This window comes from Amborella trichopoda, chromosome 7 (assembly GCF_054954075.1).
Source record: "Amborella trichopoda isolate Santa Cruz 75 chromosome 7, AtrichopodaSantaCruz75HAP2 v2.0, whole genome shotgun sequence".
NCBI lineage: Eukaryota > Viridiplantae > Streptophyta > Magnoliopsida > Amborellales > Amborellaceae > Amborella > Amborella trichopoda.
The window spans coordinates 27,335,354-27,388,829 of record NC_142342.1 but is presented as its reverse complement, the minus strand read 5'-3'; the positions used below and the strand labels follow the sequence as shown (position 1 = coordinate 27,388,829).

Below are 53,476 nucleotides of genomic sequence, written 5' to 3'. Positions count from 1 at the left end.
TCAAGTCGAGATCTACAAATTTCGAGGAGATTGGTGGAATAAATCAACAATTGTGAGGATTAAAAAATATTGATTAGTGAGCATTCAAAAAAAATAATAAACAAAAAATATTGATCAGTGTGAAGAAGGTGCGCGTAATCTAGTAAATTTGGCATCAAGTCCCAACCTTCAAGATCAAATGAAGAAGCAACTCGAATATATAGATACCATGAAAATGTTAATCTTAGTGAGAAACATATTGACAACAGCCCAAAAGATATTCAAACGTTAATAATCAATTACGAAAAAGAAGATAATATTCTAGTTGCGAAATGTAAGAAACAATCCTTTGAGCTCAACAAAAAATCGAAATTATGTTTGCTGTAAATAATGTTTGCTATCCAAGAGTTTCATTACGAGTTTCACATTAAGTGTTCGAGTAGTTTGCATATTAAAGTGAAAAAGTACCTATACAAATGGTTGGACTCCGTTACCAACTAGCGGAAAAACTTCTAAATAATATGTTGAATTCAACAACCTCGTCAAGCTAGGGTATTTATTCAAGTTAGGGTATTTATGTTTTTTTTAAGGGTGCAGTTGGTATAAAGTTGCAACCTTATTTATAGAAATAAGCACGTGATACTCGTTCTATTTGCATTGAGAGAGAGGAGAGAGTGGTTAATCTTGACTTCTTTCAAAAAGGAAGGGTTAGGGTTTCTTTCAAAAAAGAAGGATTAGGGTTCACGAGTGAAACCCTAACCGTGGATGTGGTGATGGTGAACAAGAAACTCGCATAATTTTATAGGATGTAACAAAGTGATGGGCCAATGGTCGTTGGTCATCTTCATCAATTTTTCCTCTTCCTTGATCTGCGACTGAGAGAGAGAAGTGTAATTGTTTCAAGGGATGATAGGATCTGTGGATAGTTCTCTCTATTTTTCAGTTTGGATTTTGAGTAATGAATGGGATAAGCTGGATATTAGATCTAACTTTTTTATCACTGGGTCCTTCTCCCCACCTATCACAAATTCTTTGGTTTGTCGGACTGGGCTAAAAGAGAATGGTGTTTGTCATACTCTCCTGATGTGAAAATCATAGGCGAGAACAAAATTGTTTTAAAACTTCGGTCTAAGGATGAGGTTAGTAAAGCTCTCTGTAATCGTTTCTGTAGACTACGTGGGAGCCTTCTATCGTTGGATCTTTGGAAGCCTTCTGACCACAATTCCTTCATTCAGAAGGAATCTCTTTCGTTGAGTCTTAATGGCGTACCTTTGCATGCTTGGAATTTGACTATTTTAAAAAAGATTGCAGACTCTCTGGGAGGATATGTGGATTTAGATTGGGATTCATTATTGAGCCCGGCCTGCAAGACGGTATGGGTTATAGTTTTGAAGCTTGTTGGTGTGGCTATACCTCAGAAAGTTTGCCTCTCTGTTGGAAAAGATACCTTTGAGATTGGAGTGGTTTGTGAAGGTATCGCTAGTAAAGCTCAAGGAGAAGACAACTCAGAGTTACCTATGGTATTGGAGAAGGGTAAGCTTTGGAGCCAATCATCGAAATTTGGGAGACCGTCGGTGCCTAGTTATCATAAAATTTCAGTTCCTCAGAGAAAGGCTTGGCGTAAGGCTAGGAATTTCCAATTTGAATCTCATGTAACGCCAAAAATTTCAAAAACAATGGATCGAGGTGGTTAGATTCCGGATTACACAGAGGGATTTTCATATGGTTTTAGTAATCAGCGGTTACTGAATGTTGCAAATAAAGACAATGGTAAGTTTCCTATTAAGAGTTAGCAAAGTCAATTTTTGGACTCTTTTTCGGATGGGCCTAGTGTTGAAAGGCTTCTGTGGTCAAGAGGGTCCACCTCTTTTTTTTTAGCCTGGTTTTGGTCTTACTCCAAAGAAGGCAGCGGATGACAGATATTTGATAACCTCGGGAGGGCATTTTATGCCTTCTTGTCAGCATGATTGGGGTGGGGTAGGAACCAGAATACAAGTGGCATTTTGTTTTGACGAAAATTGCGATAAGGGGTCTCCTTCTTCAGCGCTTTCTAATCTTCCCCTGGCTTTAGTTCTATTCTTCCTCCTTTCTCACCACAAATCAGTCAGCAAAGGCTGGTGCCTCCTTCTCTGTATTGGTATCCTTTGCGCGAAGATGCACGCTCTTCCTTTTTGCCTTGTTACTGCCAAGAAAACCCGCTCAAGCTTCAACCCTGTTCTAGTTGATCCCCTTGCTATCATGGTGATCGAACTAGAGGAACCGTTGATGATTGGTGATGGTGCTCAAGTGGAGTCAGAGGTTGGGGAGAAGGCAGAGTCCTCTTCGCTGGCAGAGCCACTGTCGGTGGAGACGCCAACCTCTCTGTTGCAGCTGGTCATTTCACCTGAGGATGCTATGGTGAATGAAATTGCCACTGAAACCACTTGTTCTACTTTGGATGACTCACTTTTTGTGGGGAAATTGTTGGTAGATATGGGACTTGATGAAGTTCCACTTAATGGAGGGTATTAGGAATACTCGCAAAGTTAAAGCGGAGGCTGCTAGAGAAAAGAAGCCGATAGAGACAGAGGTGAAAAAAGTAGTTGACTATCGTGAGGGCTTGTCTAATGAAGATACCGAGAAAACAAATGATAAAACTCCGACATATTTTTTGAAGAACAAAAGCAAGAAAAAAAAAGTGTTTCATCGTTGAGTTCGTTCCTCCGCGAGATTGAAAGCACATGGAGTTCCAAAAGGAGGATATATTGTTGCTGCTATTGCCTTTCATGATCCAGAAGTGGTGGACATAGACTCAGAATCAATGACTTCGTCTTCTTCGTCTGTTGGAGATGCTATTGACTCGATGGTGCTTGAAGATGTTTATTTCAGTGATGGTCTTTCTGGACCAGGTTTTTCTTCCTCTCCCATTTATTTTTAATGAATTTTCTATCTTGGAATGTTAGGGGTTTGGGTCACCCCAGAAGAAGACGTGATGTTTTATTTTTGGTTTATAAGTTTAAACCTGTAATTATGGCTTTGCAGAAAACTAAATTTCCTAGCCCTACTCTTGCGGGGGTGAAGGAAGTTTGGGGTAGTGGGGCAGTCTCTTTTACTGGTATTGATGCAGTAGGTACTTCATGGGGTTTATGGATTCTATGAGATCCTACTGTTATTTTTTGTTTTGATTCCATTGTGAGAGAAAACTTTTTGTTTTTGGGTTTTAGGGCTATTTTGGATTGTCCATGGGGTTTATGAGTGTTTATGGGCCTAATTCTTCCTCCTTGAAGGATGCTTTTATTTGTCACGCTATCGTACATTTTGTTCCCTATCTTATGGTAATTGGGGGAGATTTTAACCTTATCAGGTGGCCGGATGAGTGTTTAGCAGAGCACCCTATCAATGTGTTAATGAGAAAGTTTAACCTCTTCATTGAAGAAAATGCCTTTTTCGACCTCCCTATTATTGGTGCTAAGTTTACTTGGTCCAATAATAGTGTGAACAATCTTGCCATGTCCAAATTAGACAGGTTTCTTAGAGCAGCGGCTGGTTGGAAGCTTTCCCTCTCGCGTCTGTGAAGTCACTAGTGCAACTTTCCTCTAACCACACCCCTATTCTTCTAAGTACGGGATGCCTCAGAGGGGGGCCTAAACCTTTCGATTAGAGGTGGCGTGGCTAGAGAAAAAAGAGGCAGTGGAGATTATTCAAATGACCTGGATGAACACGGTGGTGATTGGCCAGATGGATTATCAAATATATAAGAAGTTACTGAATATCAAGCACAAGTTACTTCTTTGGAAGAGAGAGAATAAAGTTGACGTAAAGGCCAAGATTAACGTTATTTTGGCTGATATTGAAGGTTTAGAGGTTGATTCTCAGTTTAATGGAGAGTTGACTGAGGCTCTTATTTTGGAACGTACTCTTAAATTGAAGGAGCTTGACGAGCTACAGAGATTGGAAGAAGTTTATTAGAAGCAAAGGTCTAGAAATAAATGGTTAAAAGAGGGTAATCTAAATACTAAATTCTTTCATGTTATTGCTTCCTCTAGAATAAGGCAAAATAATTTATCAAGTTTGACGATCTCTGAAATCGATTCTGAGAATATTGCGGTTATGGAAGGAGTAGTAAATCACTTTAAGAATATTTTCTCTAGGGAGGTGTTCTTATACTCTAGTTTTAACAATGTCCCTTTTAAGGTGTTGCAAGGGGCTCAAACTGGATATTTGGAAAGACCTATTTGATGGAAGAATTAAAAAAGGTTGTCTCTGCTTTGGCCGGTGATAAGGCACCTGGCCCGGATGGCTTCCTTATGATTTGTTTCTATAAGTTTTGGAACATTTTAAAGGAAGATTTATTGATGATGGTTAGAGAATTATTTGCTACCAACAATATATTTAAGGGTATTAACTCTACCTTATTGGCTTTGATTCCTAAAAAGTCGACTTAAGTGAGCTCTTTGCTGTCAGACCAATTAGTCTGTTGACTAGTGTCTACAAAATTATTGCTAAAATACTTGTGAGAGACTGAAAGAGGTTCTACCTTTCCTTATTTCGAAGTCCCAATCGACTTTTATAAAAGATCATCAAATTACAGATAGTGTGTTGGTTGCGCAGGAATGCATCCATTCCCGTGTTTTCAGTAAAAAAGAGGGGGTCATGTAAAATTGGATATGAAAAAAGCCTATGATAGGGTGGAATGGGGGGTCCTGCTTGAAATCATGAAAATGATGGGTTTTGGAGATAGATGGAGAAGCTGAATTTTTGGGTTTCTATCATCTGCACACTTCTCTGTCTTATTTAAGGGAAGCCCCATTGGTTTTTTTAATGGCTCTAGAGGACTTCGTCAAGGGGATCCTCCATCACCATTTCTTTATACCATTTATGTCGAGTGTTTTAGTATCATGTTGAGTAAGGTTGAAAGGGGTGGCGCTTTCTCAGATTTCAAAATTGGTAACTCAGATATTATTGTTTCTCATCTCCAATATGCGGATGATACACTAGTGTTTTGTGATGCAAAGATAGATTAGCTAGAAAATATTGCTAGATTTTTTGAAATTTGTGAAGTATCAAAGTGAATTTCCACAAATCTTCTTTGGTAACCATTAATTGTGGAGCCGATGTAGCGGTGAATCTAGCTAGAGTTTTGGCTGTAAAATAGCAAGTTTCCCTATTTTCTATTTGGGCTTGCCTATTTCTGATATCAAGTTTCCTATTGATGTGTGGGATAAGGTTATTGAAAGGGTGTAAATTAAACTTGACTTATGGAAGCACAAGTACCTATATATTGGGGGGAGGGTAATACTACTGCGGTCCTGCTTAGCCAACCTCCCTATGTACCAGATGTCATTGATCCAAATGTCAGCTTCGGTAGGAAGAAAGCTCGAGAAAATGATGAGAGATTTCCTTTGGGGCTCGAACGATGACCATAGGAAATTCCACTTGGTTAAATGGGACAGATTTTATACTTTCAAACGCGAAAGAGGCCTAGGCATTCAAAATGTTAGAAAGTTTAATGAGGCTCTTTTATGCAAATGGTGGTGGTGAAGTATTATTTATAAGGACCAGCTATGGTATAATGTTCTCATTACTAAGTATGGCTTGGACATTCATAGTCTATGGATTGGTGAAGGTAGAGGGAATGATATTTCTTTTACTTGGAAAGCCATCTATAACTGCAGTCCTATGATCTCTAGCTATTTCAGATGGAATGTTGGAAGTGGTAGGCAAGTCATGTTTTGGCATCATAAGTGGATTGACGAATTCTCACTTAAAGTCGCATTCCCTGACCTTTTTCGTAAATTTCTGAACCAAATGTGCTCAGTGGAGATGTTGTGGAGAGAAGAGGGAATTGTTTCTCTTGTAACATAAATTTTAGATACAGACGACTAAGTGAAGCTGTTTTTACTCAATGGTATACTCTGCTGGAATTGTTGGACAAAGTATATCTCACATGATGCGGTTGATGAGTTGATTTGGGAGATTGAGAGTGATGGATTTTTTTCAGTTAAATCTTGTTATAATTTATTTTTTCACGACCATTGTAGATGATCTTTCGCTGAGATTGTTCAAATTTGGTAGTGGCCTATCCCCCATAAAGTACAAATCTTTAATTGGTTGGCGGCACAACGTAAGATCTTAACCATAGACAATCTTATGAAGAGGGGAAAAATTTTGCCTAATATTTGTTTACTCTGTAAACAAGATGACGAATCGGTTGCACATCTCTTGATGCATTGTCCTTTTATTTTAGGGACTTGGCATTGGCTCTTCAAATTGGTTGGGATTTCGTTGGTTATGGCGCAGATTTAGGGATAATTACTCAATTTGTTCTTCCTTTTCTTCCCAAAACTGGGAGAACAATTTGGAAGATAGCCATAAGTATGGTGATGTGGAAAGTATGGAAGGAGATGAATAAAAGAACCTTTGAAGGTCTGACTTTGCCCCAACAAAAAGTGATTCTTTTAATTAAGTAGTCGATATGGTCATGTAATTTTGTGACCAAGGAGGGATGGGGCATCACAAACGTGGATGTGATAGTCAATCTTTCCAATTTATTTTCTCTTGGGGTTAGGAGGCATCGACCAAAGGCTTTGTGGTTAGCTCTACCCTTAGGCTGCTTTAAGATTTTGATGGTAACTCTCTGGGTAACCCAAGTCCAGCGGGTATTGGGAGTGTAATCCGTGATTGCTATAGGAATATTGTGCTATCCTATGCAGGACCGATTGGTGTTGCTACTGTAAATTTTGTTGAGATGAGTGATGTTCTTAGAGGTTTGCTCATTTTTATAGACGATAACTTGGGGACAACCTGTTTAATTGAAGGTGATTTTTTAAACATTATTAGATGGTGTAAAAAGGAGCAGTCTATTCTGTGGGAACTTCAATCTTTATGGTTGCAGATTATGGATGTTACAACAACCTTGATTGTTACTTTCTCTCATGTTTATAGAGAGGCTAATGAGGTTGGTGATGCTTTGGCAAAATAGGGCATTGAGCATGTTTCTCTCTTTATATCTCCTGATGTAATTTCCTTCTAGTTTATCAATAAATTTTGAACATTGGTCAAAAAAGAAAAGCACCTGATATTTTACACAGTCCATTTTACTTGGGCAATGTACATTTTACACATCTTTTAAGACTATGTCAATACTTGCGAGTTTGGGGAATTTTGTTTCCTAACTTGAAGAGACAAGAACCTATCAAGTTTTGATATGGAAGGGAGGGTAACATAATGATTGGACCATGTGTAATTTGCGTCAGGTTAAAGGGATTTCTATTAGAGATTGTATACAATGAGACCATTTACGTTTGGTATAAGGGGGTCACAATTACTTATAATCATTTGATGTGAAATCTAATAGCTTGAGTGTGTCACAAAGTTCAAGAAAATTGCTTTTGAACTTTGAGTTTGGTCAATAAAATAAATACAGCCACCCAATTTCACATTCAATGGTCAAGATTAATTTAACCCCCTTATACCAAAAGTCAATGGGCTCATTTAATACGTTCCCTTTCTTCTGTTAAGTTATTATTAATGAAATTATTGAAGCCCACCTATAGGATGTGATTATGCTCTGCTATTGTTTCGTGTGGCCATTGAACAATAAAGGGTCGTTGGGGTACCTGGAAATCTATTACATGACAATAGATTACAATGAAATATAACATTTCCATTGTTTGGGTACTTCGCAAATGGAAAGAGAAGATCACCCGAGATTTCCCAAAAATCACCAAACCCATTAAACACGTGAGAGGTGAAAAATCTATTATGCGTGACATGTAATCTTTGAGAAATCTTTCGTGCGCGTCTCTCTTTGACTTATCCTCCGCTTGAAAAAATGCCAACCTACCTTTTCCCTTTCTCAAATTCTGACGAACTTACCAAAGCAATGCTTCTCTCTTCACTGGTAAGCCCTACCCTCTCTCTTCTTGAGCCATAATAACTGGTTTGCATAGATATCCCTCCCTCTCTAACTCGCCCCCTCTATCTTGAGCTCCCTCCCTCGCTAAGCCTGCCCCCTCTCTCTCTCTTGAGGCTTAATCCTTCTCTCTTTAACTAGTTATTTTGGTGTGGATAAACCCTATCTCTTTAGTCTCCTCCAATGCCTCAAAATTTTCTAATGCAATTATCAAACCTTCTAGTTTGCTACTCATAGTTCTTCCCATTTTTTAACTTGTACCATAAAGATTTTGAATTTGGTATTCATAAAAAACTACTTCCTATTTTTTAACTTGTACCATAACGATTTTGAATTTGGTATCATAAATGTATTGTATATAGACATTTGAAAGAATTGTATAGAAAATAAATCAAAATAAGGCTTATCACAATAAAAATATGTTATTTCAATCATATTATTCCAATGATTTATCATGTTGAAATCAAAGTTTAATCATGTTAGAAGACATGTGATTCCATGTAAGTGTCAAAGGCATACAAAATAAGTAGGAAATTATGTGATGATGACTTTATAATGATACAAGTTATTATTAAATAATATTTTTATAATGGTGAGGATGTTGTTATTAGAAACTATTTTTGGAATTGTGTGATGATAAATTTAATTCCACATTTCAGTGGAATTTTGTGACAAAAAAGAAAGAAATGATAGTTTATAGGCAAGTGCTGGTAAAATGTTGGTAATACATTTCTCATATTTCTTCCACACATACATAGCCAAACATTAGCAATGTATATAATTTGAGGCTATCACAAAACTTTCCGGTATTGAAATCATATTTTTCGACACTATTTGAAGGTGGGCTCAAATTTGATTGTATAGAGTTTCGGCTCTATACAAACCGCACTCCTATACTTAAAGCCAAAAGTTATCTTACTCCATGGGGATACTGTTCATTTACTTCTTCGAGTAAAACCCTACGTAAGATTAATTTTAGGCCCACAAATTTTGGTGATATGACATCTTTAACACATAGATTAACTTCAATAAAAAATATTTATTAATTGTACCCTCTCGGCACTTGAAAAAGAAATTTATCTCAAGATTGAATAGAAACCGTCCAATATTTGGAGGATGAGAAGTGTTAGAAAACTCAAATATAAAAAATTTTTCCCTCTGAGAATAATTATCTAGTGATTCTTAAGTGGCTCCCAAAATTTTATATTGAAAAAAAATCCTTCCAAGTAAGTCATCTAACCGAAGGAATATAACTATGATCCCGAGCGAGCATAGTATACGCGCTCATAGTTTAAAAAAATAGAAACACCACACAAGTCTTAGGGCCTGTTTGGGTACATGGATTCTTAATATCTTGGATTTTGCTAAAATCCACCGTTTGGATTGCTTAATGACTAGGATACTTAAAATCAAGAAAATCAAAATCATGGAAATAAGACTTACTTTTCCACTATTTCATTTCCACACAAAAACTTGTTTTTTAGCATTTCCAAAGCCTATGGATTTCACTTATTGGCTCCCTCAACCCCAAACATAGAGAACATTTGGTAGGTATGAAAATTTTAGAGGGAGAAAATACTTAAATTTTTTAAAGAGAGAAACTATCTCAAATTTTTTAGAGAGAGAAAATATGTTAAAATTTTAGAGAGATAAAGTATGTCAAAATTTAGAGAGAAAAAAGTAGGTTAAAATTTTAGAGAGAGAAAGTACCAATTTTTTTAATAAGATAAACTATCTCAAAATTTTAGAGAGAGAAACTATCTCAAATTTTAACCTTTAGAGAGAGAAAGTATGTTAAAATTTTAGAGAGAGAAAATATGTTAAAATTTTAGAGAAAAAAGTACCAATTTTTTTAGAGAGATTAACTATCTCAAATTTTTAGAGAGAGAAACTATCTCAAAATTTAACTTTTAGAGAGAGAAAATATGATAAAATTTTAGAGAGCGAAAGTACAAATTTTTTTTAGAGAGATAAACTATCTCAAAATTTTAGAGAGAGAAACTATTTCAAATTTTAAGTTTTAGATATAAACTATCATATTTTAGAAAGAGAAAGTACATGCAAATTTTTAGAGAGAGAAACTATCTCAATTTTTTAGAGAGATAAACTATTAGAGAGAGAAATAATCTCATATTTTAATTTTTAAAGAGAGAAAGTATATCAAATCTTAAGTTTTAAAGGGAGAAAGTATTCTTAAAATTGTAGAGAGAGAAAGTATTTTTAAACTTTTAGAGATAAATTATTATAAATTATAGAAAGGGAAACTGCCAAAAAAAAAATAGAGAGGGAAATGTCTCGTTTTTAGAGAGAGAAACTATCTCAAATTTTGAGTTTTAGAGAAACAATCTTGAATTTGGAATTTTAGAGAGAGAAAATATATTAAACTTTTAAAAATAAAAATTATACCAATTTTTAGATAGATAAACTACTTAAAAAATTTTAGATATAGAAACTACCTCAAAAATTTTGGTTTCTATCTCTAAAATTTTTGGAGAGAGAAACTATCGTAAAATTTATGTTTTATAAAGATAAATTATTTTAAAATTTTGAAGAGATAAACTGTATCAAATTTTAGATAGAGAAAGTACATGAAATTTTTAGAGAGAAACTATTTAAAAAAAAATTAGAGAGAAACTATCTCAAAAATTAAGTTTTAGAGAGAGAAAATATCTGATATTTTAAACTTTAGAGAGAGAAAGTATATCAAATTTTAGAGAGATACTGTATCAAATTTTAAAGAGATAAACTATTTCAAAATTTTAGAGAGAGAAACTATCTCAAATTTTCTATAGCGACACTGTCTCAAATTTTGAGTTTTAGATAAAGAGTATATACAAATTTTAGAAAGAGAAATTGTATAAAGTTTTGTTACCGAACAATGGACATGGAAGTGCTTGAAAGGAATCCATTAATTTTGTATAGTTTATCCAAACTAAGAGATTTGATAAATCCATAACAAAAATCCTTGATATTGAAAATATATAGATTTTTTTGGATTTCAAATATCTAAGATTCCTAATTTTCTTGTATCGAAACGGACCCTTAGCGTGTGGTCACAAGAAAGTTGCAATTAGTATAGGGTTGATTAAAAACATTGGGGAATATTACAAATAAAGTTGACATTACTTGGAGACGATTACAATAGGTGCACATGGCTGAACATCAAAATCAGGGTCTCTCAATGCGGCAAATGATGGAGACAACTAACTTCAATGCTTTGCTACAAGATTGTAAAGAAAACGATGGCACAATGCAGGGGAGAAAACAAAAAACATTGACGTTATTGTACACGATTCCAAAAAAGCATTGAGAAGACCAACATTCTCCATTCATTTGATCCGAATCAAGAAGCTTAGAGAAATCATTTGAAAAAGAACAAATCAAGGAAGCAATTTCATGTTACCACCACGCAGAGCCCTAAGCCTAGATCGATTCCCAATGGACTTTTTTTTATTTCATAAATGATGGGAAGGGATGGAGGAAGATATTTGGAACCTCTTTAGGGCCCGGTTGTATAGGAGGAAATTAAGAATCTTAAGTATTTGAAATCCAAAGAAATCTATGGATTTTCAATATCGATTTTTGGCATGGATTTCTAAAATCTTTTGTTTGGATAAACTATATAAAATTCTTTGATTTCTTGCAATCACTTCCATGTCCATTGTTTGATAACAAAACTTGATACAATTTATCTATCTAAATTTTTTATATAATTTCTCTCTCTAAGACTCGAAATTTGGGATAGTGTGTCTAAATTTTTTTTGAGATAGCTTCTTTTTCTAAAATTTGATATGGTTTCTCTCTCTAAAATTCAATATGCTTTCTATCCAAAATTTAAAATTTGAAATTGTCTATCTAAAAATTTTTAGATAATTTCTCCTTCCAGATTTTTAGGTACTTTATTCTCTCTAAAATTTAATATAGTTTCTTTTTCTAAAATTTTAAGATACTCTCTCTCTAAAACTTGAAACTTGAGATGGTTCCCCTCTTCAATAATTTGGACATAGTTTCTCTCTTTAAACATTTTTAAATAGTTTCTCTTTCTAAATTATAATATAGTTTTTTCCTCAAATTTTAAGATACTTTCTATTTCTAAAAGCAGAAAAATTGAGATAATTTTTCTCTAAAAATTTTGTGATAGTTTATTTTTCTAAAAAAAATTATGTACTTTTACTCTCTAAAATTTGATATAGTTACTCTCTTAAATTTTAAGATGGTTTCTCTCTCTAAAACTTCAAGTTTGAAATAATTTATCTCTTTAAAATTTGGTAGTGTCTCCCTAAAATTTGATATACTTTATCTCTCTAAAGTTTAAAATTTGAGATATTTTCTCTATCTAAAATTTAAATTTTGAGTATTTCTCTATCTAAATTTTTTGAGATAGTTCCTCTCTTTAAAAATTTCATGTACTTTCTCTATCTAACATTTGATATGTAGCTTATTTCTTTGAAATTTTAAGTTTCTCTCTCTGAAACATAAATTTGCAATAGTTTCTCTCTCCACAAATTTTGATATAGTTTCTATCTCTAAATTTGTTTAGATAGTTTCTTTCTCTAAAATTTGATAGAATTTGTATCTCTAGAATTTTAATATATTTTTTCTCTCTAAATTCAAAATTCGAGATAATTTTCTCTAAAAATCAAATTTTGAGATTTTTTCTCTCTCTAAAAAACAAGACATTTCTCTCTAATTTTTTTTTTTTTTTTTTTTTTTTTTTTTTTTTTTTTGTGGTTTCTCTTTATAAAAATTGGGAAAAGTTTATATAGAGCCGAGGCTCTAAACAATCAAATTGGAGCCTACCTCAAAAATTTCACTAGAAGATGTTGTTTTGATGCTCAAATATCTTCAAATTGATCATCTCAACATCAAGATGCATGAACATGAGAAAAAAATAGATTTCCAGTTGTAAAAAAAATGTATTTTGTAACACATTTTTGGATCGTCAATTTTCAAGACTTTCAAGTTTTCATAGATCTGTCGATCTACACTATATTTGAAGCTTTCAACTTTATAAATATAGGTGAAAAAATATTTTAAGGCCATCACAAAGATTTCTCGTTTTGAAACAATATTTCTTGATACTATTTGAAGGTGGGCTCTAATGTGATTGTTTAGAGCCTATGCTGTATACAACCGCATCCCTAAAATTTAGGGAAAATTACAAAAAAAACATCGTGGACTTTCTATGTAATTTACCCCACCCCAATCTTTTCTCTCATTTTTTTTTGCAAAACAATATTTCCTTGCAAAAACCACCTAAGGTAAAAAGTTGCTAGTTTTTAGACAGAAATGCCCTTCCCGTACAAACCAAATCAATTTGTGGGTCCCAAGTAGCGTACTGCCAGAGCACGTTCTCATGATGTCGGAGCGTTGTGGCTCAGACCTGCATTACCGGAGCGCACATTCAGAATGCCGGAGCACTTGTTTATACTGTCGGCGAGCGCTCCTCCATTGCTAGAGCGTTGTGGCTTTAGATACTTCATTGCCGAAGCAAAATGCTGGAGCGCATATTTGTACTACCGGAGCGAGTTCTCATAATGTTTGAGCACTGCGGCTCAGACCTACATTGCTGGAGCACACATTCAGAATGCGGGAGCACGTGTTTGTAATGCCGGAGCGCGTGTGAAAACATGAGAGATAAGGCCATGTGAAAACAAACAAGGGTAGTTTAGTCTTATTTCATGCTATTTTTGGGTTGGGAGGGTTCTTTGCGAGGAAAAAGTTGTTTGGGGGAAAAAAGTGAGAGAAAATATTGGGGTGGGGTAAGTTGCATAGATAGTCCATCTTATGATATTGTTTGTACCTTTTTTTAAAATTTAGAATAGTTTATCTCTAAAAGTTTAATAATACTTTCTCTCTCTACAATTTTAAGAATACTTTCTCTCTCTAAAAGCAATTTTGAACTATAATAACATACCACCAATCTGTTTTGCTTGAGGGAAGACCAATAACTGCTAGTATCCTGCTTGCGCAATAATATATTTATTCAAAACAAAGAAAAAGAGATTCAAATATTATTTGCAAAATAGATTTCAAAAAAGCCTATGATTGTGTAGATTGGGAATCGTTTTCAACGATTATCAACCCAATGGGTTTCAATGCTAGATGGAGAGTTTGAATGAATGGGCGCATATTATCGACCCATATCTTGGTAGGGATGGCAACGGGTCGAGCTTGGATTTGGCCATCATTGGGCCTGCTTGTGCCCTATTCCATACAGGGCTAGTCCAAGCCCGACCAGGCCTTGACATGGTTGAAGGGGCCTTAGTCCAAACCCAGGAACGACCAAATATAATAAAAGTATACAACAAAACATATGAAAGGAAGGACTAGGTTGGGCCCATGGGCTGGCCCTTTTGTAGACCTAGCCCAAGCCTCGTTGGGCTATGCCCTTTGGCCATGGTAGGGCGGCCTTGATAGGATCCTAGGGCCACATTTTATGGGCCATGCCCTAGTTTTTTAGGACTAGGGCCAACCAGCTTATTGCCAGCCCTATTTGTTAGTTTATTTTCAATTGAAAAACTAAGGTCTATTTTAGTGCAACTAGGGGTATTAGGCAAGGGGATCCTTATCCATTTTTTTATTCATGATAGTAGGGGAGGCCTTCAACTAAATGATAGGGTAGACATGTAATCTTTAACATGGAGGTCATGAATATGAATAAATAAATAAATTTTGAAAATTAAAAATAATAATTTTAATAAGAAAACATTTGAAGTGTTTTTAAATGGATCACTTATTTGTACCATGCTTTGTATCTCGAGGACTGCAAATGTAGAAATGCGATCCCCGCCGCATGAAATAATTTTCCTTTATGAAAACCGAGATCTGACTTTGCGCAAAGTCTGAGGGTAATATTAGTCATTTTCTCGATGCAAAGCTTTCCCGCCAAGACGACCTGATAAAAGACCCACCATTTTATGGCGCCAACTCTGTCCCCCTCTCTCTCTATCACACCATCTATCTCACTCTAGGTTTCTCATAATTGAAGGGCGCCATTTCTTTCTCTCTAGGTTTTCTCCTCTATCTCTACTGCAGGTTTCTCAGTTTTGCCATTCCTCTCTCAGTTGCAGAAATGAATGAGGAGATGGACATGGATATGCCCCTTCAAGATGAGCTCGAATGGCTTGAGCACTGCGCCTCTCACCAATACGAAGAAGAATACGAAGAACCAGAACCAGACGAACCTCCCTCTGGTAAACACACTTCATATCTCACTTTCTTTTTCCAAATATTTATTTTCTCAACCCTTCGATTCTCATTACTCTCTTTCCAACAACGGTTTTGCCAGAGTTAGCAGAATCCATTCTCTCACCCCCAGCCCTGAAGAAAAGCGTACTTTTAATTGGCAATGTTCCTGAAAATAAGCAAAAATCACCAGAAGGAAATGCTGGAAAGGAAATGGACATGGCTATGCCTCTTTCTGATAAGCTTGAGTGGTTGGAACACCGTGCTTCTCACCATTATGAGGATTTTGAAGAACCTGAAATTGGTACACATTCATCTTGAATTGGAACAATATTGTTCCCTTTTATTCTCACTCTTCTATTTTCTCTCTAAAATTCTCTCTTGTGAATGTACTTAGAAATGCTGGACAATTTGCCTCTCCCTTTGCAAAACCAGAAGAAGAGGATGCGATCCAATGGGTATGAAGCAACAAATGTTCCGGAAAAAAGGAAACTATCCCCAACAAAGGCAGCAGAAAAGGAAACATTTTCTGAGGAATTGAATAAATTACCCAATCTTGCTGAGGAATGCCACGAAGATGAAGATTGGCTTAGGTATCCTAAAGAGGGGGCAGACGATTCATCTTTTTATGATGGGTCAGTTTGGGATGAAAATTGGCCTTCTCGATTTGCTTCAGAAATTGAAGGGGATTTTGTTCCCATAACTGGAACTTCAGGAGTCAGGGTTTATGCGAGATTGAGCAAAGGGGAGGTGCTGGGTTTCAGAAACCCTAGTGTTGAAAGGGCATCATCTGGTAGTGTTCCTCCTCTTTGCTAATAGGTTTTAAGTATCCCTAGTTTCGGAAGGCCAACTGGTAGAGTTCCCCCTCTTTGCTGCTTTTTCTCTTTTGCTTGATAAAAATATTGAACATTTAGTTAAAAAACCTATATTTTTTCTCATGTAAATTATATATAGATAGAGATTGATTCTCAATCCATATATTTATTGTCTCTGTCCTATATACGACGTGAATTTTTTTGTCTCGTCAGATTCTTGTTATCTTAGAACTGATGTTTATGCTTTGAATATTGTGAGGAGGGATGGGATTTTGAATATTCTCTTTGGTGTCTTGGATTTCTTTTGCTTAAGAAGTTAAGATTTATGACATATGGGTTCCTTAGTTGTAAGAAATATTTCTTCATTTTACTGGTCCGAAAATTGGTTGCCTGCCTGCCTGGTATGTAGGATAACATTTATCTGTGCTGTCTCTCCTGTTGCAAAAGGTTCCCATGAGCTTGTTCTTATATGTCTTTGAAAAACAGGGCCATGGAAAGATCTCTGTCTATTTAAACATCAGGAACTCCTGCTAACCACACAAATTATCTAGAAATAAATTAACTTTGAAGATTTGTTATTCAATAATATAACATGATCTATGAGCCAGTGCCATGCTTTTGGTAGATATACCGTTATTTATATATATCTATCTACAGTTAGTCTATCTGCATGGTATATCTTAATTCTAATGGTCTTTCAAAAACTTCAAATCCAAGTCCTCAATTGATGCAGGAAAATTTGAGAAAACATTAAAATCAATAAGAAACAAAGCCAAACAGAAACAAAATTTAAAGAAACCTAGGGTTTCTTCTCCAAACCCAAGCTAGGGTTGGAAAAGCCTAAGCTTTTTTTTTTTCTTCTCAATTTTGGAAAATTACGTAATTGCGTTCTCCTAAGCAACCACGCAACTCTTTATAAAATTATTTAATATTCTAAATACAAAAAGTGTCCAAACAAGTAATAAATCGATACATATATCTTATCTTGAACTTTTATTTTTTTGATAATGTTGTCTTATCTTTAACTTAAAATTCATAATGACAATTTTACCTTGTAAATAGTACTTGTAAACAATACTTGTGAATAGTACTTATGAATAGCACCCATGAAGTAAATAAAAAAAATATAAAAACCCTAGAATCCCTAAAAAACTAAAAAACCCTAGAAATAAGCCCTAAAATTAAAACTATAATATACATCCTTTGAAATTGAATACAATCTAAAAATAAGAATAATTTTGCCCTCCATCATTCTCCCCTGGTTGGAGAAAACTCGTCCTCAAATTTTGAAGTGTGCTAAGATAAATTTAGCATCAAAACAACCTTCTTCAACTTTTTTTTTGTTGGCTCAAATATTATTCGTGGTAAACAGAATTCCTCAAGGAATGAATCCAAATCTGTATATTGAGGAATCAATACAACTTTATCAAATACAGCTATCTTTAAACTCCCCTTGAAAATCATGTAGGAAACTTCAAACTCAATTTCTGGTCTTTAGAAGTGTAATCGTTCTATACTTCATTAATTCCTGAAATTAGGGCCACAGTTTGCGGTTTTATGAGTTGGCCACATTTCATTTGTGTGACTTTGATTCTAATACCCTAAATTTCTTGAATGTTCTACCTCTTTAATATGAATGAGATCTTCAAAGGCCATGATTTGGATTAGTCCTCCTGGTGCCTTTTCTCCATATTCTTCACCCTCTTCCAAAATCTCTTCATCATCATCTTGATCCACATCATAGATTAGATTCTCAAAACGATCTTATCGTTCATCAGATTATGTGTCGAAGATTGGTGGTGAATCCTAATCTACAAGTTGTTGACTTTCGATGCAAACTGTGTCAAAATTAAGAATTTCATCTTTCAAATCGAAAACCCTGGAGTGATCATTCGACTCCCCACACGGAGCGTGAAAGTGAAAAGGCTTGTACATGAGATCCACTTTGGCTGAAAGGTCATCGTCTTGCCTATTATTCAGGCTCATGAATTGTTGCATCAGCTGCTGAACTTGCCTTTCAAGTTTCTCAATTATGTTATCTTTGGGATTATAGAGCGGGTCTATGAATCCGTCCCCCCTACCAGCCCCTTCTTGTTGCCATGGATTTATGAAAATCACAAATTATAGGCAGATGATCAATAAAAATCTGCTGAAACCAGCAAAATCTAGGTTGATTTGGCAAAACTTAGGCCAAAGTCCGTAAACCCTAGATTTGGCTATAATTCGTTGGCCTTGTTGTTGAAGACTGAGCTCTAAGATGCAGGAAATTTTGATAAAACAATAAAATCAGCAAGAAATAATGCCAAACACAAGCACAACTCAAAGAAACCTAGGGTTTCTTCTTCACAACCTAGCTAGGGTAGCAAAAGCCTGAGCTGTTCTTTTTTCTCAATTCTGGAAAATCATATTACTGCTTTCTCTTAGGGCCCCCTACACCTCTTTATAATATTATTCAATTTTCTAAGTACAAAAGGTGTCCAAACAAATAATACATTGATCCATGTATCCTAACTTAAATTTAAATTCATAATGACAGTTTTGCCCTTGTGAACAGAACCCATAAACAGTACTTGCGAACAATGCTTGTGAATATTATTCATGAAGTAAATAAAAAAATAAAAACCCTAGAATCCCTAAAAAACTTAAAACCCCTAGAAATGAACCCCTAAAACTAAAACTATAATGCACATCCTTTGAAATTGATATGCAAGGCTTTCTTGAAATCCTAGGTCCTTGGTGTGCAAGGCTTTTTTTGCCTTTTCTATAGAATGTAGTCTTGTTTAATATTTGAGGTGTGGCAAGACTCTTTTTCTGGTTAGATTGGTTAAGGAATAGAGAAAAAAAGAAGAAAAACTTGCCATTTATGGAGCTACAAAGGAAAGAACAAATAATCTCAATTTATTAATTCCATCCTTGATCTTGAATTGTAGTTTTCTTGGCACATTGTCAGAAAAAGGAATTGTGCATGAAGAAGTCCATCACATATTGATAGCAAGACAAGCTTCTCATGGCTCAAGCATGGAAAAGAAATATTGCTGATATGTACATCATCTCATAAAACATGTTTGCACACTTGCAGGGCTCCTTTCCGAACCTATCAGGTCTTTAATGGAAAAAGTGGAACAAGAGGCACTTCAAAAGGTGTGTTTCTCTCTTTTCGGCACAGAGGTTAACTAATTCAGGTGGCACAGTTTCCTATATGTTAAAAAGATATAATGCTTGATGCTGCTGTTGATTCTCTGGAGAATATATAGTTCTCAGCTGTCTTTCCAATGCTCTGTTCCCTTAACTTTGGACCCATCAGCAGTTATTGATTCAATGCTTCAGCATCATGAAACCATTTTGTAATCTTTTTTATACTTTATATGTTGGCTTCTTTGATTTGTATATGTGACTTTGATGACTTGTTGCTTGGCCTTGCAAAGGCTTGTCTTGCAAGCACTCGAGTTCCAGATGAAGAGATCCATTGCTTGGTACCAGAGGCTAGTGAACGGCTTTGGGTGGACAAATATGCTCCAAGTTCTTTCACTGAGCTTCTAAGTGATGAACAGACTAATAGGGAGGTACTATTAATCTCTGCCTCATGGCATCTGTACTTAATCAAAATTCATTGGAAAGAAAGTGGCCATTTCATTATCTGTTTTCTAGCTCAATCTTTGCATCAGTAATTACTTCTCTTGTATGTTTTATGTCTTTCAGGTCCTATGTTGGTTGAAACAATGGGATCCTTGTGTATTTGGATCTCAAATCAGGGCCACCCCTGATTATATTATGACTTCTTTGAGAAGACATTCTTCTCCGTCTCAACGTCACAGTAATAAGAGTTCATACAGCAATAAAGATAGGGCCCCCCTAAGAGAGGTTCAGGATTTGAAGAAACCAAGTAGCATGATTCCAGGAGATAGCTATGTGAAAAGCATTTCTAGATTTTGGAATAAAAGGTCCAGTGGAAATGATCGTCCAGAGAAGGTTAGTTATGGAAATATAAAATAAATTAGTTGTGCTATGACTTTTGACTTTTTTATCGAGGTCTTGCAGTTTGCTAATGTACTTGCTTCTGTAGGTCCTTTTGCTATGTGGTCCTCCGGGTCTTGGGAAGACTACACTTGCCCATGTTGCTGCCAGACACTGTGGTTATCGTGTGGTGGAGGTATGGGATCCTCTGACATATCTCTGAAAGTAGAGTATTCAAAATTTGCCCTACTCTATTATATTGATATTGATGCCTATTACCATCCAAAACACAAGTATATTAATGCCTGTTAAATTGAGGAATAATGAGGGATTTACAGGTATTATTGTTTATATTTGGTGCTTGGTAATGTGAGGTTTACAGTTCTGTCATAATTATTACTAAATTAGTATTCCATTTTCTTCAAGTTGACATTTCTCCCATTTTTCAATCTCAATAGCTTTCTGTACTTATCTTACTTCATAGGAAACCTGTCCTTTCAGGTTAATGCAAGTGATGATCGATCAGCCTCAACCATCGAGGGGAAAATACTTGATGTAGTACAAATGAATTCTATCATGGCTGATTCCAAGCCAAAATGTCTGGTGGGTTCTATCTCAAAAACCAACTATTTATCCATTATCAAAAAAAAAAAAAAAAACCAACTATTTATTCATTTCTCCTATTTAGTAGAATCTCAGTAATGTCCACCACAGATAATTGATGAAATTGATGGTGCTCTTGGTGAAGGGAAGGGTGCTATCGAGGTGATCCTGAAAATGGTGAGTTATTTGTGCTGTTGCATTGAAGAATATAAGTAGCATATTGCTATTCAAAATACATTTGCGTTGATTTTGCTAGTTTCTTCTGTAATAATTGACATCTTTATATCACTGAATTGTGAATAGGCAAATTCTATTTAATGGTACATAATACACAGCTTGGTTTCCACCATCATATTCATCAAGATGGATAGTGGAGATGTACGGTGGTTTGGGAGTGAATATTAATTGGTACTACGGTTCACGTCCACCGTCTTGAGAATGGATGTCCGATGTGGATGATTGGATTTCCCATGGTGAATGGCTATTGCTTATAATTGTGATGTGAATTGTAGTTTGATGAATAAGATTGGTTGTCTTTACATATGGGAAATGTGATTGATTAACAACATTTAGAAAGTATCTTGATGTTCTTTTATCCTTAATCTTCTTTAAGATAAATATTTAGGGTTATATTAGTACATCAGAAGAATAAGTGACATGTCCTTTGTTCTACAAATATTAAAGTTTAGTATGTGGCAAACAATTTATGGTAGAATAAGGTTCACAATAAACATAGCACAAGTAATATGTTTTCTAGGTTCCAATTTCGAACATTATCCCCAAGCCTATGCATATGCCCATCATACTCTTACTATCAGGACTGTTGAGATATGACTTGAGTTAATTGATACTTTTTAAGAACATTTTTTTTGATAGAGGTACTTTTTAATAATATTCACATTTTCTTAAAATCTTTACAAGTATAATTGCAATTGTTCTAGCCAACTTGAGTTAGTGTTTTTAATACAGGAATTCGGTGCTGACTCGGGCATCTAAAGATATGAGTCGGCTTGCAGGTCTCCGAGTTAGCTGCCAATTCAGTGTGAGCCTGCCCAAAACAGTGAAAAAATGAAAAATTCCTAAATATGATGTATTGTTTTATGAAAAATCCATTAATGTATGTATTTTGGATTAAATTTATGTATACTTATATAAATTAGGGGGCTTTTATCTGTCTAATTAACTCAAATTTATTCCACAGTCCAAAATGGAGTGCATAACGATAATGAGTTCCATATTAGCAACTAACTGTCAAATTATAAATAACTAAATAAATCAAATTACACTTTCTATTGCCAATATAAATGGTTAGGAGGCTCAAAATCATCCTAAGCATTGCCTGATAGTCATCAACCTACTAGATCCTAATTGGTTGAGGGACGAGTTTGTAGGTTGGAGAAATTGGGTACTACTTTCTAACACACAACCCCAACCTTGTTATCCTGAGGATATCTGTATCAGTTGAGGAACAAACCTATCGATTAAGAAGTTGGCTACCCCCTCTTAACCTAAATCCTAGTCCAACCCTTGTGCTTGCCCCCCACCCTGCTGCTCTGGGCTCAGTCTCAGGCACCCCTGTGTTATGATCATTATTTGTACCAATGGCATCGTCATCATCATCTCCTCCTACATCTCCTTGTATGTCTCCCATCAACCCTTAAAATTGTGGTCTTCTCTGATCTTTTTCTCTTCTTCCTACTTATTGATACCCACCTTCTTCTTCTTCCTTCCCAGTCCTTCAGAGCTTCAATTTGTCTCTTCCCATTTGTCTCTAATCTATCTATGCAATATGTGACCCCTTTCATGACCTTGGGGTGTAAGTGATTGTTTTAGTACAAATGGGTGAATGCCTAGGTTGAAAAAGACCTAGATAACACAAACTTTAAGAGAACCGCCATCATCAATGATAAAACCATAGTTAAATGGTTAAAACTTCATATGTATAGACCAGTGGCTTTCTGAGGGAATTGGATGACCCAATGAGGTGTCCTACGATTGGCTTTCCCCACTTCTATGTTGGAGAATGAACGTGAAGCTTTGATGGCATGCTTCGCTTGGTGAATTGCTTTGTACAGTAACTCCATAGCATGTTTCGTATCCGTATATTCCATGGCTGCCACAGTCTGTCTGCTCCTATCTCAAAATGTCCTGCCACTAATTATCCCCTGAACTTCCCTTAGCCTGGATCCTTGAGATAGAGGCATTCACCCCTTTGTTTGAAGCATCCATCTTCTTGAGCCCTAAGTGCGTCCTTAAAATGGATTCCATGGACAAGAATGAGTTTGCAAAGCGTGTGATTCCTTGCCTAATATGCTCCCTCCCATTAGTGTGTTGCCTCATCAAATTGAAGTGACTGTATGTAAACTTTGTGATCGTCTTCCCTTGTCTTTAATGTCTTTCACACTCTTGAGCTTACCAATTTCTTCTAACATGAGGTCAATGCAATGGCTTGCATAGGGCTCCATACCAAATGCTTCATCAACTTCATTAACATCTTCCATGCTCTAAATGCAATCTTTATAATATAGTTTATAGCTTGAACTAAACTCCTGACTCACTTTACTTGCCATCTTTCTCTGCTCCTTGAGCATTTACATTGTTGTGGAACACCGTCCAGCATAGGCAATGCGCGGATATGTTAAAAAAAGTTCTCCCTTAATGTGCTTCCAGCCATTAACCATGAGTGCCTTGTTCTCTTTCGCATTTTCTTATGCCCATCAATTAGTTGGTCCGCTTTAGGTGCCTGCACATCTAAGCAGGCCCCACTTAGTTCATTTGAAGTGCGGAGCTTGAGTCCAGGCCTTGCATTAGTAAAATTAGAGATTACAGATGAGTAATACTCGTTATTTGCTGTGTTAAGGGGATCGTAGCACAAAAAAACCACTTACTATGTCCTTAAAAATGCACTTCCTTATGGTTTTGTTTTTTATCTTGATGTTCATTTGCTTATGCAAAGTCTTAGAGTGGTAAGGTTCAATCAGACCTTGGGAAAGTTGTGAAAGGTTTGTGGGTTAAGTGGGCCCAGGAGGTCTAATCTGTGATCTTCGCCTTCCAGCCCTCTCCATGAAAGTAGTACTCTTAAATAAACTAGGAGCACATCCCCTTTATATCCAATGTGCCTCTACCCTCGAAGACCCCCGCAATAGTAGTGCTGCCAGTCGAGCATTCTACCCCTCCATACCAGCCCATGCTGTCTAATGATGGTAAATATCCTCCAAACTTGCACTCTTTGCAAATTCAAGTTGGGCTTCAAATTCCTCTTACCTTCTCTCCTCACTAACTTCGTATTATAGTTACCAGAATCATTCATCTTAGGTAGCGATTCCAATTGGAAATCATGATTCTGTGTTTTTGTGATGGAATCACCACATTCTTGATTCCTGGGAGTTAGAAATCACTATTCCACAATTTTTTAATCTCGCTCCGATGGCTTTCGAATCTAGATTCCATCTCACCAAATTTTGCAATTCATTGGTGCACGAGACCATGATTCAACTAATATGAGACCCTGCTTCCAATTTTTAGGAATAGTTATAAGAGATATTTAGAACATAAGGCATTAAAAATGAAGCTTCATTTTGAAGTATATTTTTATTTTTAATTTTTATGTTTTGTCCATAGAAATGAATTCCCTGGCACGCTTTAACAAGTTCCATGCTAAGTTTGTTATCACACTTTAACAAGTCAGGTGGTATAATGACTGCCAAAATATCAAAGCGTTTAATGATTGCCTAAAATTTTGTGGAATGCTTTGAATTTTTTAATTATTATTTGAAAAATTGTTACTTAAAATTTATTAATAATTAATACAAGATGGGTATCTAAAAACTCTAAGCCTGTCAACAAACTCTAATTTTCATCATTCCTAAATTTTGAGAATTTGATGTCTTATCTTTTAAAAATGAAAGGTGTGGCTATGTAGAATTTCAAGGTTTGAATTTAAAAAAATTAATAACTAGAATTTCTACTTACAATTGCCCCAATATAATGTAGATATAGGAAAAAAGAATCCTACAATCTAGGATCTTTTACTTTTATTGCCAAAATAAAACTTTATCAAAAGGCTGAATTCAAACCTTTAGATTTGAAATCTAATACAAATGGAATTTACTATATATATTAATAACTTCTAATTTGATAATGAATAAATTAGGCTGGGAAGACTTACTGAACTTTGGTTAGGTTCACCCCCTTAGGACTTAGTACACCCACACTCATATGCCTTACCAATGATGCCCTTCTTGAACCTTTGGCCTTGCTGAATTTTATATAATGGGAAGCTCCTCAGGTAATACCCTTTAAAGAACTGCGATATGAGAGTGTGAACTGGGTCTAGGGCTTTCCTGAAAGCTCTTAGGGTATGTCACTACGAAGCACCGCCCTGCTACAACCTAGGCTCGGCTTGCTCCCTTCCTTAGTCCTAAGGTTGCCGTGCCACCCTCTAAGGAAGACAAATGAGAGAGAAATTATAGAGGGTGCGAGCATGGAGAGTAGAGAGAGAGAGAGAGGCAAGAAAACTCAATGAATGAAATAAGAGGTGACCCCACTATTTATAGTTTTTCAAGACGTCTAGGGTATGTATGCCTTAGAATTCAATTTGACCAATAGGATTCCTGGTAATCTGTGCGGTGAGAGGGAGAGCAAATCTGAGCCATTCATCTCAAAAATAGCCATCATGATTTGGAGAAGAATTTTAAGAACCTTATCCCTTGAATCTTTGATCCATATCCACTTCTAGTTAAACCAGGATAAATTTGACTTCTATTTTAATTTGAATTTTAATTTAAGTAGGAGTACTAGTCCAAGTAGGAATCCTAATCCAAATAGAACTCCTAATACAATTAGGACTCTTAAAGTAAATAATATTTTAATACAAATTCTAATGTAAGTAAGAGTCTTAGTCTAAATAGGAATCCTAATCCAAATAGGACCTTGAATACAATTAGGACTCCTAAAGCAAATAATAATAAAATAATATTTTAATTTTAATTATGGTGTCCCACTATGTGTGATGAGTGGCCCTTTTGGGCCCCATGTCCTACCCTTATATGGCCTACCCACATGTGGGAGTTGGGTCCTTGGACCCCCATGTGGATCCCCCTTAAAACTAGGCCCTTGCTAAATTGTAAAATATCAATTTCATCTTTTCTATGTTTTTACAACAGAAAATAATTTTTTTTAAAATTCTGAAAATCACATAATAATTGTTTACAGCACATATCCAAAAGGTGTCTACAATAATTAAAGATTAAAACAATATTTTCGATGTTCTTAAAAAAATTTAAGAAAATGCTCAGAAATACATCTAGAAGTGGATTGGTACCATTGGGTCAAGAAAAGTGACTCCTAGGACACTCCACTGGAGCTTGAAACTATGATCCACAACTATCTTTTCAAACCAAACCAACGGGATCCATGGCTCATAGTCAATATTAAAAAAACGGAGTCGGACGCCTAGGCAAGCACCTAGGTGGGTGCTCAGAAACACCTTCGCCTTGGGGGGGGGGTGAGCAGGGTGTGGGGTGTGTACCTTGGCTATAGTCTATTTGTTTAAAAAATAGACATTTTTTTGCACTATAGTCTATTTATTTCAAACAGCAATATTTCAATCACTTCAAATATAGACATGGAGGAATATACATAGTATTTTTGCATAAAGATTGCTACTCCCTCTAGAGTATACTATCCATTTACTCCCTCGGGATAAAACCCCAACTAGGGTTAGTTTTAGGACCCTAATTTTGGGAATATAACCTCTTTAAGACATAGATTAGCCTTAATAAATTTTTTTCCTAAATGCACCCTCTAAGCACTTGAATAAAATAATGTCTCAAGATTGAATAGAAACCAAATTTTAGAGGGTGAAATCTAAGTGTTGAAAAACTTAAATTTCAATTTTTTTTTTGAGAATAATCATCTAGTAATTCTAATGTGGATTTCCAAAATTTCAGATTGAAAAAATCCTCTCAAGTAAGTCATCTAACTGAAGAAGTAGAAATAAACTATGCTCCCGAGAGGGCATGGTATACATGCTCATATTTTTATATTTGTTCACACAAATTTTGTTGTGTAATAAGAAACCATATATTTTCACTGATCTGTAGTCAAATTTCGTATAATTTTTTGTAGGGTTTAGCCAAATATCTTAATTTTCTTATAATTAATCTCCCGTCCAACCAAAACATGCAATTAACCCTACTTTGTGAGGTCCCTTGCACATTTAGCACCACATGCCATCTTTACAAAATAATCAATGGAAATCACAACTCAATTCCTCAAATTAACCATTTATTGCTCCAAATTAATTATTAGTTTCCATTAGAGTAGCAAAAAATCAGTGATAAAATCCCAAAACCCATAAGCTCCCCTTCATAGGTTTATTAAAAGGGATTATGCTTTTTTGGGGGTTTGGGGTTCAAGATTGCCCCCAAAGCACTTTCCTCCCCTTTTTGGGGGGAAAAGTACTTTTTGGCCCTTGGCCAAGGGCCTTTTTCTACCCTCGGCCAAGTGTTCCAACGTGCCACCTAGGCGCCCATCTTGAGATGACGGCCTAGGCTGCCGCCTAGGAGCAAGGACTCGCACGACTCAGAGCCCACAGTCATACACAAGGTCTCATGATTGGCTTGTCAAAGTTGGCATTAAATAGTGGAACCACGATTCCAATAGGGGATTATATGTTCCCCCAAGAGCAAGTTGGTGCACATATCACTATAGCGCAATGAGGACTCTCTATCCGCATGTATATGTATCCCTCTTTAGGGTTGCTTTTTAGAATGCGGTTGTCATTTGTACATATTGTATGGAAGTTCTTTGAGGATTTGACCCTGACTCTCACAGGCATACAACCCTACATAGGAGACCAAGAAGCTCTCCTGGCCTATAAATCATCTTTAAGCATCTTTCTGACCTCAACAAGGATGACCCTCCATAAACTCTCAATAGTAGTGCCTATCCCCAAGGAAAAGGATTTTGGACATGACCTGGCTGTAGACCACCTAATCCTTAGTCAATCTAATCATACACTCTTAATGAAGTGTACAATTCATTATATTTATTGTATTTACATGCTCTCACAGGCTTCAAAGGCCACAAACCCCTAACAAAAATTATATTATTAATAATAATTTTATTTTTTATTCAATCAAAAAACTCTAGGAAAGTACTTATTTAAGGGTTCTTGACCTTGTTTCTAATATTTGTGGAGAACTATGATAAATGGCGGGCACTCAATGCATGAACCCAATGTCAGGTTAGGCCTATCAAAGACACCTTAAATCTTTTGCCTTTTGGAACACGCTTCTTGATAATTTCTGGCCTGGTTCCAAGTGGTTTGGTACCGGATTATCGTAAGTCAGCAATATTGATTCTAACTTGATGGGACTGCGATTCCAACAAGGCAGGTATCTGGATTCGTATTGGATTAGACCACGATACCTAAATGTTAAGAATCCTACTTCATGTGATATGATTTATACAGACGAAGATTTCTGACTATAAGAATCATCTGGCCACTTGCGATTTCGTGATTCTGATTCCTAAAAGAATTCAATTCTTGGGATCACAGGCATTTCCAACAACTATACTCCATACTAGTCATCTTTATTTAATAACTTTTTAATCTTTGTTGGCTATGATTATAGTCAACATCTTTTTCATCACAGTTTTTGCCACATTTGGATGTGGCACAACCTCACCTCTCGCCCTCTATAAGTGATGTTTGAAGCAGTTGATACTGCCACTCACCTCCTTTTGACATAAAGTACACCGTACTTTATTCCTTTTGTTAGGATGTTCTCTTACCCTATTCTGCCATGTGGGGTCCTCTCTAGGTTGTGACAGTTCAAAAAGTCTCATAGAAGGCTGAAACTGCACACATTGGAATAAATATTTTAAAAAAGAAGAAAAAACCATTGAGCATTTCAATGACAAAAATGCTCATCAAATTTTTGGTAAAACAAATATCAATTGCTCTGAAAATTATGAGAAAGCATTACAATACCAAAGTTGGGGAAAAAAACACTATTTCAAAACCCAAACTGGATGCATTTAGGCTTGGATTTGTGTCAATAGCATCTTAAACACCAGAATCAATATAAAAGGGAAAAAATGTATGTAAGGTCGCAACTTTAAAATGTAGAATTAAGGCACACCTCAAAAATCAATTAGAGAATTAAGGCACACCTTTAAAATGTAGAATTAAACGCCGTCCATTTTTCACATTTTCATTCGTTTATAGATCAACTTGATTTGAATCATTTTTGGAGTTTAAAAATTTATAATTAGAGATGAAAATGGATCATAAGGTCATCCTAAGCATTTTTTACACCAACATCTTATAGGTTGTTAGCCCGTTCATTCTCCAGTTATGTGGACCGGGGTTCAAAGCCTAGTGCTGTAATTTTTTTCAACATTCAACTTCAGCTAAAAAAAATAGTGGGCATTTAAGAAAAATGTTTCTCTGGAGAGAGTGGGGATTCAAACCCCCTGACTTTGTTGGTTGGAGACAACATGCTGTCTAACCATCAATGCTAGGGAACTTTTTATGTTAGCTTCTGCATATCAAATTATATGGCCTTTATATTTGTATTTTTATTTTCTAGATTTTGCTGGATTGCTGATCTTCCCGATATGGATTAGGATAGTTGGGTGGGCGATCGACCCCATCGATCCGTTTAAAACCACTAGCCCCAAGGATTTATTGGATTTAAGCAACAAATCAGAGAGATATGAGTTGAAATGCAATGTCAACCCCATTTTGTGTACCATGATGTAGTGAGTTTGGGTGCCCAACTCGTCTACAGCAAAAATCCATAAAAGAATTACAATTTTTTTTAAAAAAGGCCAGCATTATTAGACACACCTGAGCCTCTCTCTCTTACTGCGAAAGAAAACTCTCTTGCTCTCTTTAAATTACACCATGTCATCTCTTTTACTTTCCAAATCACAAGGGAAATTAAAAAGTGGCTATCTAGAATTCCAAGCTATAAATTAAAAAATATATATATTTTTTTAATTATTGCCGGAAATTCTACTTACAGATACCACAAATGCAATAACAATAAGGATGCAGTTTCTATAAGACCTAGACTTTATTAAAACAATGTAATGCCTCATCTCGTGTCCATGTTTGAAAAGCACTTTGGGCATCAAAATCTCAATGATGGCTCTAAAATCAATTTCTATGGAATTTCACGCTAAAAAAATAGTACAGATCTTGCGGATTTATGAACACTTATTTTTAGGGCGAAATGGATAGGTTGGATAATGTGTTACAATATACACTATTTTTAGGGATGAAATTCTAATTTTTTTCATAGCCATAACGATCAAGGCCGAGTTTGATTTGAAGGTTTTTCAATGCTAGAACTGTAATTTTTAGTGAGTTTTGAGGTGCTTATGTTGATAGGGCTGCCACCCAATCAAAACATTTTCCTAAACATAAACCTGCCACAATCTAGGATCTTTAAACCTTACTGCCAAAATAAACCTTATTCAAACTGAATACAAACTAATAATTTTAGAAAGCAAAAATATTTCAAGGATAAAAAAAAAAATTGAGGGAAGACTTATTGACTTTTGCGAGGGCTATCCCCTTAGGGATTAACACACCCCACACCCGATCACCTGACCTATGGTGCATGTGATTACGGGCACTTTCTGAATCCACAATCTAAAATCATGAAGCACATCTAGAACCATAGTCACTGGGATCTCCTCCCTTGCTTGGCTATCCCTTGCAAAACCTTGATTCTCTCGATCTCGCAGCAGATCTCGTCTGAAACTCAATGTAATGTTTTCGGGATCTTGCTCCATCTTATAAGGGAACAGGTTCCTTACAATTTAGTTTCGCATACCTAAACATTATAGGATCTAGTTCCCTAGTCTTATGGTTCGGGCTCTAGAGTGCATTGGGATCTAGATTTCAAAATAACGGAACACAAGAATCGCCATATATGGCATCCAGATCCTACCAATATGTGATCACTTTAAAGTTCTTTATTTATTTCATAGAAGGACTAAGCCTACATGTTATTGGTTAACAATGCCAAGAGCTATATTTTAAAGCCACAGATCTTTATTACCTGCACGAGGAACTCGTGTTCTAAGAAAATGGAGCTTCTTCCTATAAAAGTTATTCCTCGCTCCATAATATTTTGGACCACTTTTAGTAATGCACTCCCTGAGTTAAGAAACTCAAAAAAATGCCCTTGGACTTACACCTTTATATAATAATTCTCTATTCTATATAATAAAAGAGCTAGACCCCCAACACACGTGGACCTTTATCCTGACCTTTGTACGGGCATCTATCTTAACACAAGGATCTTCAATATAGCTTTGATCTGCCGATCCCACCCCAGATCCCAGATCTGTTCCCGTTGCTGTACCCAACAACTATGTCTGGAATGCCCCTATCTAGAAACTATGGGGCTGGGAGCATGGGTCACAATTAGGATTTCACCTTGGCGCATGCCGCAAGGTGGCACTTCTCCTTTTGCCTAGGGTTTTCCCCTTAGGGCTTATCACACCCCACACCCAATCAGCTGACCTATGGTGCACGTGATTATGGACACTGTTGAATCCACAATCTAAAATCATGAAGCACATTTGGAACGCCCTTATCTGAAAACTATGGGGTTGGTAGCATGGGTCACAAATAGGATTTCATCTTGGGACATGCTGCAAGATGGCACCTCCCTTAATCTAAATTAGGGCTGGGCATGGCCCTCTTCTTGGCTCTCTTTTTGAGGTGCGTGCCTTATGGGGGATGGCGTGCTAGCCTTTTAGAGAGAAGAGAGAGGAGCTAGAAAGAGAGAGATGAAAGAGATGGTGGCATGGAGGAAGAAAGGGGAGAGAGAGAACTGGTGTAGAGAATGAATGGTGATCCTCCTCTATTTATAGGCTCAGGGGTCCTAGGGGAGTCCCAATTAGATTAGGATTCAGCTGTATTCAAAATATTTAGGTAATCTGTGGGGTGAGAAGATAAATCTGAGCCATTCATCCTTAAAATCAGCCATCATGATGAAGGGAAAATATTAGAAACCTTATCCCCTGAGATTTGACCCATATCCACTTCTAATCAATCTAGATCTATGACCAATCACATTTATCTTCTAGAACAATCTAGATTATAATTCCTTTTTTCTCGCAAAGAAATAATTAGAAATTGAAATTAATTTAAAATTTGTCAAAGAGTATCTAGATCTAAACATAATTGTTCGAACAATTTTTCCACAAAGAAAATATTTTAGGATCATAACAAGAATTTCATTTTAAACAAAACACAATTAAAAAATCCCCAAATAATAGGGCGACCCACTTGATGGGGCGTGTGACCTATGTGGGCCCGACGGCCACCCCATATGGGCCCCACATGTGTGGCGGCTTGGTCCTTAGCCCCTCCACATGGATCCGACCTATTTAAAACAATATTTCTGAATTACCCATTTGGTTAGAAATAGCCTTTAGGGGGTTTTTATGTTGGAATTATTTCCTTTCCAAACCTTAAATTCTGATATTTTCAATGGTTTTTAACTTCAGTGGAAGTAAAAGAGCGACATGACTCTAGGATCTTGGCGCATCGGGATCAAGAGTCATGGAACCCCGATTAAGTCATGAGGAGATTTATATGCATGGGAGGTACCGAGAGGGTTGAGGGTTATCTCTTAGTTGGGGTTGGCTGTTATGTTTGTGCCTCACGAATGAGTGATGGACCATGGCTATTCGATTTGCATATGAGCATGATGACAACGAGCCCTGTACGGGAAGGTTAGGGCCAATAGAGACATTGGCCTAAATCCCTGACTCTGAGAACCTTTTCGTAGCATGTGCATATACAATCGAATGCATGGGAAGCCGCTCTTTCAGGGATCCACTGGTTAGAGCTATGCACATGTGCCAATAGAGGACCCCCACACCACGCACCATGTGTGCGCATCTCCTTTTGGGGGTGTACTGGAAATCCACTTATATTTGGGGATTCAGAGTGGCACATCGGTTTGACTTTGATAGGTTGAGATCATGAGCCCGTGCTTATAAGCTGTGGGACATGAGTATGTTGGGTCAAACTGAGAAGGTGGCTTTTGGATTTTGGATCTAGTCGAGTGTAGTGCTTTTTTTCGTAATTCAACTTCAAAAATCCTAATTTTCCTTGTAACTATTTTTAATCAATTCGAAATTGATTTATTTTGATGGAAAATCATTAAAATGATTTTTAGGGATTTATGAGAATTTTCTGGGTTTTTTTGGGCAAGAAAGTCTCTTTTTCAAAATTGTTTGAAAGAAATGACAAACAAAGACGGTCATCTAGGACCCACACGAGACACCCAAATGGCCAATGGGTATTGACGTGTTAGCTTGGGGGGTCCCACGCCCCCCCCCACGTGGAGATGTTGTGGGGGTGACGTCAAACCCACAAGGGACCCCCATGTCTTTACGTTATTTGTTGTTTTAACTTACGGATATTGAATTATGGCATTTTATGAAATATTGACTCTTTGAAAAAATTATTTTAGTACATGTTTAGTGCTTTAAGCAAGGGGTTTGTGCACATGTGTGGAGGATTAATTACAAGCCTAAACTTAAGGGTATATGGTAAATGTACAATTAACCACTTAATTTATGTAGCATGATTTCATTAGCCCTACATGCTCTTATAAAATGGAGGAACTTTTGAGATTTGCTTTTTGCTGGAATATTTGACAAATTATCATAAGGGTAATACCGTCCATCTTGGTTTTCGTTTTATTAAATGTAAAGAGCATGTGTATTTTAATAACAAGGAAAATTGGAGTGAATTAGAGGAGGAGAAAAGTGTTTAAATCCATACCACGCATCTTAATGGCATGAGGTGGATAGTCAGCTAGGAACAAGCCTCTCTTTTTAGCCATTGGCAGATAACATGGAGGGCCAAGATTCATCCATCTAGAAGCATCTCTACACTTGAGGGTTAGAGGCTTATAAATATCCCCTTGAGCCTTCATTTCTCACATGAGTTCACTTCACAATTTTCCCTCCAAAAGTGGTATGCCCAAAGCTAGACTCCCTCTTCCTTTCTCTCTCCAAAAATCCTCCATTGAAGGTCTTATGCTACTCTATTAATAGTGATCTAAAGCTCAATTTTAAGCCATGGATGATCTAGTCTTCAAGTCTTCAACAATTGAGTAAGATCTTTTCTATTTCCATTGATTGCTTTAGTTTGTCCTTGCTGTAAATTCTCAATTACAATAACATTTCTTCATCATTTGATGATTAGATATATGATCATTTGAATCATCGTTGATCTCTCTTGATCCATATAGTCAAAGGCTTCATCCATGCACCTTTTGATATAGTTTTCCATGAGTTTTCATCCTTGAATTTGGAGTAATTTTGGCTGATATATCTTTGAGTTTTTCATGATCATATTAGTCATTTAGATCTTTTCCTTGACCTCTTAAATTGTTGATTTCATAAGAGGAGACTATGTTAAAATTTTGAGAGCCAAATTGTGAACTCAATTGAACCAGTTTTATGTTTTGAAAGCCTGGTTTTCTCCTACGATTTTCCCACTTGATTTGATCTTTAAATCTCTACAAATCCTTCCATGTTTTGTGTATCAGTAGATGCTTGACTTCCCACTTATATATGTTGAATTAGCCCTATTTTGAGGTATGCCCAATGATACATAACAAAAACCCAAGGCTGCAAACCGGGCACCCAAGAGCTCGATTGCTTCCCATGGTCATGATGCATTGCACATTTGAGCATATGTATGTTAATGTAATGGAGATTATGTTGTGATAGGTTTTCATGAGTTTATTGATGTGTAATTTTGCCTTGTAATTTTGAGTAGTATTGAATTTTCAAGTGCACAATATACATGTGTAGTTTGATGATCTCCTTTTATGGCTTGTTTTATTCATGCGCAAGGGATCCTATTTGAGTTGTATCCTCTCATTTGAGTGTATTTGGAAGTCAATAGCTCACCATAGTTGTAGTGATCTTGCTGTAATTTGATTTTGCAAGTTGTATTGAAAAATTTTAAGTTGTATTGGCTTGTATTTGTCTACATTGTAATCAAAGTCAAGAGAATTGGTTTCCACTCACATTTTAATCAAATAAAAATATTTTTAAAATTATGAAAAGTCGCAAAAATCATAGAAACACAATTTTAATTGAAATCGATATTTCTGACGTCCTTAAAAATTTAAAACACTAAGAAAAACATAATGGATGTGATTGGTACCTAATAGGTCAAAAACAAGTGAATGACAGGGCATTCCAATGCCCACGCATGCCAAGATCCATGATCCACTATTGTCTTATCAAACTAAACCAACGGGATCCATGACTCATAGTCAAGTGCAGGGACTCATAATTGGCCTGTCAAAGTTAGCCAATAGATAATAGAACCATAGTCGTAGTATTCGGATTAAGGTTCCCCCCCTTAAGAGTAAATAAAAAATTATTTATAGTTCAAGGGGGCTCTCTATGTACATGTACACGTATCTCTCTATACAAGGTTGCTTGCCAAATTGCGGTTTTCATATGCACATGCCATGCTGTGTGGGAGTTTATTGAGGATTTGGCCGTCGCTCTCACAGGTCCTTCCGTAGTACACAGGAGATCACACAATTCTTCTGGACTATAAAGAATATTGTGGGACATCTCTCCCACCTTAGGGGACCCACAATAAACCCTCAACAGTATCGCCTATGCCCATGGGTAAGGGTTTTAAACATAATGGGCCATAAACTGCCCCACACTAGGTCAAGTCAAATGCATAAACTTGCATTGAAGTACGAAGTCCACTATAATTAATTTTGTTTATATGCTCTTTAGGCCTTTAAAGGCTACAAATCCAATCGAAAGGGCACTACTTTTCTCTCTTTAAAAGACACAACACGACCCTTCTTTTTGTCTCTCTCTCTCTCTCTCTCTCTTTCAGTTTCCTTTTAAAATCCTCTTTTCTATATCTGGCTCTGCAACATTAAAAAACCTCAGATTCTTTCTCTATGCAATTTTTTTTGAAGACCAGCTTTCTATATTTCCCGCTGCAACTTTACAAAACCTTGGATTCTCTCTCGGCATTTTTTTTTAATGTTCTCTCTTTGGTATTTCTTTTAGAAACCCTTGGTAATGTTGTCACTCACTGCCTCAGGTCCCCTAGCATGTAGACGCCATAGAGATAAGAGTTTGAACTCTTGCCCATTTCAATTGCATGACCTTTTCTTCTCTCTAAAAATCAAAGCTTCTATAGTTCATTTATTTCTCCCTCTACTTCTGTTCTCCATTGAGAATATCACTAAAAACGTCTTGATTAAAGTATTAAAGAAATAAAGGAGGGTGCATTAAGAAGCTCCAACAATGGTATTGGGAGAAACCACTGATGTGTAAGAGGCTGTATGAGAGGACCACCACTGTTGTATCATATTTGTTGGAAACGCTTGAGATTCCAAATTGTTTTAGGAATGAGAATTGCAGTTGGCTTGAAGATTCTTATTTTTGGAATTGATGTCCGTACAAGGAGTATCATGGGAAACAAGATTCCTACTTTGTAAGAATTGAGATTTGACCTGAATGTAACTCTATTTGAACGTAAAACTCTTTACTAACTGTATTTTAAAAAGGGTAGAGAATCCAAGCACTCTAATAGAAACGTAATCCGAGCAACTCTTAGCACTATTAGAAACGTGTTCCAAATCGAACCTAAATATCTATTCTGATTACTTTTAGAAAATAGCAAGCCTTCTTGACTGTAGTGTTTTTTTCCTTTTTGACTTACATTCACATTTTGACTGTAATGTCATGGGAAAATTGCAAGTCTAAACATCAAGCCCGAACATGGATAAAGAGTGATAGAGATTTTGAACTATAGGAGCACATATGAGCTATGGGAGACATCGACTCCGGTTTCCAAATAACACAAATCAAATTCCATGAATATTTGAACCAATCCACAAGTCACATATTTGTGCACCTAGAACATTAGTATTTGAATTTTGTGGTATTACAATTCCCAAAAAAAAATCAGATTGAGACTCTAGGAGGGTGGAAGCAGGATTAAATGTTTGATTAATTCGTTTTCTCTTGCATCTAAGAATCGCGGTGCTTGATGTTTAGGAATTTGGATTCGAAACAATCCAATCGAATATCGCTATTTGGAATATAGATTTGACAAAAGTAGATTCGAGATTCAATAATTGCAGAATTAAGAATTAATAAGTATTGGAAACAAGATTTTATAAGTATTCTTGAATTCATGGAAATGGATTCTACGAAGATTCCTCGTTGGAATTGCTGAATCAGCAATCCGAATCGAAATTGTGCTCTATGTGTGAGAGATTTTGGTTACTATGGGCTGTATTAGATGACTGCCATTAAAAGTTCTCTCTGTGGAGTGGTCTTCCCCTCTCTAAAATAATTACATTTATCATTCTCTCTAAAAATTTTTGAGCATTTAAAAACCTTTTTCCTTGGCCATCTCACCTAGCACCTCTATTGCCATGTGGCCTCTATATTGCTCAGGCAGGTGCCATATTGCCTTTCTATAAAAATTCAGCTTTACCTATTCTTATAGGACTCAGGGGCCTACTTGGACTCACTCGAGTTATTCGACTCGGGCTAGGGTTGAGTCCAAGGCCCGAGATGAGTAACAAAACATCGACCTCAATTATGGATTCTTTTAATTTTGGAAAATTATGGCTTTTTGATTGACAAAAAATTGTTGTAGATCTTGTTATAGATGCAAAAAAGGGTAGGAGGCTCAAATTTGGGGTTGAAATAGCCCCAAATGAGCCCTGTTTGGAGATAGAAGTGCTAAACATTGTGCTTAGGCGGAGAAACCTCCAAGAAGGGGTTTTAGGTGTGATTCGATTGATTCCCCACGAATCAGTCGGGACTTGGGAAATGCCTGAGTCTGTATAGTGAACTATCCAGCTCACTCTTGTGAACCAAGTGATTCTTATCAAACTAGGGTGAGTCTCTGGTTTGTGGCCATCCAGAATCAGAGACTAGATTCCTAGCCAATTCAGATAATTTTGAGCCAGCTCAGTGACTTGCATCATTGATTTGAGTTTGACCTTTGGAACAGCTACCGTTACTTTTGCAAATGATGAAATTCATAATGTTGTAACTCTAAATTTCTCAAACATTATGTCTTTTCCTCGATGAATATTATTTTGACTGCTGGAAACTCAAATGATTTTGCAGTTGGCTGCTGAAAAGAAATCTATTGCAGGAAAAGGAGGTATCCTTGATCAATCACAGCCAGAGAAGAGTTCCACAAGGAAGGGATCTCCTAAAACTAATAAAATTACAAGACTTTCAAGGCCTGTAAGTACCACATTTTCCATTTTCAGTAGTTGAATATAATTTAATAGTTTTCATTTCTGTTTTTGATGAGCAATTTCTTTGAAGATAATTTGCATCTGCAATGACCTTTATACTCCTGCTTTGCGGCCATTGCGTCAAATCGCCACGTAAGTATTTCTTTTGTTCAATTCAAATGTCTGTTTTAGTTGAGCTTGCATATTTTGTTTTACTTACATATTCGTTTGCAGTGCTAGTTTGTATCTCTTGCTGCACTATTTTGTTTTCAATGGTCGTTTTAATTTGATCGGAATATTAATTTCATTCCATATGCTGTTCTTTTTTATTCTATTTTTCTAACTTTTTTGGTGCTCTTTACAGGGTTCACACATTTGTGCAGCCAAGCATTAGTCGTGTGGTTAAAAGGTACCCACATTTGCAATACATGGTTGCACATTGAGTCTAATAGTTCGGAAGACTAACATTGGAATATAACATGATGAGAGTTAACATTGTTAATATTCAAGCTATCACTTTTTAGTATCTGTGCTGAATATATAACAAATGACTCGGACAGGCTTAAATATATATGCAAAAAGGAGGGATTCAAGACTAGTGCGTTGGGACTTACTGCCCTTGCTGAATATACTGGTGAGCTTAAGGGATTCAAGTCTAGTTTGTGAGAATATCTTCGCCTTAAGAGAAATGATGAGAATAATTTCAGATTTTTTTATCTGGAAACTAGGCTTATTCTTTTACTTATGTTGATAAAATGGGTAATTATAGATTACTGTTATAATCCTTGATCTATAAAATTTGATATTAATTCCTGCTTTGTATTGATTCTGAATAGCATGGTCCATGCAATTCTGTGGTTTCAATTGGATGGTTTGGGTGCTACATTATTGTTCATGAAATTGAAACGTTGTTTTTCATGAAACCAAAACTGAGGTCGACGCTTTTATTCCTTTTGTCTTGAGAAATCTATGACTGGTCCCCCCAACTGTTATGAAATTTTGATTTGTAGTTTAGGGTTGAGTCAGTTTTGTATGATTTTGCAGTATCCTTGCCACTGCAGTTTTGGTTCTTTAAGCCAAACATGATCAAATTGGCCATTCCATGTGATTTGCATATCATTGGCATGATGGACTAGAATTGAACTCGATAAATTCTTTGGAAATCCTTTTTGATTATTTCTTGTGTTTTTTTTGGAAGAAAATCATGAATAACAGCTTGTAAGATTAACAGAGATGTTTGTTGGCCGTGAACTGGTATAAGGAGGACCAATATGGTTTGCTCCTGATGGGGTATACGGGATTGTATGGTTTTTCCTTAATTGAAAAGAATAATTCACTCTGGTTCTTATTGTTTCATTGTTTTATTTCATTTCCTATCGCGCTTTTACATTTTACATTGAAGCGTTTTTAGTAACTTAAAGAACCTTATGCTTGATGGCTAACCAGGAAATGGGGGCAATTGCTTATGCTTCTTGTGAAGTGTATGTCCCAATGCAAATTATATTTTATCTGTTTCATTCTCTCTTTCTCTCTCTTTAATTTTTGTCTTGGTCGCAAGGCTTTAGTACACTGGTTGACATCGCCTTGAGTTGTATGCCTTAGGCATCAGGACTTGCTTCAGAACTGATCAACCATACAAGTGAGAGTAACCAGCTGAATTATTTTCAATTAATGTACATATGAGACAAATAATAAATGACTCAGGGATGCCCCACTATTATATCAAGTGCGTTTGTTTCCTAAAGGGCCAAAAGTGATTATACCTTTGAACTACAATCATGCTGGCCACACTTCCAAATATAAAGAATATTAGTGGAAAACCCCATAATCTAAAGCTCCGCCTCCTAATTTGGAATTTCGATCAAAATTTGTATTCTTGTGAATAAAAGGATTTAATTATATTCTTTCCAATTCCTTTAGTAAATACATTCTGAGGATGTTTGATTTGATGGTTTCTTTTACCACCCTCTCTCTAATATAGACTTCGTGCACTTAGAGATGCTTCTTTTTATTTTCTTGGTTTGTTTGTTCTGCAGAATGTGATATACGTTCATGTCTAAACGCGCTTCAATTTCTTTACAAGAAGAAAGAGAATCTGAACACTGTAAGATTGTCATATTCAACCCTTTATTTTACTTTGTTATGAATATATGGATCTCGTTTGGGTATTGAAAACTATGTTCCATTCATGCTTAGGTAGACATTGGGTCCCAAGTAATTGGTCGAAAGGACATGTCGAGAAGTATTTTTGATGTTTGGAAGGAGGTAAAGTTTTTGTAGTTACGAATGGTTTTTATTTTTTTTTTGCTCTTCATTCATATATAATACATTGTTGTCAATTCTGTTACATCGTCTATGGTTAAACTTTGCATCTAAAAACATTTTGCAGGTTTTCCAAAAGAGAAAAGTGAAAGTTGAGAGGGCTACTAGAAATGACTGTAAAAATTTACACAAGGATTTCGATCATCTTCATGACCTCATTTCAAACCAGTAAGATGGGATTTCATGATAGGCATTTCTACTTCTGTATAGGTTATCATTATTTCATATTTGACTTGGCTTTGCTCAAAATTTGACATTTAGTGGAGACTACGAGCTGATTATGGATGGGATTTACGAGAACTTTCTAAATCTGCATTATCATGACGCTTTGATGGAAAAAACTGTAAGTCTTTATAGTACAAGTTTGAATGTTTATTTTCATTGATATGTGGTTTTATAGTTTTTGTTATCCTATGTGATGTGTGATTGTTATATCTTATGACTTGAAAGGTGAAATGCCTTGATATTCTTGGAGTTTCTGATTCATTTATTCAGAGAATTTTACGGACCCAACAGTTTTCACTCCATGGTAACTGCTTGATTCCTTATGTGGTTCATATATACAACAGCTTACATAAATTTCATGATAGAATGACAGATTTGTGAACCTTGTAGCTTATCAAGCATCACTGGCCATAGCTATTCGAAGTTTTATTGCGCAGGTTGAGAAACCAACTATTGAGTGGCCTAAGTCATTTCAAAGGTACCTCCTCATAAATAACTTTCTGCCTTAATTCAAATGAAGAGTGCTATAAATCACTTCGAAGTACCTTGTGCTCATAAATAGTTTTCTGTTTTAATTCTAACTAGTGCTTTCCATTTTAGAAATATTTATAATATGTTTCTTATGCATGACTGATTAGATCCAGAGTAACTTCCATGGAAAAGAAGGATCTTCTGAAGCTTTGGCTTGGCAAAATTTCACCATCTATATCAAGGCACTTCGCACCTGAATCATTTGTACAAGATGCTTCTTCTTTGTTATTAAATATTCTATCACCGCCAACTTTAAGGCCTGTAAGCGTTCTTGAATTTGTCCTTCACTCCTTTAGAAGCTTTATTTTGTCTTATTTAACTTTCTATTGTATCATATCCTATTTTAGCATGATATGAATGCATTGAAGAGTTTCAAATGAATAACGTTAGTAAATATAAATTTACAAATTATGGAGATGTGAATGACGGCTGGATGTCAAAATTTTGTTTGTATTATAGTGCATGGCATTGAGATATTGCTCATAGTTCGAGGTAAAATTAGTAGAATCACTTTGTGGGCCTGTCCTATGATCCATATCATATGTCTCATGTTCGAATCAGGTGTCACATAATATAGGCTCTCTTATGGTATCTGTGATTTTGTGGGTGATCTCTTTCTTGGAAGTGTATTTGTGTTGACTACTGTAATATGGGTAAGATCTTGCTCATAGTTGTTGGGATCTCCCAACCAAGGGTCCATTGCGGGTCGAAGCTCTCTTCTGTGCTCTAAGGAGCAAGACCTCGCTCCACTAGAATTTTTTAAACTTTGGAATTGTGATCCTTCCTATTAGGGATCTAGATCCTGAGTTGCATTGTATCTATATTCTTTAGCATCATATCCAAAGGTTCATGGGTAAACCGATTGAGGTTCCACCAGCATGGGATTGAGATTCTTTTACGATGTAATTGAGTTTTAGAAGCACATGTGTTCAGTTGTTGACATAAATTCTTATAAATCTAATATTCTTTATACTACCATACCATATAACCATGTACGTGATACTACTGTACTATACATTAAACTATAATATACGATGTACTTTACTATGTGGTATACTATTCTACAATAGAATATATTTTGTAGCATTGTTTAAAAAATGCCGATCCAGATCAGAATCGTCCAAACAGGATTGGGTATTGCTATAGGCTAGGCCGGTTCCCTAATGGTCGGAAACTGGTTGAATCTTCTCTTGGATTACTGGTTCTTGTCAGAGAACTGGCGGTCCGCTTATACTGTGATTTGGAGGGATCGTCAAACAATGATTTTATAGTAAAAGCATTTTTTGTTTGGAGGTTTTCCCTTTTCCCAGCTTTTGCAGATCAATAATTCAATGAAATTGTTGATCTGAGGGCTATAAGAAGCCGTAGATTGGATGCTGGAGCCATCTAGATGCTTTTCTCTAGAATTATTTCACCTAAAATTACCTTTTTTGATTGAAAATTTGGTTTCTATTTTTTTTGTTCTGCTGTTTTGTGAGAAATCTGTCAAACACCGCCATTCTCCTTCATTTTTGGACCCAATTTTCTCAAATTTGGCTCTAAATGGTCGTAATCGAGCCTTCTACAAGATTATAGGCTCAATTTGATGATTTACCCATTTTTTCGTGGATCTAGCCCGAAAGAATTTAAGGTTTCCTTCTACTTGTTTCTGAAATCAGCCAAACATTGAATTCTTCTTTGTATTTGGGCTAACAATTTGTGGTCGCGATCTACAAGGGACCTAATTTCTTCACAGCAGGTATTTATTATTTTTTATATTTTATTTATTAAATTTGGCATTTCATGTGATATTCGGGTTCTTGAAAATTTGCAAATTGTTGATTCTGAATTTTTTTTTTTTGGTTCAAATGAAGCTTCATTCATCACTCTACATTACTACTTTTCAATTTAATGGATCTAAACCAATTGTCCTATAGATATAGCCCCAAAACTGACAGGGTTTAGGGTTTGCCCCAAAAAAAATCATTTTTGAGAAAACAAATTTTTCATAACCCGTAAAATTTTCTTAGGGGATCAGTTTGATATCTTGTTGGCAGTTATAATTGTTAATTTGATTCTTTTTCCCTTTACTCATTAAATATGTTAGGTACTTAACTTATGAGCCCCAAAACCCTTGGGTTATGGAAACACGGAAAGTTAGGCCCTTAAACCACCTAAGATCGTAACAAAGTATCTTGATTTTTCTTGGCCCGATTCTCATTTTTCAGCAAAAGAATGCTCGCATTTTTTGAAATGAACATTATTTTGATGTTATGATGTAAAATTTATTAGGTAGTTTGAGTTTTTGGAGTCTGTTATTTTTTCTTGAACTTTTCTGATTTATCTTGATTCTACTTTGTCTATTTTATTTCTCTGTAGAATAAACTTTCTTAAAGAAGTATGTTATTGCTATGTTTATTAATTATTGAAATAGAATGTACAATTGTTTGTTACAACTATTATATTTTGCATTATAATTTTTTTACAATATAACAATGGAATGTATACAATTTATTAAAATACAATGTTTAAAATAATTAACATTTATAGTTCTTTTTTGTAACTGTAGTATTTATTCCAAATTTCTAATAGAATGTACATTTTAAAAAAAAGTTCTATTTTGTAATAGTTATTTGAAAATAATTATTAATATTGTAAATATTAATGATTTATGTCTTTATTTCCCTGCATCATTCTTTTGCCCTGGATTTTGAAAGAAATTAGTTTTGGAGAAGACATTAAGTTAATTCATGGTGTGATCATGGAGTTTTGTGTTATTGCCATGTCCGTATTTGGATAAGACATTAAGTTAATTAATGGTGTGATCATGGAGTTTTGTGTTATTGCCCATGTATTGCCATGTCCGTATTTTCTCTTGGTCATGGAGATTATTGCTTGACACATACATGTGTATGCATTGGTAAAATAAATTTTTTGAAATGTTTGTTATTACTAAATTGATTAATTATTACAATAAACTGTATAATATTTTTCTAAGAATTATTATATTGTAATTGCTATACAATTCAATAATAGATGTATGAAGTTTATTAAAATTGATTGTATAAAATAATTAATAATATAATAATTATTTTCAAAATAATAATGAATATTTATTTAAAAATAATAATTACATATTTTCAAAAAATAGTAATAGCAAATTATTCCATTAGAATGTATAATTTTGTGTTTTTTCTTTTAGTCTATAGTTGGTATTTTGGTTCCAAAATGAAAATAACCATGTGCTAATGTTAAAATGATTTTGTTTTGGGAAAGTTATTATGTCAAGCTGATTTAATGTTCAACTGTTATCCTATTTATTTTGAATATTAATAATTCCAAAAGAATGTATGAAATTCTTAATTTTAATATTTATTCCAAAAAGAATGTATAAGAATTTTTAAATTATCTTGTGGATTATAATTGGTTTATTTGTTACAGTTGAATATATGAACTTTTAAATAATAAACAAGTAATACTAAATTATAATTGTTGTATTGTATATTAGAATATATCTAAGTGGAATATTCACAATATTTAATTAGCAGTGTTCGAAAATTCACTTGCCCGCTTAGGCAAAAAATTTCAAAAAACACCTAGGCACTCTCTGAACGGTGGAATCATGCGGTCTGTCTCTCGACGCCGGCCTAGGCGCTACAGTCTTGGCGCCCGACTAGTGACAGTTTGTAGAAGGGCGAAAAAAACCCTCGGCGAGGGTAAAAAAAAATGTCATTTTCCCCACTAAAAAGGGGAGAAAAGGGTTTTTGGGGATATTCTATACCTCCAAAACAAAAACCGTGGCTTTTAGGGCGAGAAAAACTCCCCAAAAAGCTACTCTTTAGTGATTTATCGAACGATCGATAAAGTTTTGATTTTTTCAATTTCTTCTTAAAACATAGGCAATAGTTCGTGGGTGGATTTAGAGCTTTTAGTAGTTGATTATGAGGACTTTTAGGGACTCAATAGATGAAGTTTGCACCGACATCGATTTGATTTTGATATTTTTAAAGTATTATCATATTTGAAAGAGGGTTTTGATTTTATTTTGCTACAACATATTATTATGTTGTGACTCCTGTTTTTTCTTTTACCTTTTTTTTCTTTTACAATATATTTACATGTTTGGTTGATGACTTGATGTATTTGTTTTTTGATTTTGCCTTGTTGACTTTGTGTATCGTTTCTAGTCTAGATTTCTAGTTTCTTACAATAATATTTGGGATTTCAAGCATTTTAATGTCTTACAAGTTACACTCTCTTTGAGTCTTGTATCCGTCAATCTGTAATGTGATTGTACTAATACATTTTTGTCTATTTCATGAGGAGTTTGGGGCTTTAAAATTTCCTTAAAAACTCCCAAAGACTTAAAACCATGCCCTAAGAACTCCCCCGTTTATTTTTTCAGGGTTGGGGGGGGAGTAAGGGGGCTAGTTTTCAATTTTGGTGAGGGCACCCGGTCTCTAGGCGGGTGCTTAGGCGGCCAGGCACCCAAAACGCCTAGGCGCCTGAATCAGCATTTTTGAACATTGCCAATTAGAATGTTAGTGAACAAGATTTTATAACATTACAATAAAGTACGAAGTTATTGTTTGTGGAATCGATATAATATTTTGTCCTATTATTTATAATAGTTTCCACTTTTTTCACCATGTCTCAACATAAAGAAGACCTTGCATGGCATCATGCGGCTAGATAGGATCTAACAAGAAAAGACAAAATTGTGTGCAACTATTGCCACAGGGTCATTAGTAATGGGATAAATACAGAGAAATTGGTTTACGCAGTGCTTAGCAGGGATTGGGGTTGAGGTTGCTACTTTCTCTGATGTTCCTAGCAATGTGAGGAGGCAAATGGCGGCTCTTAAAGCTAACAACGGCAAGAAGATAGCCAACCAAATGATGGACAAGGAGATTGCAAGCCTCTATGTGCCATCAAGTGGGATGGGTGCAAATGAGTGATTCAAACCTCAACATAGAGCTTGTGATGAGAGTAAGCTTTCAGGAAGTGCACCATTGAAGAGTGGGATGGGTATGTACGGTGTGTACGGCATGAGAATGCATGGAGGGAGACATGGGCATGTATGGAGGGGTCGACACAAGTATGTTGGCAAGGCCCAACATGGGTTTGTAAGGCGCAATTATGGGCATGTATGGAGGTGTAGGGGCACTTGGTACTAGTTCTAGTGCAACAGAAGGGTCATTTGGGAATCTTGGGGAACCTCGTCCCATAAATCACATCTCGAGGAAACTACTCCTAGCTTATCCAGGAATGCTAATGTCATGCATGCTAGGTGCGTGAGGACACAGTAGACCTCCGAGACCCATGGTTGAGGGTCGCATTGCCCCATTCCTCTCGAAGCCTAGGCCGCAACAAATAGACATCTCTGCGAGCATGATTATAGGTGTAAGGCACCTAGTGAAGAGGGCTATTGGAAAATCTTTCTATGATGAAGGGATCCCCATCAAAGCATATTAGTCAATGATCACTGCAATTCAGAAGGGAGTTTGGGATGATGCTCCCTGCGGCATACAAGCTCAGTGGACCAATCTTGGATGAAGAGATGTAGGGTGTTCAAAAATTTATTGGGGAGTTTTAGGAGGTTTAGTTGAGAGCGAGTGTCGTCATCATGAGTCACGGTTAGAAGGACAAGGCCATTCAAAATGATTATTTGAACATTTTGGTTTATTACTCACGTAGAATGACCTTAATATCCAGCAGAGAGGTCACAAGGGTGAGAAAACAATGAAGAAAAAAATGAAGTTCCTAACAAAAGTAATGGAGTAGATAGTCCAGGATATGGGAGAAAAACATGTGGTCCAGATTATTGCCAGTAATGCCAGGGCATCTGTTGCTTTGGGGTCGAAGTTGATGCTCAAAAGGAAGCATCTAATATGGGCGCTCTGAGCTGCCCACTGCATGGATATCATGTTAGAGGAGACTTGCGAGATCAAGGTTGTGAAGGAGACTATGGATTGCGTAAAGTTAGTGACGAAATTCGACGAAATTCATCTACAACTATGCCAAAATCCTTAACTTGATGGGGCAATATGAGAATAAGGAGCTAATCAGCTCTCCCTCTCTCGCTTCACGACATGCTACTTGACCATGGACTTTATTCTATAATAGCAAGCTGCAATGAAGAGGTTGTTCACTTATGAAGAGTGGATAAAACTCCAACTCTCAAAATCCTGTGAGGGAGTGAAAGTGGAGAGCATAGTCATCGATAAGTGGTTCTGGTCTAGGTGTGCTAGGATTGTGGATGCCACCACTCCTTTGGTGACACTTTTACAGTTGGTGGATGCTGACAAGATAACCTCTATGAGGCGCCTCTCGGAAGGGATCGAGAGGGAGAAGGTGGCTATTTTAGAGAAGTGCAAGTTTTGCCTCTAAAGTGGTAGAGATCATTGAGAGAAGGTGGAATATTCAGGTGGCCCACATGATTCACTATGCTGGTAAAATATATTTTTAGAAGTTTAAATATTAAAATGTTTCGTCCTTGCAAACTTAAATGGTCTCTCCATCTTTGTGCTATCTAGGTTTCTACTTCCACCCCAAATATTTCTACTTGATGCTTAATATTCTCAATAAGATCATGGAGGGGGTGAGATATATCATTGGAGATAAGCCATAGGAATCAAATACAAGCACTGAGGAAGGTAAATATTAACCTTAATTTTAAGAATTTCATGGACTTGGTGCATTTCTAAGGTCTAATTAAAGCACCAAGACACAATTTTTCTCTCAACTTTGTTTATAGGGCTGTAGAAACTCAGTTGCATCTAGATTTGATAGGGATTATCATAGTGCGATGAGAACTAGGTTATCTCTTATGTCTTAACTAACTAGGCATTATTTCACAGCTTTCACCTTGTGAAATAATTTGGCCCATTTCTTACATGGCTCTTTTGCAGTTTCAGTTTAGTTGAATGGTGGGAGATACATCGTTATGACACACTTCACTTACAGAGGATGACAATCAATGAAACTAGGTGCACATACTAGTGGTTTCGCTCTTCAATAAGGAATTGACTGACATCAAAGAGTCTTCAAAACTAGTTTATATTCATTACAATTTGAGCATTTGAGAGCAACAATAATGAGGAAAATTAAGGAGTACAACCTAGTCGACCTAAATGGAATATTTGTCGGAGATACAACTGAGCAGTGGGTAGTGTAAGAAGAAAAGCCAACGGTATATAAGAGAGCATTGCTTGAGACAATTAGTAAGGAAGATGACAAAGAAGGTGCTGACGAGCAGGGATGTATGAGAAATTCTTATGTTGTACATCTTGAAGGAGAAAAGAAAGGAGGTTGGGTGGGGGGAGGGGGAGGGGGAGGAGGAGGAAGAGGGGGTGAGAGAAAAGATGATTATGAGGCCAATCTGTCCCAATCGAGTGGAGACAACATGATGAAGAGGAAGAACAATGTCTTCTTTCATTTCAGAATTATGTTTTTCATAATTGTATGCTCCATTTTGGACCATGCATTTATATCCATGATGATTGCATTCTCCTTTTTTCAAGTGATGTAAATGCAATGATGAAAAGACATTCAGACAGAAAATGGTATCTCTATATTCATGTATTTTTTGTAAAATAATACGTGAATATTATTTTGGAACATAAAAAAGATTTTATAGCAATTTAATTTTTTGAATTTTTTTTAAAGCTGGATCGGGCTGATTTGGTTGATCTACGCTCGGGATCAGTTTTTTGGATAGCCGATCTATTGGCCCTTCAGGGTTTTCAAATACTATATTGTATCATGTACTCATTTACGCTATACTATATACTAAATACTACGTATAGTGTAATGCAATATGTTATATTCACTTGATTATACTCTGAGAAATTTATCAAAATACACCTAACTTTTCAACAAATTGACAACTTACCCTTTTTCAACTATTCCTCATGTGTATTTTGATGGGTATTTTGAAATTAAATAAAAAAATATGGGTGAAATGTTCAATAGTTGATCACTTATGAGTATTTTGATAAATGTCCCTATGCTACTAATGTAACTGTCCTACACTACAGTTTAGTTTGTATAATGCTGTACTATACTAGATCACTAGAACTTTAATAGTTTCTATGACACTGGTATGGACTATGGACTATGGAGCATAGCCCGTCAAAGTTTAAATGCGGCATCAATGGTATATTAGTATAAAGTATAGTATAGTAGAATTAAGGTTCAACTTAATAGTTAATACTGAGAAAGTAAGAATTCCAGTAATATTAGTACTAAGTTGAAGCCCAAGGTTCATATTTAGCTCAGCTGTCACATATCAGGATCCATATCTCCAACATATTGGGATCGAGCTCCCATACATATGGGGACCAAGATCCCTATATCTTAGGGTATAAGAATGGCAATCCTTACCCTAGGGAGCTTCTTGCCTTTCACGATCCATCTCTCCCTTTCCCGATCCCAATCTGGAGCCAGATCCCTATTCCAACAACTATTCTTGCTATCTGAGCATTATTTGCCCATGTAATCACGAATTGTGATAACATGGTATGGGATCCAGTATATTTGGCACCTAATCAAAAGTTTCATCTTGCACCTATTACTATAAGCTTCTGACTTAACATTGCCTTGCTCTATTAATTAATATTTATGACATTTTTGCTTGGTGTAAAACTAATATTTTGATCTGCTCTTGTTCAGACCACTTTTAGGAATTTATTGTCACTTCCCTTCAATGCTTTTCTGTTCTTGCTTGGATGGCAGGTCTGCCCTATGTTTAGAAGATAGAAGTCAAGATTTCCAATATCTAAGTTGACTAAATTATCATAATTCAATAATGTGCGGAATATGGTAATCTGTCGGGGCATCCACATATATTCCTGATGATTCACGCAAGAGGTTAAGTGCAGTGTGGCCCACCAAAATATTTGCTCCGACATGGTTGATGTTCCATTGTCTGTTATCAGAATTGGATGTTGTGACCCCTTCAAAGTACATTTATACCATATTCTACTGGTCGTGGATTATTTGTTTATTCTATGAGAAGCCGTACAACTTCATTGATATGTAAAAGCTTATGAAATGTATATTGCTTGCTGTTTTCAATAGTCAAGTGCTCAGATATTTGAATACGGAATATATCTTGTTGTGATTGATTCACTTCCGGTCCTTGCATTTTCTCCAAGCTGCAAATTGTTTGCACTTGTTTAAAGGCATTGGTGCATTGCCATCACAGGGAAATAACTTTGGATGACTCAGTTATATCCCTCTTTATGCATGACTGGAACATGACTGGAACCATCTGGGATTACTCTGACATTTGCTTCGTATTACAAATTTCCTTCACACTTTCTGTTTCAGGTTGCAATGCATTTATTATCTGATCGAGAGAGGGATCATGTGAATAACGTAGTAGAAACAATGGTTTCTTATTCAATAACATATAAGAATGGAAAAGTTGATCCCCCAGAGGGTACACAGAAATATGCGGCTACTGAGGTTTCGACACTTTGTTTAGATCCTCCTCTTGGTGATTTCATGAAATTTAAGGTATGGCATCACTAAATTCGTTTTGATTTGTGCATGCTACTAGAAACATTTCTAATATTTGAATTTATTTGTTATAGGACCACCATCCTGGGCACTATATCCTCCCTTTAGCTGTGAGACAGATCTTGGTTCATGAGGTGAGTCTATTGGTTCACCTTTCATAAAGGTTGATACTAGGATCATTGTCTATTTTGTTTGTAGAATGAAGTGTTTCTACTTTCTAAGGGCAAGTATGAATACAATAAACAATTTGTGGATCAAAGGCAATCATCACCAAGTTGCATCTCATTGGGATTCCAAGAGGATTAGGTCAAATTTGGATATCGTATTAGCTAGAATATACAAGCGATCCTGTCCGACAGTTGATAATTTTTGTGGTGTACGCTTTTTCCATGCATGGGTTTAGCATTGTGTACTTTGTATTCTTCTATTTTATTCATTTTAATATGAACTGTATTGTTGGCAATCTGCCTCACATAGCTCCTAAGTTTACGTGCCAAGAATCACGTTTGTAATTTGAATAAAATAAAAGATAATGTGTGATATGTTTTCACAGTTGAACATCATCATCATCATCATCGTCAAAGCCTTTTTCCAACTAATTGGGATCGGCTACATGAATCTTGGTCCGCCATTCTGCTCTGTTAAGGGCCATACCCTTAGTGAGGCCATAAGTCCCCATATATTTTCTCACCACTTCCAACTATGTCCTTTTGAATTCGAGCCTTTCACTTGAAAATTATGATTTGTATCCTTTATTTCGTTTCACAGTTGAACATGCAACCTTTATTTCCCAAGGCCCTAAATGTCACTGAAAAAAGAAAATTATGATTTGTGAAAGGATATTTGTGGGTTGTAAGCAAAATTACTGCATGTATGCATCAGTAAGCATAATCCCTTGTGATATCTTCAAAGCCTCTTTGCAGGTTGAGAAACATAAACTATTGGGTGAAAACAGGAGTAGATTTGAACTTCCATCTGAAGTCAGTGTTCATGAAAGCGTGCCGTTTCCAAGTAAAGGAGATGCAAAATCATATTCTACCAAAGCTAGTTATGCGGCTTCACCTGTAGAAACTAGTCTAGCAAAATCAGAAAATGTAAGACCAAGACAACAGAATGTTCATGGTGGGATATCTAATAATGTTAAGGCAGTTGGGCTCATGACTAAGACAACTGGAAATGCAAAGAAGCCTGTGGGTGGCTCCAATTTCTTTGACAGGTGCTTTCTATCTCTCTCTCTCTCTCTCCCCCCAAAAAAAAAAACAAACCTTTTCAATGCCTTCATATATTCTATTGTGATATCTTATTTATGTTGTAATCAAATGTCAAAATACTGGAAACACACTTTTAACACTCCAATTGTATTTAACCTGAAAGGGTTTTCCCGAGGTAGATGTCTAAGTTAAGAAGAGGTGACTAAACTACCTAAGAACTATCACCTTAAAAGAATGTGGGCACCGGCCGTAACTCAAATATTTGTTTAGCTAAGTTGTCCCTGCTACTGTTGAAAAGAAAATGTAAAAACTTGCCTTTTGTTCCGTCAATTCATTAATTTCCAGGGCAAATTAACTCTAAATTTAGAATGTTAACGGTGATAGTTTTTGTTTAATGAGATTGTTATTGGCATGCAGACTGATGGATATGTTACTTTTGGTTCTCACAAACTACACACATTATATGGTTGATTGGTTTTCTTATTCTGGCTTTAACTACGCTAAATTTCTTCTATCAGGTTTAGGAAATCAAACTGCAAAGGGTCTCAAGGTCCGGACGCATCTTTGCCACAATCAGCAACTATAGAAAGAGATTCGCGCCCCCTTCTATTCAAATTTAATGAGGTATGGACTGTGGAAAATTTCTCTCTTTGTTTTTTTTTAAACTATCTAACTCTGTATCTAATATTACTTTTTGAACTCTTGTTTGTGCCCCAAAAAAGGAAAAAAGCTCAGTCCTGAATCAATTCTTGGATATGTTATACAGGGTTTCACAAATGCTGTTAAAAGGCCAGTGCGTGTTCGTGAACTCCTCTAGAGTTTGTCCATTAAATGTTTAGTATTATTCAATGAGATTATGAGGTCAGTTTCCATTTGAAATTATACATAGGAGCCATAAGCCAATCTATTATCTAGTTTGCTTGAAAGTTTCCAGTTCTAGGGTGGTAAATATTGTTTTGATCCTTGCTAGATATGTTCTTCTTTTTCCCACTGTTTCTTTTGTGGATGTGCATGTTTTTCGATGAATAAAAGTAATCTAAGTCTGTAATTTATGGACGTATATGCAATAAATCATCCCACAAGTTATCTTTCAAACTCGAATGAAAAAAATGTTCTTTTACGTCAATCAACTTTCACCTCGTTGATGATACCCTTTTGGAGTTGTGGTTTGTGTTAAAATACTGGATTAGATTCCACCTTGAAGATTAACCCATTACATGATTAATATGGTATATGTTTTTTTTTCTTAAACCAGCAAGTGCACGTAGATTACAGTAAAATATGCTCTTACATTTTGTCCTTTCAATTAATAGTCACTTTCTGAAATATGCCCTTGAGGCCATGATAATCCCATGCCACGAGTAATTCAAATGCTCTCTATCCCTGCACGCCAATACTCTCCGACTAAACCAATGAGCACGCTAAATCAGTGAGCACACTGGTCCGTTCAGGGTGGCTGGTTCAGACTGGTTCACCAGTGGGACTGGTGGAATAATTTTTAAAAAATTAAAAAATTATGAAAAATAAAGAGAACTCTAAAAAAGATAGGGAAAATTTTAAGAGCCTTTCAAAAAAATCAAAAACTAAAGATACAAACAATTGAATAAATAATTTTTCTTACTTTTTTTCATTTTTGGTTTTTAAGTTATTTTACGAAAGAAAAATTGTAGCAGCCCTTAAAACCAAAAATGCAACCAAGTCTAGAAAATTAGGAGATAATGGAGCTAGGGCGTCACGAAGATGCATTTTATGCAAAAACAAAAATGAGGGCAACATTTTGCTCTCTTCTCTCACAGGACTAATTTTCTCTCTTTATACAATGGAGAAGGGCTCCCCTCTCCTATCTCACGGGACTAATTTTCTCTTTATACAAATGGAGAAGAGCTCCCATCTCTCTCAGACTAATTTTCTCTCTTTATAAAATGGAGAAGAGCTCGCCAC

The 53,476-nt window shown here is 35.9% G+C and overlaps 1 protein-coding gene across 4 annotated transcripts; it reads left to right on the top strand.

The window, feature by feature from the left end:
* The first annotated feature begins 14,803 nt into the window (after positions 1–14,803).
* Positions 14,804–52,630, top strand: CTF18 (P-loop containing nucleoside triphosphate hydrolases superfamily protein). Of its 4 annotated transcripts, none has more exons than XR_016059744.1 (25): positions 14,804–15,069; positions 15,165–15,365; positions 15,459–15,854; positions 18,956–19,017; positions 19,302–19,439; positions 19,576–19,845; positions 19,940–20,026; positions 20,332–20,433; positions 20,545–20,610; positions 37,627–37,749; positions 37,834–37,895; positions 38,107–38,151; positions 38,303–38,376; positions 39,779–39,846; positions 39,943–40,007; positions 40,132–40,232; positions 40,326–40,407; positions 40,515–40,593; positions 40,680–40,767; positions 40,928–41,081; positions 50,133–50,321; positions 50,399–50,458; positions 51,280–51,540; positions 52,054–52,159; positions 52,302–52,630. XR_016059744.1 is itself a non-coding variant. In XM_006842924.4 (25 exons), the coding sequence occupies exons 1-25, from the start codon at positions 14,949–14,951 to the stop codon at positions 52,350–52,352; spliced, it is 3,087 nt and encodes a 1,028-aa protein (XP_006842987.3). In that variant the 5' UTR covers positions 14,804–14,948; the 3' UTR covers positions 52,353–52,630. The 4 variants fall into 4 exon arrangements, 1 of the variants encoding a protein (XP_006842987.3); XR_016059743.1 differs by having other exon boundaries at positions 51,248–51,540; XR_016059742.1 differs by having other exon boundaries at positions 39,939–40,007.
* Positions 52,631–53,476: the final 846 nt, after the last annotated feature.

Excerpts from the sequence above, each read along its gene's own strand:
- CTF18 (XM_006842924.4), top strand. The coding sequence starts at position 14,949 with ATGAATGAGGAGATGGACATGGATATGCCCCTTCAAGATGAGCTCGAA. Across the intron at positions 41,082-50,132 it reads CACCGCCAACTTTAAGGCCT|GTTGCAATGCATTTATTATC; the intron begins GTAAGCGTTCTT and ends TTTCTGTTTCAG. Across the intron at positions 50,459-51,247 it reads GACAGATCTTGGTTCATGAG|GTTGAGAAACATAAACTATT; the intron begins GTGAGTCTATTG and ends GCCTCTTTGCAG.